A 72089-nucleotide genomic window follows, 5' to 3' on the forward strand; every position below is an offset into this window, starting at 1 on the left:
TTGGAAATCAAGGTATATGATGTCTATGGGGTCTCCTCTGTCCATCCGTTTGTTAATTCCTTCGAAGAAGTGCAATAAGCTCGTTAGGCACGATCTCCCCCTGCAGAAACCATGTTGGGTTGTTTTCAAAAGTTCGTTTCTTTCCAGATGTTCATCGATGTGTTCTTTAATCAGTGCTTCCGCCAGTTTCCCCGGAACCGAGGTCAAACTCACTGGTCTGTAGTTTCCCGGGTCACCTCTTGATCCCTTTTTAAAGATGGGCGTGACATTGGCTATCTTCCAATCCTCCGGGATCATGCCTGTTTTCAAGGATAGGTTGCAAATTTGCTGCAGTAGTTTCGCTATCTCCTCCTTTAATTCCTTCAGAACCCTGGGATGGATTTCGTCTGGACCCGGGGATTTGTCAGTTTTAAGTTTTTCTATCTGCCTGTGTACATCATCAAGGCTCACTTCCATGGATGTTAATTTTTCTGCTTGATTTCCATTGAAGATTTGTTCAGGTTCCGGTATGTTGGTTGTGTCTTCGTTTGTAAATACAGACGAGAAGAACATGTTGAGTCTTTCTGCGACTTCTTTCTCCTCCTTCACCGCTCCCTTCCTGTCTCCTTCGTCCAGCGGTCCCACCTCCTCCCTAGCTGGCTGTTTCCCTTTAACATATCTGAAGAACGGTTTGAAATTTCATGCCTCCCTGGCTAGCCTCTCTTCATACTCTCTTTTGGCTTTTCGAACCACACGGTGACATTCTTTTTGATACTTCCTGTGCTCCTTATGGTTCCCTTCAGTTTTGTCCTTTTTCCATTTCCTGAATGAATTTTTCTTATTGCCTATCGCTTCCTTCACTATTTTAGTCATCCATACTGGGTCTTTTGTTCGACCCTTTTTGCACCCCTTTCTGAATCTGGGGATGTGCAGATTTTGTGCCTCGCTCACCGTGTCTTTGAAAAAAGACCAGGCATGTTCTACTGTTTGCCATTTTTTGGAAGTGTTCCTAAGTTTCTTCCTTACCATTTCCCTCATTGCTTCATAGTTTCCTTTCCTGAAGTTGAAAGATGTCGCTATGGTTCTCTTTCCGTTTGGTATGCCTACTTCAACCTTGAACTTGATCATATTATGATCACTGTTTCCCAACGGTCCCACTATTTCCACTTCCTTTGCAGGTCCCCTTAGTCCATTTAGGATTAAATCCAGAGTGGCATTTCCTCTCGTCGGTTCTCTAACAAGCTGCTCCATGAAGCAATCTTGTATAGCCTCCAGGAATTCTGTCTCCCTAGCGCATCTTGAGCTTCCAAGACTCCAGTCTATCCCAGGATAGTTGAAGTCTCCCATAACAACTGTGTAACCGCTTTTGCATTCTCGCTTCATCTCGGCATCCATTTCTTTATCGCTATCTCCGGTTTGCCCGGGTGGACGATAGTATAGGCCCATCTTTATTTCATGCCCTTTCCTACCCGGTATTTTAACCCATAGCGATTCCAGTTTGTTGATCATCTCCGCTGTGTCCATTCTTGTCGATTGTATGCTTTCTTTTACGTATAGGGCTATTCCTCCTCCTTTCTGACCTGACCTATCCCGGCGATAGAGCTTGTACCCCGGCAGTGCTGTATCCCATTTGTTTTCCTCATTCCACCATGTTTCAGAGATTCCAATGATGTCTATGTCCTCTGCATTGGCCATGGCTTCTAGTTCCCCCATTTTGTTACTTAAACTCCTTGCATTAGTATATATGCAGTTTAGATCCTGGCATTTTGTCGTCTTCATTTCTTTTCCCTGTGCTTCGGTCTTTGGTGTCTTCTCTTTTGCTACAATCTTTCTAACCTCCTCTTCTGGGTTAGTTGACTCCTGTAATTTGTCTCTTGTTTCTTCCCTGCCTTTTTTCCCCTCAGTATCTTCACGGGATACCTTCTTCCGAATCATCGACGCTAGGTCGACTGTCGGCTTTCCCCTTTCTCTTAGTTTAAAGCCTGTTCTATTCCTCTCTTGACGTTGTTTGCTAGAAGTCTTGTTCCCGCCGTGCTCAGGTGTAGAGCTTGCTCTTGCCCCAGAACGTTGTCCAGTTTCTCACGAAAAGGAATCTTTCTTCCTCACACCATCTCCTCATCCACGCATTTATTGATTGTAGTTCTTCCTGCCTTTTCACATCTGCCCTCGGTACCGGTAGGATCTCTGAGAATACTATCTTCTGGGCCCTCATCTTCAGCTTCCTTCCCAGAATCTTGAACTGTTCTATCAGCGTGCCTCTTCTGTAGTCTCTCTTGCTGACATCATTCGTCCCAATGTGGATCATTACTGCGGTCTCTTCCGTCTCCGCTCCATCCAGGATCATCCCAATTTTGTCCACGATGTCCTTGGTTCTCGCTCCTGGGAGGCAGGTCACCAGTCGATCCTCTCTCCCTCCTGCTATGTGGCTGTCCACATGCCTCAGTATCAAGTCTCCCACCAGGATCGTTGACTTTCCCTTCTTCAATTTTCGTTTCGGTCTCAGGTCAATGTCCTCAGCGTGCTTCACTCTCTCTTCTTCTGGGCATCGACTAGCCAATTCTTCCCCCTCGTGCGGTATTCTTCTGTGGGTGTCTTCTATGTGGTCACCTGCTTCTTGCTCCCCCTTCCATGTTGGTGTCGGGGTGACTTCTTCTTTCATACGAAGTTCGTTCTCTTCCACCCTCTTCCTGTATGCTTCCTCAATGAATTTCTCGAGTTCCCTGACTTCCTCCTCAATGTGCCTCTCTCTCGTGAAGACTTCAGCTGTCTTGATTGGGTCCTCCATGGTGTAAAGTCCTTCTAGTTCCTGTATCTTGTCCTCCAGTCGCTTGACTTCCTTCTTCAAGCTTTTCAGCTCCTGACACCGACCGCATACATATGACTGTCTCCCCGAGGGGAGGTAGTCATACATATGACAGTCCGTGCAGAACACTGGAAAGCTCATCTTCTGGTTTCCCTCTGCTTCCATTGGTGTCCTCTCTCTCTCTCTACCTGTTGCTGGTGTCCTCTCTCTCTCTGCCTGCTGCTGGTGTCCTCTGTCTCTCTCTTTCTTTACTTGCTGCTGGTGTCTTCTCTTGCTCTCTCTGCCAACTGCTGGAGTCCCCTCTCTCTCTCTGCCTGCTTGATGCCTCCTCAGTAACCTTGTGTGAAAGACTTGGCCCTTCTTGAGGCCCTTCGCAAAGGCGCTCGCTAAGGCGAGCGCCTTTGCCGCTCGCCTTCGCCGCGCGCCGTTGGCTCGACTCCTGTTATGGAGGAGACCGGTCGATCTTCGATGACGCGGTGGGGGTGGGCGGAGCTACTCTTGCCGCTGCCCCGACAGTATTTTCACCTGCTCCTGCTTCCTTGTCTCTCCCTTGCCTCTCCTTCTCTCTTTCTCGCTTCTCCTTCGCTCCCCCTTGCTTCTCCTTCGCTCACACTGCTCTCTGCCATTGACTCAACTCCTGTTATGGAGGAGCCCGGTCGATATTCGATGACGCGGTGGGGGTGGGCGGAGCTACTCTCGCTGCTGCCCCGACAGTATTTTCACCTGCTCCTGCTTCCTTGTCTCTCCCTTGCCTCTCCTTCTCTCTTTCTCGCTTCTCCTTCGTCCCCCTTGCTTCTCCTTCGCTCACACTGCTCTCTGCCACTGACTCAACTCCTGTTATGGAGGAGCCCGGTCGATCTTCGATGACGCGGTGGGGGTGGGCGGAGCTACTCTCGCCGCTGCCCCGACAGTATTTTCACCTGCTCCTGCTTCCTTGTCTCTCCCTTGCCTCTCCTTCTCTCTTTCTCGCTTCTCCTTCGCTCACACTTGGTATCATCTGCAAAAAGGCACACTTTTCCTTCTAACCCTTCAGCAATGTCACTTACATACATATTGAACAGGATTGGCCCCAGCACCGAACCCTGAGGGACTCCACTAGTCACCTTTCCTTCCTTCGAGCGACTTCCATTAACCACCACCCTCTGGCGTCTGTCCGACAGCCAGTTTCTGACCCAGTTCACCACTTTGGGTCCTAACTTCAGCCCTTCAAGATTGTTCAACAGCCTCCTATGAGGAACTGTATCAAAGGCTTTGCTGAAATCCAAGTAAATTACATCTAGCATATGTCCTTGATCCAGCTCTCTGGTCACCCAATCAAAAAATTCAATCAGGTTCGTTTGGCACGATTTACCTTTTGTAAAGCCATGTTGCCTCGGATCCTGTAACCCATTAGATTCAAGGAAATACACTATCCTTTCTTTCAGCAACACTTTCATTATTTTTCCAACAACTGAAGTGAGGCTCACCGGCCTGTAGTTTCCTGCTTCATCCCTGTGACCACTTTTATGAATAGGGACCACATCCGCTCTCCTCCAATCCCCAGGAATCACTCCCATCTCCAGAGATTTGTTGAACAAGTCTTTAATAGGACTCGCCAGAACTCTCTGAGCTCCCTTAGTATCCTGGGATAGATCCCGTCTGGTCCCATCGCTTTGTCCACCTTCAGTTTTTCAAGTTGCTCATAAACACCCTCCTCTGTGAACGGCACAGAATCTACTCCATTTTCTCGTGTAACTTTGCCAGACAATCTCGGTCCTTCTCCAGGATTTTCTTCTGTGAACACAGAACAGAAGTATTTGTTTAGCACATTTGCTTTCTCCTCATCATTCTCCACATATTTGTTCCCAGCATCTTTTAGCCTAGCAATTCCATTTTTTATCTTCCTCCTTTCACTAATATATCTGAAAAAATTTTTATCTCCCTTTTTTACATTTTTAACCATTTGTTCTTCCGCCTGTGCCTTCGCCAAACGTATCTCTCTCTTGGCTTCTTTCAGTTTCACCCTGTAGTCCTTTCTGCTCTCCTCTTCTTGGGTTTTTTTATATTTCATGAACGCCAACTCTTTCGCCTTTATTTTCTCAGCCACTAGGTTGGAGAACCATATCGGCTTCCTTTTTCTCTTGTTTTTATTGATTTTCTTCACATAAAGGTCCGTAGCCATTTTTATCGCTCCTTTCAGCTTAGACCACTGTCTTTCCACTTCTCTTATGTCCTCCCATCCTAACAGCTCTTTCTTCAGGTACTTTCCTATTGCATTAAAGTCCGTACGTTTGAAATCTAGGACTTTAAGTATCGTGCGGCTGCTCTCAACTTTAGCCGTTATATCAAACCAAACCGTTTGATGATCGCTACTACCCAGGTGAGCACCCACTCGAACATTAGAGATACTCTCTCCATTTGTGAGGACCAGATCCAATATCGCTTTTTCCCTTGTGGATTCCGTCACCATTTGTCTGAGCAGAGCCTCTTGAAAGGCATCCACAATCTCCCTACTTCTTTCTGATTCCGCAGACGGAACATTCCAGTCCGCATCCGGCAGGTTGAAATCTCCCAACAGCAGAACCTCCTCTTTCCTTCCAAACTTTTGGATATCCACAATCAGATCCTTATCAATTTGCTGCGATTGAGTCGGAGGTCTATAGACTACACCCACTTAGATAGAAGTTCCATCTTCTCTTTTCAGAGCAATCCATAATCAAAAGTAATCTATTTTTACTTGCATTAATTAGACTCTTAGGTTTTAACAGAGTCCCGAATAATACTATGTCGTATGACAATGAAATTGAAGCTTCCAATATCATATTGATTTTACCCCATATAGACTTCCAAAAATTGAGAATCAAGGGATAATAGAACAACAGATGATCCAGTGTCCCTATTTCAAGATGACAGTGCCAGCATCTATTAGATTTTGAACTATCTAATCTTTGCAAACAAACAGGGGTCCAAAAAAATCCTATATAACAGAAAAAAACAAGTTTGTCTCATAGATGATGATGCTGTACATCTTATCCTCCAAGTCCAAATCCGTGGCCATTGAGTAGCAGAAATATGTTGCCTTCTCTCAGTGCTCCAAATGTCCCTTAGACTTGTTTTTGGTTTTTTATTCAAATATTCCGATATTAATTTATACCACTTGGTGGCCTGATGTCCTAGCAAATCTGTCTGGAAGCATAGGCCCGGCAAGCTATACTGATTATTTAAATTCCGCCAATCAGGGAACCCTTTTTGAATGGCCTGCTTCAACTGCAACCACTTATATGCTTGAGACTTTGCAATGCCGAATGATTTTTGCAGTTGTGAAAAATCAAGCATTTCCCCATTTAATAACACATCATCTAAAGTACGTATACCTGCCTGCAGCCAGTGCTTCCAGAGGATCTTAGACTCTCCTATTTGAATCTTGGAGTTCAACCATAAGGATTGACACGTGGATTGTTGTATTGGTATAGATGTTAAATTGTTAATGAATTTTAATGTTTTCCAGGTGGCACACAGAATACTATTATCCTTGTAGATTCAGGGCAACTTGATACTCAAAATATGGCTTAATCGTAATGGGCAACTTATCAAGAAACTTTAGTCACCACTCGAGAGTATCCTATATGGCAGCGATGGCGAACCTATGGCACGCGTGCCAGCTGTGGCACGCGAAGGCCTTGCAGCTGGCACGCGGGAAGGTCCCTTAACCGCGAATCTAAATTATCTTCTTACAGCAGCTGTAAGAAGGAAATTTAGATTCGCGGTTAAGGGCAGGGAGGTTTGTCAGACCGGGGCTGTTGTCGGTCTGTCGGTCGGGGAAGCGCCACAAAAGTAAGGGGACCTGGCCGGCTGTGCTGCACCCGGGTGGGAGAGAAGGAGGGGGGAAAAGGACGCTGAAAGCACTGGGGAAGACAAAGGGGTGAAGAAGGACGATGAAAGGCCATGGGGAAGATGGGGTGGGGGGGAAGGACACTGAAAGCATTTGTGGAAGACAGAAGGGGGAGAAGGACGCTGACAGGACATGGGGAAGACGGGGGATAAGGCCGCTGAAAGCACATGGGGAAGACAAAGGGTTAGAGAAGGATGCTGAAAGGACATGGGGAAGATGGGGGGTGGGGTGGAGAAGGACGCTGAAAGGCCATGGGGAAGACGGGGGGCTGGAGAAGGAAGCTGAAAGGCCATGGGGAAGACAGAGGGGGGAGAAGGACGCTGACAGGACATGGGGAAGATGGGGGGGGAGAAGGACGCTGAAAGGAAATGGGGAAGAGAGAGTGGGGAGAAGACGCTGGCAGGGAAGAAGACAGAGATGCCAGACTATGGGGGGAGCGGAGGGAAGAAGATGGGTGCCAGACCAATTTGGAAGGGGGAGAAAGGGAGAGGCACAGTAACAGAGCAAATGGAAGACGCAGAAGGAAGAGAGAGATGGAAGGAACTGAATGAGAACATGAGGAAAGCAGAAACCAGGCAACAAAGGTAGGAAAAGAATTCTATTTCTTTTTTTCTTTTTTTTTTTGCTTCAGGATAAAGTAGTATATTAGTTGTGTTGATAAAAATTTATGAACAAAAGAGGCTCTGGTAGAAACCCGTTTACAAAGTGTGTATTCTTCCCAATTAATATTTCCAAATTAATAAAGTCTTTTTGCTTATTTGTAAATGGGTTTCTACCAGAGCCTTTAATTCAGTAGCATAATTAAATGAAATAACTATTTCTGAAGTTTATAGGGACGGGCGGGGACGGAGGGGATTCCTCACGGGGACGGGCGGGGACGGAGGACATTCCTCGCGGGGACGGGTGGGGACGGAGGGATTCCTCACAGGGACGGGTGGGGACGGGTGAGACTTTGGCGGGGACGGGTGGGGACGGGTGGGATTTCTGTCCCCGCGCAACTCTCTAGTCCGCAATTAAGATATGCGGCGCGGCAGGAGGCGAGTGTGCCGGTGTCTGCTTTGCAGCTCACCTGGCAACAGGGCCGGACTGGCCATTGGGAGGACCGGGCATTGTCCCGGTGGGCCGCGGCCCATCCTCCTGTGCTGGCTGCAGTCCTGTGAGTGGATGTTTAGCCTGCCTGTCTTCCCCTTAGTATCCTATGAGCCAGGCAGTGTGTGAGGGGGAAGTGGGGGGAGGAAGAGAAGCTTCACACTGAGTCTGTCACAGGAACTCAGTGAGGCTGTAGTGTGACTCCACATGTGACATCTGTAATCAGGAACAGTTCCTAGTGCTCCCATGCTAGAGAGGTGAGGATATGGGGGGAAGTTAATGTGTCTAATAATGTGCTCCTCTGTAAAAACCTCTGTATCTTCCAGGGGGGACATGCTAAATTTGAGGAAATAAAAAAGCTGCTTATGATGATTGCATAGAGAAGTTCAGTAAGCTGAGAGGAGGGCTGGGCTCTCTGTGAACAACCAACACACTAATCCTCTGCGCTGTACCTTATGGAAAACTCAATATAGCAAAAAACAGTAAAGTGTATATGTGGCCCTTCACAGTGCTTTTGTAAACATCAAAATAAAATAACAAAGGCTCCAATAATGAAAAATAAAAGTCCTTTTCCCATACACTCAGGTTGCACAAGTCCGGTTTTCACCCGGACAGTATATTTTTTGACCAAAACGGATGTCTACAATTAGTAAAATTCCCCAATCACATATTTTTTTATGGGGATGCATTTGTATACAGCACTTCATTAGATTTTTTTTATTATACAAATTTTATCTTTTTGTAGACTTGAAGTCTTGAACAAAGAAAATGAGTACAGCAAAAAAAGCAAAAACAGATAGTGGAAGACCATTCCAAGAGGCCTGGACAGAGTACATATGGAGTGATTGAACGCAGTGGGAAAGCATTGTGTATTATGTGTAATGAAAGTGTTGTGTCTCGCACATCAAGTGTCAAACGTCACTTTGAGATCAACTATAACAGTGTTGCTGAACTTGGTTTAGCTCAAAGAAAAGAGTTCCTTGTAGGAAAATTAAAGAAATATCACTCCCAGTCTCTTAGTTTTAGCAACTATCTTTCAAAAACTAATCATCTTACAGTTGCCAGCTTTCAAATTTCACTGTGCATGGCAAAACATGGTAAGCCCCTCTCTGATGGAGATTTTATCAAAAAGGCAATTTTGGCTGGGAGTAATTCACTCTTCCATGATTTCCAAAACAAGGATAAAATTGTGCAGCGCATCTCTGAGATGCCGCTAAACAGAAATACTGCAAAAGATAGGGTTCTGCGAATGGCTGCTGGTGTTAGTCAACAGCTTACTTGCGACTTACAAAAAGCACCCTTCTACTCCATGTGCTTGGATGAAAGTACAGATATTACTAACCATGCAAGACTAGCGCTCATTTTGCGTTATGCTACTGGTGACATCATGAGAGAAGAGCTGGTAAAACTGCTGTCTTTGCCTGGAAGAACACAAGGGATAGATATCCACAATGCTGTGATGGAGGCTTTTTCATCACTAGACATAAGTCCAGAAAAAGTAGTTTCAGTTACTAGCGATGGAGCACCTAGCATGGTGGGGACAACATCAGGATTCATTCATTTATTTGCTAAGGAAGCAAAACATCCACTGATTCAATTTCACTGCATAATACATCAAGAGACTCTCTGCGCCAAAGAAAGCAGCAAAAAACTTGACGATGTCCTCAAAGATGTAACAAAAATGGTGAACTTCATCATGGCGCGTGCTCTTAATTTTCGACAATTTCAAGCCCTTCTTGATGAGGTTCAGGCACAATATAACACTTTACTGATGTACAATAATGTCCGGTGGCTGAACAGAGGACGAATGTTAGAGAGATTTGTGGCCTGCTTGGAAGAAGTTAGGCTATTTATGAACGAAAAGGGGGAAGACTATCCTCAACTCACCAACATGGCCTGGCTTACCAACCTCATGTTCTTTACAGATTTTACTAACCACTTTAATGTACTAAACAAAAAATTACAAGGCATGGGAAAAACAGCAGAAAGCATGTTTAGTTACATCAAAGCTTTTGAGAGAAAATTGCATGTTTTTGAAAAAGACCTTGAGAGTGGACAGCTAAAATATTTTCCCAACCTAAAAATACATTTGGATAATTCTACAACATTTGTGGACAGTCATAAAAAACACCAGGAAATCCACAAAGCATATTTCACCATTGTATCCGAAGCAAAAGAGAATTTTAGTAAAAGATTTTCTCAGTTCCGTAAGATGGAGACAACCCTTTCATTTATAACTTCCCCAGAAAAGTCCACATTTGAAGATCTTGATCTTTCCTGCTTACAGTGGTTGGATATTCAAAATTTGGAAATGGAGCTACTGGAATTTCAAGAAAGCTCTATCTGGAAAAGTAAATTCAATGACCTGCGTGCGGCTCTTGAACGTATTGAGTGTGAAAGGGTGACAAATGAAATCACTGCTAGCAGTTCTGAAAATGAAATCCTAAAAGCATGGAATTTTAAGTCCATGAATTTTAAGTCCATGAAAGCACTTGGGATTGCTCTTCTTACTTTGTTTGGGTCATCCTATGCTTGTGAGCAGCTGTTTTTGGCTTTGAATCATATAAAATCTGATGCTAGAAACAGATTAACGGATGACATGAGTGCTGCATGTGTTCTGAAATTAACGCACTATGAGCCAAGGATTGACAAGTTATCAGCATGCATGCAACAACAAAAATCACATTAATTTTTTTCAGAGCATGCCCAATGCATATGTTTACATGAAGCAGTGTTTTCAGTTTGCAGTTAAGACACCTTCTAAGTTATTTAAATATTATTTAAAGATGTTATTTAAAAAAGCCCTGTTGTATTCCAATCTGGAATTTCCAATAAAAACGGTTGGTTTAATTGAAAGCTCTTTTGTTTTCTTTACATCATATTATTAGAAATGTAATGATTTAACTATTTTCTAATTTTACAAAAAAACATGTATAGACTCTGGGAATGCACACCGAGTCTTGACACAGTTAACAGTTTTAAGAAGTTTATCTTTTTTTTTACTCAGGATACATTTGACATGTTATGTGAATAATACATTTAAAATATATTGTGTAACTGAATCAAATTCTTCCTAAATTCATTAAATTGAATGAAATCATTAAAACATTATAAATTGCCAATAAATTGAAATGAAAACCAAAGGATTGTGAATCAAATTGATTCTCTGACAATACAAAGATTCCAACCTTTAAAAATGATGTTACATAGTTCAGGCAACTTTATAAAGAGTTTTTAGATACTAAAATCTTGTTATTAAGGTTTAATTGACGTGCTGGCATTTTGAGGAAATTCTTTGGTTTTGTGCGGCAGTTTGGGCACTCGGGCTGAAAAAGGTTAGCCATCACTGCTATATGGGTTCTTAAGTCACCCTATCACCAAGTTCCTCAGTGTGCCACACTAAATCGATTGATATACATTTTTTTTTAAGTCAAGCATTTTTATTGAGCAAATAAAACTAAACAAATTATACATAATAGCAACAGAAAGACAACAAAAAGATAATCATCAGATCTAAGCATCCAGAGTACAAGATCAAGGAGCAGTAGCGATGCAATCATTGTCATAAGGTGCCAGGTCACAAAAATAAAACAAATTTAGCTGTGGGACCATATCCTTTTAGGAAATATTATCACAGTAATGTTGTAATGGGTCCCAGATACTATGGAAGGCCCTCATGGATCCCTTACATTCAGCTAATCTGAATTCATATTTATAACACATAAGCACCAAATTCCACCATTGAGATGTAGGTATGGTATCCTGCTTCTTCCAATGAAATAACACAGTTCTAAGAGCCAGGCCCATAAGTATGTCAAATAGAATAGATTGATGTTTAGAAAGTGGTGGGTCTAGGCTAGCGGATCGCAGAATAACCAGACAGTAAGTCAATTTTGATGAAAATGGTATGACTTGGCTAATTATGTCACTCACTTCAGTCCAAAAATTATAAACAGAGGTACAATCAAAAAGCATATGTTGGAAGGTACCCAACTCAGATTCACATCTCCAGCAGTTATTTGAAGAAGACTTGGAGACACGTTGTTGTTTAACTGGCGTCCAGATCGATTTGTGGAGTATAAACAGTAGTGATTGTCTGAGGGAAGCGGAGTGCAATGGTCTATTACTGCGGCACCAAAGCTGATACCATTGCTGTTCAGAGATCTCACAAGTAAGATCAAGAGCCCACGATCTTTGTTCAGGAAGCAGGGCATCTGACTCAGCATTCTGTAGAACACCATAAATCTTGGACATCACATGTGGTTTCGTGCTCCAGCTAATTAGCTTGTTGGTCAAAGATATAGGCGCTTTAGTCAAGTGTTCCAATGTGGGGCCAAAAGCCGCACGTAAGCTATGACATAATTGGAGGTAGTAGTAAATCTGGTTGGAAGGTAGGCTATATTTTTTACACAGCTGGTTAAATGTCAAGAAAGCATGAGCAGATAATATGTCTCTAATATACCATATACCATGTGCTATCCATACACCCCAATGTATCATGCGAGTTCCCACCGTAATACTGGGGTTACCCCAAATGGGAGAGTGGATGGAAGTAAACACGGGATGCTGCAAGGTACGACCTAGACGGAGTATCGCTCTTTGAGTGGTCTGCAACACCTCCCACTTACGAAAGCAAGGGATAGTGGTGGAGTAACAGGCTATGTCTAGATCATATGGCAGTGCCAACGCACGCTCTAATGTACACCAATAGGGCAAACATGTATTGGATAAAGGCATAAACCATTTACTCGCACCCCGTAAGGTGGCGGCATAGGAGTAGCATGAGTATTGCGGAAAGTTGACCCCTCCTAGATGCCACGGTCTTTTGAGGGTAGATAAGGCAATACGAGGGGGCTTCCCAGACCACAAAAATTTTGTTAATATCTTGTCAATTCGTTTAAATAATGTATGTGGAAGAGGTAAGGGCAACATCTGAAGTACATAGAGAATTTGGGGTGTAATCATCATACGAATGGTCTCCAATCTACCCCACCACGTCAGGTACATTGGAGACCATTGGTCACACAATGTTTGAAGCTTGGCTATGAGGAGCTTAACATTTATATCTACTGTATCCTGCCAAGTGCTACAGAAATGTATACCCAGGTACTTAAGAGACGTGGAGCACCAAGTAAGACCATATGGAGCAACCATTGCCTGCGTGCAGTGCACATTCAGGGGTAAAACTTCAGTCTTATCCCAGTTGATGGAATAGCCAGAAAGGCGACCAAACCTGGAGAGAAGATCAAGAATGTTCGGAAGGATATCCATGGGGTTGGAAACATACAGAAGCACGTCATCGGCAAAAGCCGAGAGCCGTACCTCTGTTGGTCCCACCCGTATACCAGCAATGTTGGGATCAGAGTCAAGTTTGCGCAGTAAAGGTTCAAGGGCCAGATTGAATAGGAGCGGCGACAGCGGGCATCCCTGCCTAGTGCCACGAGATAGGGAAAAGTAAGGGGACATATACCCCTCCACATTCAATCTGGCCCTGGGACTCACATATAGGAGGCGAACCATATCATGGAAAACATCACCCAGTTGGTACCACTTCAAAGTGTGGAAAAGATATCTCCACTCCACGTAATCAAAGGCTTTTTCTGCATCTAGAGACATTACGCACGCCGGAGTGGAATCGATTGATATACATGATTTCTTGGTGTGGTAGCAGTCCTCACAGGAACTTATAAACGGTGATATATTTTTTGATTGAATTTTTTATATATAAATTAACTATTTTTTGTCATTGAATATCAACTCAGTTCATAGTAAAGTGCCAGTGCTTATTTATAAATTAATTAAATCAATTCATGATAATATGGAGCTTGAATTCATTGATGGTATGTTAAATCACAAAAATAGTGTTACTTAGCTTAGAACGTATCTGCCTCAGTCCCCTCCGACGCGTTTCATTCTTCCTCAGGGTCGGGGATGAGAATTGCAGAAATGTTCAATTCATTAGCGTCTAACTAAATCCATGCTATGCACTCCAAATCTGCCAAAATCATGTATATCAATTGATTTAGTGTGGCACACTGAGGAACTTGGTGATAGGGTGACTTAAGAACCCATATAGGATACTCTCGAGTGGTGACTAAAGTTTCTTGATAAGTTGAACATTTATAGAACTGGTACATTTTTACAGTGTGGTTAATCATAATGGGGGCACGAGTTGCCATTCTAAAATAAGCCAGTCCGGAAGATGCTCCATGAGTTCAGGAAGGATCCAGTACATACCCTGACGCATAATGAAAGCCTGATGGTATCTATAGAAATTTGGAAAATTTACCTCCTCTTCCCCCCCTGCCGATTGTGGTTTTTGCAAAGATACTAAAGCTATTCTGGCAGTTTTACTTAGCCAAACAAATTTAGTAAGGATCCCATTCAATTTCTTATAAAAGGACCCTTGAAAATAAACCAGCAACATACTCATTTGGTAGCAAACTACTATCAAAATGATATATATATATATATTTTTTATTTTTTTTTAATTAGAGACTACAGTGCAGTAACATAGGAACATAAAAATAGCCTTACTGGGTCAAACCCAATGGACCCATCTGCTGATTTTTTTTCAAAGGACGGGGAATGGGGAAGAGCAGTGGAGGGGTTACTGGCGGGGGGTTGGTTAAGCTCAGGGTGGGGTGGGGTGTGGGTAGTAGTTGTGGCAGCAATAGAGAGTGGGCATCCCTCCTGCCTATCTTTAGTTTTCATCCAGGGGTCTTTGGAGGGAGGCCATCATGGGGGTGGGGATGGGCAGCTCAACTCACCTTTTATTTTATGGGGCTGATGTGCTCCAAACAGCTGGGTGGCAGGAGACTGTTTTGGAGCTTCCCCTGCCGTTCAGCTGTTTGGGCTTTCCCAAATCAGCTCTGTGTATATGTGAAAGCCGGTTTCTAAATGACAGATTTGATGGGATTATGGCAGACCTCCGCAAAACTCATTTGCATGGGAAGCCGTTTGAACATCAATCGCCGTTTAAAAATCAGCACAAACATTGGCCATATTTAGTGCATCAAGCGCTAAAGCAGGACATGTTTATCTACTTCTTTCCTAGCTAAGATAATATTCATCACCTTTATGACCTCATGTGCAACTTTCTTTAAATTGGTCCCCTTAATTTCTAACTCCTGTTACTCTATTTTATCTATTTCATCTTTGTTAACACCCTATGCTGTATATTACAATTTTATTGCATATTGTGTTGACATTGTAATGTAAGATTTACCAAATAGGCTTCAAAAAACCCCAAAATGACCACCAATATAATAGAGAACTAACATTTGGTAGGAGCTTTTGCCTTCCGATGAGAATAACACCAGCGTCTAAAATACTATTGAAAAATACTAATAATAATAATGATGGGATTTCAGTATGGGCTCAATCCACCCTTCGATTCACATTTAGCCCCAGGCAAATGTTTATTGATGTCTAGCATCAGACTGGTAAGGTCTAAATAAACACTGCCCTGTATATCATAACATCCCTAAATTTCAAGGAAATATGATACGAATAAATATATAACGCTGAGTGTAAATTCAAAGTGAGAGGAAAGAGCTGAAAAGGTGCTTTAAATCCCCAAAATGCAAGCATAAATATACCAAAAAATAATAATAATGAAAAGTACAAAAGTCATAGTTTGAAATAACTAAAGTGCAGTTAAGAACATAAGAACATAAGAAGTGCCTCCGCCGGGTCAGACCATAGGTCCATCACACCCAGCAGTCCGCTCCCGCGGTGGCCCAAACAGGTCCTGACCTGTCTAAATCACCAGAAGGGGCCCCCATGCCATCCTGGTTTCCTGATGAGTCCTATCTTCCCATCGAAGTCCTAGCCCTCCGGTCTTGCACATGCTCGACCTGGTTGGGTTTCTATACTTTCTCAGTATCCCAGTATCCCACTTTACTTTCTCAGTATCCCACGATCCCTTTATCCCCCAGGAATCTGTCCAGTCTCTGTTTGAATCCCTGTACCGTACTCTGCCCGATCACTTCCTCCGGTAGCGCATTCCAAGTGTCCACGACCCTTTGGGTGAAGAAAGACTTCCTTGCATTTGTTTTGAACCTATCTCCCTTCAGTTTCTCCGAATGCCCCCTCGTACCATTTATCCCCTTCAGCCTGAAGAATCTGTCCCTGTCCACCCTCTCCATGCCCCTCATGATCTTGAAGGTCTCTATCATATCACCCCTGAGCCTCCTTTTTTCCAGAGAGAAGAGCCCCAGCCTGTCCAACCTCTCGGCGTATGGGCAGTGTTCCAGCCCACTTACCAGTTTCGTTGCTCTCCTTTGGACTCTCTCAAGTACCGCCATGTCTTTCTTGAGGTACGGCGACCAATATTGAACGCAGTATTCCAGATGAGGACGCACAATCGATCGATACAATGGCATGATGACTTCCCGCGTCCTGGTTGTTATGCCCCTCTTTATGATGCCCAGCATCCTGTTGGCTTTTTTCGAGGCCGCTGCGCACTGTGCAGATGGCTTCAGTGATGCATCCACCAGCACACCCAAGTCTCTCTCAAGACTGCTTTCTCCTAACAATGCCCCCCCCATTTTGTAGTTGAACAACGGGTTCTTTTTCCCTATATGCATGACCTTGCATTTTTCCACATTAAAGTGCATTTGCCATTTGTTTGCCCAGTCTTCCAGCTTGTCTAGGTCCCTTTGCAGTTCCTCACACTCTTCCCTGGAGCTAACTCTGCCGCACAGTTTGGTGTCGTCTGCAAATTTTATAACCTCGCATTTTGCCTCCTTTTCCAGGTCATTGATAAATATGTTGAAGAGTAACGGCCCCAGCACCGATCCCTGTGGCACACCGCTCGTGACTCCCTGCCAGTCAGAAAATTGGCCCTTTACTCCGACCCTCTGCAGTCTACCCGACAACCAGTGCTCGATCCATCTGTGCACATCCCCTCCCACCCCGTGGCTCCATAGCTTCCTAAGCAGCCTTTCATGTGGCACCTTGTCGAAAGCCTTTTGAAAATCGAGGTAAATGATGTCTATGTGTTCCCCCTTGTCCACCCGACTGCTTATTCCCTCAAAGAAGTACAGAAGGTTCGTTAAGCACGACCTTCCCTTACAGAATCCGTGCTGGCTTTTTCTCAATAGGCCATTTCCCTCAATGTGCTCGCAAATGCTGTCCTTAATCATAGCTTCCACCATCTTCCCTATAATTGAGGTCAGGCTCACCGGCCTGTAGTTCCCGGGGTCACCCCTCGATCCCTTTTTGAAGATAGGTGTGACATTCGCCAGTCTCCAGTCCTCTGGTACCTCTCCAGTTCTTAAGGATAGGTTGCAAACATGCTGGATTGTGCCCGCTATTTCTTGTCTTAGTTCCTTCAGAACCCTTGTTCAACTTAGCTGGATACTCTCGAGTTCATGTCGCCACTCTATCTCCACTAGACAGACCTCTGTTACGAAATCTTCATCAGGAGTAGAAAATACTGGAGAGACAAAAAAGCAACCAGTCTGCTCAATCAAGACGGGAAGCAACAGCTTCATACAATCACAAGCGACAGCTTCATACAATCACGCTGGAACTGAAGGCCTTCTTATCGGGAGGCAAAAGTTCCTACCAATTGTTTTGGATTAGTTAGACATTGTAACTACTGTACCATATTTTGTATTGTTGTTCGGAACTATTTTCACTGCTGTAATTGTCTATTGTTTATGTTTGAGTTATTCTTGCTGTACACCATCTTGAGCTATTTTTTTCTCAAAAAGGCAGTTAATAAATCCTAATAAATAAATAATAATAACAACAAAAAAATCGGGTAGCTATGCCTGTAGTCAATATTCTATAAGTTGCACACTCAAATTCCAGAGTGTGCAGCTCCAAGGGGGCTGTTAACATGGAAGGGGCTTGGGTGGGTCAGGGCTGTGTCAGGCAGTTATTGATTACTACATTACATTACATATATAGACCGCAAAACCTTCCAGATCGATGCGGTTTATGTATTTATTTATAAATATATATATATAAGAACATAAGAAGCGCCTTCTTCGGATCAGACCTTCGGTCTATCAAGTCCGGCGATCCATATTTATTTATTTCTAAAATTTCAAAACTGCCTATACTTAAGCGGTTAACAGTTGAACATTTATAGACCGCAAAACCTTCCAGATCGATGCAGTTTATTTATTTATTTTTTAAAAAATTAATTATTTCTTTCTTTCTAAAATTTTGAAACCGTCTACCTAAGCGGTTAATGGTTGAACATTCACAATAGTTCAAGACAGCATACATGGATAATATTATAAATTTCAGTACAATCACATACTAATGTTACCCCCTTAAGGTAACCTCAAAAACCAGAAGAAATTATATATTGTCAATCTTCACTGAATTATATCGTGATGATCACAGTTCAAGATAACTTAACAAACTGTATAAATCAGCGAATTATAAAATTTGTGACCTAATCATTAATTTCCCCAAATTGTTACAAACAAATATGTTTTCAATAGTTTTTGGAAGTGCAGATAGGAGCCTGAGGTAGCAAACAAGATAGTAACTTGGAATCCTGACTGGCTGCCTGGAAAGCAATCGTTTGATGTAAAAATTTCTTGTTTAGGCAGCCACTCACTGAATGAAATACAAACATTGAATCCACAGCGGATGGTTTACTTTAAAGAGCACAAATTGATCCAGTAAATAACTGGGAGCTTGACCGTGTAAGGCTTTATAATAGAAAGCCCCAAATTTAAATAATACCCTGGCCTCATAATAGGGAGTAACGTGATCCGACTTTCTCAAAGAACAGATGTACAGCTATTTATGGGACAGATTCTATAAATTATGCCTACATTGTAGGCGCTGTTCTGTGCAGTTGTCAATCTACTCCTAGGTGCTACTTATAGAATCATGCCTAGTGGCAGATAAGCAGACTTGGACATTGGTAGGTGCTGGTACATTAGGCCAGGTTTTATCTGTTCTAACTTACTGACACCTATCTCACACATCTATCAATGCCTAAGTTACCATGCTTATTCTGTGCCCCTAACTGTGCTTACTTTTCAAGTAGGCATCGTTAGGCATCAATAGGCGCCTCGACTTAGGTGTCACTAGGCATCCTAAGACTTCAGCGCTGAACTCTTAAGAACATAAGACTAGCCTTACTGGGTCAGACCAATGGTCCATCTAGCCCAGTATCCCATCTTCACGAAGGCCATTCCAAGTCACAAGTACCTTGCAAAAACCCAAATAGTAGCAGGGCAAGCAGTGGCTTCTCTCATGTCTGTCTCAACAGCAGTCCTTGGACTTTTCCTCTAGGATCTTGTCCAAACACCTTTTATAACCAGCTATATTAACTGCTCTTACCACATCCTCTAGCAACACATTCCAGAGTTTAACTGTTCTCTGAATGAAAAAATATTTCCTCCTGTTGGTTTTAAAAGTATTACTCTGTAACTTTGAGTGTCCCCTAGTCTTTGTAAATTTTGATGCAGTAAAAAATCGATCCACTTGTACCCGTTCTACACCACTCAGGATTTTGTAGACTGATCATATCTCCCCTCAGCCATCTCTTTTCCAAGCTAAAGAGCACCAACCTTTTTAGTCTTTCCTCATATGAGAGACGTTCCATCCACTTTATCATCTTGGTCATTGTTCTTTGAATCTTTTCTAGTACCGCAATATCTTTTTTGAAATAAGGAGACCAGAATTGAACGCAATACTCAAGATGAGGTTGCACCATTGAGCGATACAGAAGCATCCAAACATTCTTAGGGCCTGTTTTAAAAAACGGCACTAGCGGCTGCTGTACGGTAATGGCCCCAAAGCCCACAGAGATTTAAAGGGCTTCGGGGCTGTTGCCACGCAGCTTTGTAAAACAGGCCCTTAGGCTTGTTTACCATCTTTTTTCTAATAATTCCTAGCATCTTGCTTGCTTTCTTGGCTGCCACTGCATGGATTCCAAAGTTAGGCATCGCTGGGCATCCTTGATTAGGGCATCTAGTGGCACCTATACAGAATCTGGTCCTATGTGCCTAACTGTGAGCATTTACACCATTCTTTGAACTAACATAAGTGCTCACATCTAAAGTTAAGCACGTAAATGCAGACTTAGGCCCAAATTCTGTAAACAGCACCTATTTCAGAGGCGCCCATCTAAATTGAATAACAAGCCCAATTAAGCTTTTTAATTATTATTATTATTCTTTATTCTTATATACCGCCATACCCAGTGAGTTCTAGGCGGTTTACATCAATTAGCAAATGATCTGCATTGAATAGCAGATTTACAACAAAATTAGAAGTAGGTTTACAAAATTAGAAGCAGATTTACAGCATAATTAGAAGTATTTTTAACAGCAAATTGCAGGCTGAATTACGATAAATTACAGTGATTTGCCGCAGTCAGCCGTGAAATCAGCACTGATTGAAACATAAGCGTCTATCAAGAAAAACACGATTCTGTAACAAGGCGCCTCTAAAAATTTAGGCAGCCTTTAAAAAAATAGGCGCTATGCATGTTAGGCGTGGGCGTGGCTATGTGTTAGGCGCCTTCTTACAGAATCACTGCTCTTGAGCGTGCTTAAGCGCTCAGCTAGGCGCCTAACTTTTAAGTGTGCCTAGAGCTGGCCTATTTAATGGGCGCCTCCAAAATAGGTGCCCAAATAGCTGCCGCTCAGCGTGATTCACTAAACAGCACCCAATTTTACTTGAATCACGTTGACCAGTGCCTATATAGGTGCCAAACTTTTGGGCGCTTCTTATAGAATTTGCCCTTTAATGCTAGTGTTCTATAATGGCAGTTGGGTGCAAACTGCTATTATTGTAGTCACATGTCGTATGCATCATCCCAGTGCCTAACTTTAGGCAATATATAGACAGTTATCCCCTATATGGCATCAAAAAGATCATCACTCTTTGAATTCTTGGCTTTTAGTTCTTATCATTGTAAAATTTGAATATGGATAAGATTTACGCAATTTCTTAAACATTTGCCTCTCTTTAGAAATTTAAATGAAGTATTTGATCAACTTTAAAACAAAATAGAATTACTTATTCTTGTGGTGAACTCTGTAGCCATCTTGACAGTAATTTTCAAAGAGCTTCTGCAAGTAACAGTGCTTTTATAGACTTGTCTACCTGATATGCATGTAAAGCTACTTGTGTGCAGTCTCTAGATGCATAACTTTCTATAGGCAGAGCAGGTATATTCCCGGGGGTCAGTGTGGGGAGGGGTTTGCATTTATGTACATATTTTTGAAAATGCATATTGTGGCCGGGCCAGGCCCCAAGTAGGTGGGAAACCCCGGCTCGGATCACAGGTAAGATTTTAGGAGCGCCTTTTATATGGTTGGTCAAAGGAAAAACCCGGAGACTGGACTTCTAGCAAAACTTCTTTGGGTTTATTAACCTGCAAGCCCAAAACATCACTGCATGCACATTTGTCACAGGGCACAGTCATTGAGTTCCCAGTATATTACATAAGTCCCGGGCACACCGGATGTGCCTCTGCATGTGACTGTCAATCTTCCTCAGTGCATTGAAATCATCATTAAAAAAAAAACAGAAAAATTTGCTTCTGCAGTTTCTTCACTGCTTCTGAGTTGTCCCCTCTTAGGGTTAAGGCTTCTCCTAGCCCGAGTTGGCTTGTTACTTTACAGCTGAGCACAACAGGTGTCAGCAAGCTTTCCACTATACTTTCAGAAAAAAAAAAACACGTTTTTGGCTTTTATTATTTTCCTCTTTCTCTCCTAGTCCCTCCCTTTGAAGGACGTTCACAACCTGAACCCAGGTTGTGCGGGCAAACCTCCCTTATGCTAAAGGTCTTAATCGCCCACCCGAGCATGCCTCTAACATCCAGAATTTTAATTCAAAGGGCCCTTAAGAGAACTGAGGTTCAAGGAATTATTTTGGCATCACTTAATTAGGCACTGCTGCCATGCCTTCTAGCTCAAGACTCCATGTCCATGTCTTCCTCCAACATATATTCTCCAGAGCCTTCCTCACTGAGCATTTCCCAGGCTGGCTCCAGGGGATTAGGGCTCTCTATGAAGTCCTGCCCTTCTGCTGGTTCTTCCCATCCCCCTCTCTGAATACCTGCCAGCCCTCTCAAATCATTTTCCCCTTCAGGAACACCCTCTAGCTCCTCACCCCAAAACGTGCTAGGAAAGTTATGGTACTTCCCTGGAGGTAATCTCTCTCCCCTGGTGGGCTGGTGTCCTGAAAGCTTTCTTGGCTGGCTGGTGGAAGAAGGGAGATAGCAGCTATCTTGGTTTGCTGCTGGGCTCCTACAATCAGGAACAGGTGAGCCTCCTCCTCCTCCCTGATTACTCTGCCTTCTGCCTATTTGAGGTTTGCTTGGTTGCAGGGCTCGGTGACCAGCTCCACCCCCTTCTACCTGGATTCCTCCAACCTGGGGAAAGGAGTAATAGGGACTGGCTTGTGGTTTCAGTGCCCTCCCTTCCAGAATCCTGGGCTGACTCCACCCCTGCTTTTCCACCATGTTATTTGGTTGTGCTACCCTGCTGCTTTTACCAGGGGAAATAGGCTTTATTTTAGAGCTTACAGCCTTAAGGGCAGTATTTCTGACTGGACCCACAGTCTTTTTACTTGTGACAGGGGCTTCCCTGTCACATACCCCCCTACTTAAAACACTATTAGTCCTTTCCAGGTCACCCTCCTCTGAGTGTCCTTCCCCTAGACGTAACAGGATCTTTTTGGGTATAGGTTCTTTCCCTGTCCCCACTTTCGAATCTGAGGAGCCCCATCCTTGCTCCCCTCGAGTTGTGTCCGTTCTTATTTCCTCTTCCTTCAGCTCAGGAATCACGGCACGCTCACATATAAGTTGGGCAATCCAATCTCCCTCTTTTATCTTGTATTCTTTTTCCCCTAGATTCATGACTAGAATCTTTAAGGGACCTCGGAAATCCGGGTCGATCACTCCAGCCCCAATGTGGATCCCATGCTGGAGCGCCAATCCCGACCTTGACGCAATGCGCCCATAACACCCCTCAGGTAATCCTACTACCAGGCCCGTGTTCACTAATCCTCTGCCCCCCTTGGGTACTTTAAGCTCCTGGATACTGCTTAAATCTATTCCCACTGAGCACGGAGTAGCCCGAGCTGGCATCCTGGCTTTAGAGGATAGCCTCATGAACTTTAACACTGGCTTCCTAGCGGCTTGCTGGGCTACCGCTATCTGGACTTCCTTGCAACTAGACCCTGGGGAAGCCTCTGCACCGCCTCCTGTAGGAAGCTCAATACCCTTATTACATTCAGAGCATTCCTTGCACCACTTTCTCACCTCTTGCTCTAGGCCCGGCCAATAAAATTGGGCCTGCAGCCATTTAACCGTAGGGTCTTGGGGTAGGTGAGCTTTCCCCAGGTCTCTATGAATGGCCCAAAATATCTGTCTCCTAAAGACAGCCGGCACTACTAAGCGCCTTTGTTTACGCCTAGCCCTGGGATTCCACCCCACCTGGTACAGCAGACCTCCCATCACCTGAAATTGGCGGGATCCTCTTCCTATTTCCTCCCACTGCTCTATAGCATAACTCAATGTGGAATCCCCCCTTTGCTCCCGGCCTAAGGTAGGGAACCGTTGCGCTACCTCATAGGGTACCCAGGGTTTCCAAGGCAGTTGACCTTCTCCCCCCTTGCTTTGGCAACAGGCCTTCTTATCAGCTCTCCTCTCGGACCTACTCTTGGGCCTCTTCTGGGAAGGCTTCTCCAGAATACTATCTTCCAGGGGAAAAATTTTGGCTAACTCCCCTTCGGACCCTACTGGAGCCCTACCTCCCTGAGCGTGAAAGCAGTCCCAGAAATAGGGCCACTCCCGCCCCAAGATCACTTCATATGGGGGCCTTGGCATAAGTGCCATATTCAAGTCATGCTTTCTCCCTTGATATTCCACCCAGACTTTCTTTATCTCATAAGGTAAGGAGGTTCCATGCATGCATTGTATGTGTGATTTCCCTTGAGGTCTATCTATCTCCTGCCCCTTGGCTTTGAGGATCCGTGCCCACACCCTCTGAGATAGGATAGATTGGTTGGCCCCGGAGTCTAACAGGGCCACTACTGGCACCCCCTCCACCTTTACCTGGATCATGCACCCCCCCTTAAGACCCAGTATTGGGAACCCAGCCCTGTTCGTCAGGTTCCTCTTGGCCGGACATTGCTGCCTCCAATGACCTGGCTTCCCGCAGGCAAAACATTTACCAGCACGCGGACCCCTGGCTGGACCCTGATACATGCCCCCGGCTCTCCAGAAGCATCTTTTTAGACCTTGTATCAAGGCTCTAGGACGCTCCTTCTGAGCCCTATATGCTGCTTGGAACTGTCTCTCATAATGGTCTGGGCCATAGCCCCGATAAATGTCATCATCTGCAGCTAATTTGTTCAGTCTAATCGGCTCCCCAAAAGGAGTTCCTACCGGACCGCCAACCGCTCCAGCGCTGTCGGCCACTGGCCCTGTAGGTCTCTGGGCCAGGTTAGTGATGGCCTGGATCTGTGCCCCCATCTGCTGCAACAGCTCTGTATGTTGGGTTTGCTGTGCTTGATGGTCTGTCTTCCACAGATCGGCCTGAGACTGTAGCATGTCCTGAAACCGTTGCTGGAGTCTGTTCATCTCCGCCTCTAATCCGGTCAGGAACTTGGACGCCTCCATCCTGAAAGTAAACCAAAAAGAAAAGGAAACCCAAGTGCGGCTCTTAGCTTCAGGGATTTCCCTCCGCCCTTTCCAGAGTTCTCTGGTCCCCTTACCCTGCAATCCACACCAGCCCTCCCTAAGTACTTTTACCTCGGGGACTGATGCGTCTCAGCATTTGGGATCTTAGGGCCTCCCCAGCCACTCCTCCGACCAGGATCTCTGGAACACAGCTCACACGTCTGGACTCCTCTCCGCTCCACCGCAGACTGCTCTCCTAGGCACCTTGCTGCTACTTCTTGGTCCTCGCCTAGAACCACGCCCTCCTGGCGTTGCACTTCCTTCTGGCTTAATATTTGTAATCCACAAAAGATTTAAGTCGAAAGAGCAAAATCATTAATGTCACTGTTTCCAGCACTCAGGTCTTTCAAAAAAAAAAAAAAAACCTCAAATTGTCCCACACTTTGGGATTCAAATCCAGGAGTATTGCCCAACTCTGTATACAGTATCTGGTGGCAATTCCTCCCTCCAAATTACAAATAGTTCTCTGGGTTTTTGTTGTTGTTTTTTTTTTCCAAGTCCAAAATCACAAAAAAAAATTCACCAGAATTTCCCTTTTTTTTTTTTTTCCACTGGTGCACTTCCTTCACCAACCTGTGGGCGGCGCTAGATCCCACCACTGCCACCAACTTCCTGTGGCCGGGCCAGGCCCCAAGTAGGTGGGAAACCCCGGCTCGGATCACAGGTAAGATTTTAGGAGCGCCTTTTATATGGTTGGTCAAAGGAAAAACCCGGAGACTGGACTTCTAGCAAAACTTCTTTGGGTTTATTAACCTGCAAGCCCAAAACATCACTGCATGCACATTTGTCACAGGGCACAGTCATTGAGTTCCCAGTATATTACATAAGTCCCGGGCACACCGGATGTGCCTCTGCATGTGACTGTCAATCTTCCTCAGTGCATTGAAATCATCATTAAAAAAAAAACAGAAAAATTTGCTTCTGCAGTTTCTTCACTGCTTCTGAGTTGTCCCCTCTTAGGGTTAAGGCTTCTCCTAGCCCGAGTTGGCTTGTTACTTTACAGCTGAGCACAACAGGTGTCAGCAAGCTTTCCACTATACTTTCAGAAAAAAAAAAAACGTTTTTGGCTTTTATTATTTTCCTCTTTCTCTCCTAGTCCCTCCCTTTGAAGGACGTTCACAACCTGAACCCAGGTTGTGCGGGCAAACCTCCCTTATGCTAAAGGTCTTAATCGCCCACCCGAGCATGCCTCTAACATCCAGAATTTTAATTCAAAGGGCCCTTAAGAGAACTGAGGTTCAAGGAATTATTTTGGCATCACTTAATTAGGCACTGCTGCCATGCCTTCTAGCTCAAGACTCCATGTCTATGTCTTCCTCCAACATATATTCTCCAGAGCCTTCCTCACTGAGCATTTCCCAGGCTGGCTCCAGGGGATTAGGGCTCTCTATGAAGTCCTGCCCTTCTGCTGGTTCTTCCCATCCCCCTCTCTGAATACCTGCCAGCCCTCTCAAATCATTTTCCCCTTCAGGAACACCCTCTAGCTCCTCACCCCAAAACGTGCTAGGAAAGTTATGGTACTTCCCTGGAGGTAATCTCTCTCCCCTGGTGGGCTGGTGTCCTGAAAGCTTTCTTGGCTGGCTGGTGGAAGAAGGGAGATAGCAGCTATCTTGGTTTGCTGCTGGGCTCCTACAATCAGGAACAGGTGAGCCTCCTCCTCCTCCCTGATTACTCTGCCTTCTGCCTATTTGAGGTTTGCTTGGTTGCAGGGCTCGGTGACCAGCTCCACCCCCTTCTACCTGGATTCCTCCAACCTGGGGAAAGGAGTAATAGGGACTGGCTTGTGGTTTCAGTGCCCTCCCTTCCAGAATCCTGGGCTGACTCCACCCCTGCTTTTCCACCATGTTATTTGGTTGTGCTACCCTGCTGCTTTTACCAGGGGAAATAGGCTTTATTTTAGAGCTTACAGCCTTAAGGGCAGTATTTCTGACTGGACCCACAGTCTTTTTACTTGTGACAGGGGCTTCCCTGTCACAATATGCTCATGATAAAGAAAAAAACAATTTATATGCAGGAGTAGAAATTTCCTGGAACAATTTAAACATAGGCATAGACACAGAACATTACAACTGAAAAAGACTATATGGCCAATGACCATCTAATCTGCCCATCTTCACTAACAACTACTACTACTACTACTACTACTATTTATCACTTATATAGTGCTGAAAGGCATACTTAGCACTGTACATTTTGACATTTAATAGAAGGTTCCTGCTCAGAAGAGCTTACAATCTAATTTGGACAGACAGACATGAAATATAGGGTTGGGGATGCAGAACACAAGGCGAGAAGAGTTAGGAGTTGAAAGCACTCTCGAAGAGGTAGGCTTTTAACTGGGCCTTGAACACTGTCAGAAATGGAGCCTGCCCTAGGGATCCAGGCAGCTTGTTCCAAGCATATGGTGCAGACAGAGTCTGGACTTGGCAGTTGAAGAGAAGGGCACAGTTAGGAGGGACTTACCGGCTGAGCGGAGCTCATGGGGGAAGAACATAGGGTGAGATAGTGAGAGGCAGCTGAGTGAGTGCATTTGTAGGTCAGTAAGAGGAGTTCGAATTGTATTCTGAAATGGATGGGAAGCCAATGAAGTGACAAGTCAATATTTAAAGTGATATAAATGGGCAAAAGAGCCTTTAAATTGCTTGTGCCCAGCCAACCTCCAATATTCGCCATATCTCAAGTGGGCAGATCAGGGGCATCACAGGGATGGAGCCAGTAGTTATATGGATGCTGGCAATAGTCAGAGCTGGCACCTACATCTAACTGGGAATATCGCATAGGAACCTCTACCAGAAGTCTTGGAGAACCACTGCTAGTTCTGCATGACTCTTGCTAGAGGTTAAGGCATGACAAAAAGATGACAAAGGCTTCATTGATCTACAGTGCCTATAGACTATACCACTAACCTGCTCCATAAATGTTCCTCTTCAAAAAAGATGGATGTTTTGAATGTGATGGTATGCTAACACTAGCTCGATTTCAAAGCAACAGGGAAGAAGGAAGAAGCTGGGAATGAAGGGGAACAGATGCAGCCCAGAGGCTAAATCTTAATCAAGCTGGGATGATTTCATTCTTTCCAGTGGCATGAGAAATAAATAGCACAGATATATTTCCTGCCAGTACCTTTGCCAGGTTTAGGTGGGGTGTGTGTCATGTATTATCTCAGCATTTCTTATTTACTTGTTGCCAGTGGGAGGTTGCCATTAATAGTAATATAAAATAGATTAGAGTAGAAAAGGTAAGTAATTCTGAATCATGAGAATGCCAAATTCTCACATAAGGTAGCATAAACAGACAAGTTAATTGAGACCTGAAGCCCAGTAGAAGGCAATTATACCAGTCAGCTAAGGAGGTGGAAAGGTTTTATTGTTTTTTTCCCTACTCAGATTAATGCTGACAGTGCTTGGTTCATTTGATGTCCTCTTTGGATTCTGTTCCCATCCCTAACTCATGCGCCACAAAGTTGCAGGAAGGGATAACCAAACCGTGTTCTTATTCCCATCTCATTCTTATTCCCATCTCATTTCTTTGCATATTTTCCACTCCCTCTTCGGTGTCTACTCTGTTACAAATCTTGGTATCATCTGCAAAAAGGCACACTTTTCCTTCTAACCCTTCAGCAATGTCACTTACATCCTGTTCAATATGTATGTAAGTGACATTGCTGAAGGGTTAGAAGGAAAAGTGTGCCTTTTTGCAGATGATACCAAGATTTGTAACAGAGTAGACACCGAAGAGGGAGTGGAAAATATGAAAAAGGATCTGCAAAAGTTAGAGGAATGGTCTAATGCCTGGCAACTAAAATTCAATGCAAAGAAATGCAGAGTAATGCATTTGGGGATTAATAATAGGAAGGAACCGTATATGCTGGGAGGAGAGAAGCTGATATGCACGGACGGGGAGAGGGACCTTGGGGTGATAGTGTCCGAAGATCTAAAGGCGAAAAAACAGTGTGATAAGGCAGTGGCTGCTGCCAGAAGGATTCTGGGCTGTATAAAGAGAGGCGTAGTCAGTAGAAGGAAGAAGGTGTTGATGCCCCTGTACAGGTCATTGGTGAGGCCCCACTTGGAGTATTGTGTTCAGTTTTGGAGACCGTATCTGGCGAAAGACGTAAGAAGATTTGAGGCGGTCCAGAGGAGGGCGACGAAAATGATAGGAGGCTTGCGCCAGAAGACGTATGAGGAGAGACTGGAAGCCCTGAATATGTATACCCTAGAGGAAAGGAGAGACAGGGGAGATATGATTCAGACGTTCAAATACTTAAAGGGTATTAACGTAGAACAAAATCTTTTCCAGAGAAAGGAAAATGGTAAAACCAGAGGACATAATTTGAGGTTGAGGGGTGGTAGATTCAGGGGCAATGTTAGGAAATTCTACTTTACGGAGAGGGTGGTGGATGCCTGGAATGCGCTCCCGAGAGAGGTGGTGGAGAGTAAAACTGTGACTGAGTTCAAAGAAGCGTGGGATGAACACAGAAGATTTAGAATCAGAAAATAATATTAAAGATTGAACTAGGCCAGTTACTGGGCAGACTTGTACGGTCTGCGTCTGTGTATGGCCGTTTGGAGGAGGATGGGCAGGGGAGGGTTTCAATGGCTGGGAGGGTGTAGATGGGCTGGAGTAAGTCTTAACAGAGATTTCGGCAGTTGGAACCCAAGCACAGTACCGGGTAAAGCTTTGGATTCTCGCCCAGAAATAGCTAAGAAGGAAAAAAAAAAAAAAATTTAAATTGAATCAGGTTGGGCAGACTGGATGGACCATTCGGGTCTTTATCTGCCGTCATCTACTATGTTACTATGTTCATTGTCTGTCAAATGTAGGGTGATTATATATTTCCATGTCCAGGAGAGTAAATCTGTAGTTATGGCAAAGAGTATGGAATTAAACATGTGATTGCCAGAAGTTCTGTATGCTAGTTTGATGATTAAAGAAAGGTATTTATTGGTGGAAAAATCACTACGGGCTAGATTTTAAAATAAAAATGCGCAAAATACTCATGGGCTGCTGTTGCAGCCGTTATAGTAGCGATTGTAAAGATTGTAAAAAAGCGAGTCATTCTTCAAAAAACGCTCATGTAAATGAAGTTGGCAGAGAGTAGCGAAGACTCACTAAATTTGCATGTGCCCATCGCTGGTTACAGTGATGGGCACATATGCAGAATAAATGACCCCCCAACACCCCCCACAATAACAGCGGGAGAGATGCCCAATGTCTCCTGCTGCCAACTAACATGCCCCAAACTCCCCTCGGCAGCAGGAGAGATGCACAATCTCTCCCACCCAACCGACCCCCCCCCCCCCCCGGCAGCCAGAGAGATAAGGTAAGGGGGAGGGAGGGAGATAGATGCAGCCGGTAGGTAGGAAGGAGGGACCTTGCATGTTCCCTCCCTTACCTGCGGCGACAAGGCCATTCATCGCTCCACGGGGCGGTGGATGGCCTTGTCCCCGTACCCGCAGTGAGCACTTTTTTCCCCCACCATTTTGGCGGATTACCCACGGCTAGCTGCGGGTAACAGCCACCGTGTAATTCTCTGAGATCATACTTCACATACCTTGGCTTAGGAGTGAGGCTCAATACTGTCATGGCATGTGCAAAACCAACCAATTTGGAATTGCCCCTCAAAGTACACATCTGAGCTGTTATACAATTGCACCCTACATGAGCAGTTTTCAAAGGAATTTAACTGGTTAAATAAGCTGGGGTAAAATTTTCCCAGCACAGAGCAGTGGAATCTAACCACATAGTTCACTAGGAAGCTAGACTTATCACCTCTAAATTTAGGATATCTCAGTGATATAGTTTGTTCAGGGAGAAGTCTGTCCAGGTCTACTGAATATTTCAGTTGGTGCTGTGTAGTAGATTATGACACAGGGACAAATTTGTCCCTGTCCCCACAGGAACTCAATTTCTCCATCCCATCCCCGTGAATTTTGTCACTGTCTCTGTCCCTGCCCCATTCCTGTAAGCTCTGCCTTAACCACACAAGCTTCGAACACCTGTGATTTTAAAGTGTTTGAGGCTTGTGCAGATGAGGATGGAGCTTCCAGGACTGGGGCAGAGACAGGAAAAGAACTCACAGGGACGGGATGGAAAAATGAGTTCCCACAGGGACGGGGAAAAATTTGTCTCCCATGTCTTTCTCTACTGTGTAGTTGCCTTGTGCAGCTCCATGTGCAGAAATAGCAGGGGCAAAGAATGCAAATTGTGGTAATGCAAGCTTTTCCCATATTGTAGGTCATTATTAGGATATGCTTTCATTTTGAAAATAAAACAATTATTTTCAAAGAAAAAAACAAGAAAACCAGATTAAATGGTCATTTGTCCATTCCAGTGTTCATTTATAAAGGATTTTTTTTTTCATGAGTAAAGGCATTTTTACATGCATAAAAGAGGCATTTCAAAAATTACCTCAGGGTTATGTTTGTAACACATAATCACAAGAAAGTGTATACAGTGGTGCCTCACACATCGAACTTAATCCGTTCCAGGAGCAAGTTTGTTATGTGAAACGTTCGTTGTGTGAAACGCGTTTTCCCATAAGAATACATGTAAAACAAAATAATTCGTTCTGCAGCCCTACATTTCCCTCCCTCCACCTTACCTTATATGCAGAGTTTGCCAGCTTTCTTTTTCACCCAGCCGCACGCTTTCAAAAAGCTGTGCACGCGCAGCTGCTGAAATTGATCAATGTTCTCCTCTCCTGCAACTTCCGGTTTCCGGTTGCGTCAGAGGAGAAGATTGAACAACAGAGCATGCGCGCATGTGCTGCTCTTTGAAAGTGTGTGGCTGGCCGAAAAAGAAAGCCGGAAAACTCGGCATCTAAGGTAAGGTGGAGGGAGATGATGGAACACTGCATTCAGACAGGAGGGTGCTGCTGTTCCCGGCTCACATTAGGAAGCGGCGAGAGTAGTTCCGCCCCCCCCCGGGCCCCTCGGGCGACTTCGTTGTGTGAAACGAAGTTCGTTATAGGGAGCAAGACAAAAAGTTCGTTATGCGCAGCGTTCGCTGTGCGAGGCGTCCGTTATGCGAGGCACCACTGTACTTTTATGTGACCTGCAGGTAAGCATGTTCATGGCTTCAATTAGACAGGATTATAAACAATCAAATTCATTTTTTGAATACCGTATTTTCGCGGATATAACGCGCGCGTTATACGCGTTTTTACGTACCGCGCATACCCCTCGCGCGTTATATGCGTGAGCGCGGTATACAAAAGTTTTTAAACACCCACCCCCGCCCGACGCCCGATTCACCCCCCCCAGCAGGACCGCTCGCACCCCCACCCCGAACGACCGCTCGCACGCGCTCCCACCCGCACCCGCATCCACGATCGGAGCAAGAGGGAGCCCAAGCCCTCTTGCCCGGCCGACTCCCCGACAATATCGGGCCAGGAGGGAGCCCAAACCCTCCTGGCCACGGGGACCCCCTACTCCCACCCCGCACTACATTACGGGCAGGAGGGATCCCAGGCCCTCCTGCCCTCGACGCAAACCCCCCTCCCCCCCAACGACCGCCCCCCCCAAGAACCTCCGACCGCCCCCCCCAGCCGACCCGCGACCCCCCTGGCCGACCCCCACGACACCCCCACCCCCCTTCCCCGTACCTTTGGTAGTTGGCCGGACAGACGGGAGCCAAACCCGCCTGTCCGGCAGGCAGCCAACGACGGAATGAGGCCGGATTGGCCCATCCGTCCCAAAGCTCCGCCTACTGGTGGGGCCTAAGGCGCCTGGGCCAATCAGAATAGGCCCGGGAGCCTTAGGTCCCTCCTGGGGGCGGGGCCTGAGGCACATGGGCCCAACCCGACCATGTGCCTCAGGCCCCGCCCCCAGGAGGGACCTAAGGCTCCCGGGCCTATTCTGATTGGCCCAGGCGCCTTAGGCCCCACCAGTAGGCGGAGCTTTGGGACGGATGGGCCAATCCGGCCTCATTCCGTCGTTGGCTGCCTGCCGGACAGGCGGGTTTGGCTCCCGTCTGTCCGGCCAACTACCAAAGGTACGGGGAAGGGGGTGGGGGTGTCGTGGGGGTCGGCCAGGGGGGTCGCGGGTCGGCTGGGGGGGCGGTCGGAGGGTCTTGGGGGGGGCGGTCGTTGGAGGGAGGGGGGGTTTGCGTCGAGGGCAGGAGGGCCTGGGATCCCTCCTGCCCGTAATGTAGTGCGGGGTGGGGGTAGGGGGTCGCCGTGGCCAGGAGGGTTTGGGCTCCCTCCTGGCCCGATATTGTCGGGGAGTCGGCGGTCCTTCGGGGTGGGGGTGCGAATGGTCCTGCCGGGGGGGGGGGATGAATCGGACGTCGGGGGGGGGCATCAGGCTTTCAGGATGGGGACAGGACTTCAAGGGGGGACAGGACTTCAAGGGGGGACAGGCAGACCTTCAAGGGGGGACAGGCAGACCTTCAAGGGGGGACAGGCAGACCTTCAAGGGGGGACAGGCAGACCTTCAAGGGGGGACAGGACTTCAAGGGGGGACAGGCAGACCTTCAAGGGGGGACAGGACTTCAAGGGGGGACAGGCCTTCAAGGGGGGACAGACAGACCTTCAAGGGGGGACAGGCAGACCTTCAAGGGGGGACAGGCAGTGCACGGAAGTCAGGGGGGGTGAACGGAGAGTCGGGACAGCGCACGGAAAGTCAGGGCAGTGCACGGAAGTCAGGGGGGGTGAACGGAGAGTCGGGCAGCATGCGCGGTATACCCATGAGCGCGGTATACCAAGGTTTTTGAACATATCATCGTGATTTCTGCGCGCTATACCCGTGTGCGCGTTTTACACGGGTGCGCGTTATATCCGCGAAAATACGGTACTGCTATCAATTCAAATATCTCATATCACTATGCAGTATGGGGCTAATAATCGAAAGAGAAAAACGTCCAAAAACCGGCCTAAGTCAGCACTTGGACGAACATTTCTCAAAAACGTCCAAGCGTCAAAAATAAAAACGGGTTTTGGATGTATTTCTAAATGACCTAGGCCTTCATAGTACCGCTCAACGTCCAAAGCTAAATGGGGCATTTCGGGAGGCTTTTCGAGGGTGGGAGTTCGGCGGGACGTGGGTTGGCTTAGACTTAGTCATAAAGCATGTATAACCGAAAGTTAAACAGCCCAGGATCAACGAAACTTGGACGTTGTGACTTAGACCATGTAAAACATGGTCTAAGTCACAAAAACCCACCTAAAGTCACCAGATAAGCACTGCAAACACATAACACAGACCCCCATACACTACCCCAGTGATCACCAACCCCCCACCCCCATAAAAATTTTATTCACAACTTTAAATTTCAGCCTCCAGACCATCATCACCTGGCCGCCTGGCATAGGAAAGCCTAGTCGTCCAGCCCAGAAGCAGCTTAAGTTGTCTTGGGGGTGGGTTAGGGACCCATAGAGAGGAGGACCCATACCCATAAACCCCTGTAATCACTGCATTGATACATAAACATGTGTACTGCCCTATACACCCCAAAACCCTTTTTTACTGGCATATAAGTGACTCCTGCAGCCATAAGGGCTATTGGGGTGGTAGATAAGTGGGTCTAGGGGATTCTGGAGATGGTTTGGGGGGCTTACCATGACCTATAAGGGAGCTGTAGGGAGGAGAAGACATGGCACCCTTTTTGTAAGGTACCCAACTATTTAGGTGGCATGTCTGGGTGTTCAATCCATCACTTTGCAGACCCCTCCTACGTCCAACAGGGCTTCTTCTAGGCGTTTTGGACTTGGACGGAAAGTTGGACGGAAATGTGGTATAAAGATGGACGATTTAGCGGCTTGGACGATCAGATCAGCAGGCGTATAGTTAGACGATTTTCGAAAGTAAAAAAAAGTTGGATGTCTCTTTTGAAAATGTGTCTTAGGTTCTTTTTAACTTTGGACGACTTACGAGATGAACGTAAACGGACTTAGACATTATGCCCCTCCACGTCATTAGTTCAACTTTTAGCCTTCTCAAGATCTTCAGAAATGCCCTTTTTGGATTTTGTTTATCTTTTCCACAAAATCTGTAGCACTAACCTCGTCCTGCGATCTCAGGCTTATATCCAATGTCTTCACGTTCATTCTACTAATACTTTCCAATAATTTTTTAAATCATATCAAAAAGACTTAGGGCTCCTAAGGTGTGCTAGTGGTTTTAGCACGCGCTATAATGCCGCGTGCAACACCTCCTTAGAGCTTGCATTAGTATTTTTCAATTAGCACGGAGTTTTGAGCACGCTAATCTTCAGCGCATGCTAAAAACACTAGCGTACCTTAGTAAAAGGAGCCCTTAGCTTATGTCAATGTTGGGTGGGAACTGGTGCTTCTGATATGTTTCACCTTGCAGCTTTTTAAAGAAAGTCCCCTATGGACAAAATCCACGGTCAGTTAATTTTGCATAAAGAAGATGAAACTAGGACACAGTACTACTCGAAAGGGTCCATAGAAGAGCGACTAAAATGGTTAAGGGGCTGGAGGAGTTGCCGTACAGTGAGAGATTAGAGAAACTGGGCCTCTTCTTCCTGTCATAGGGGAAAACACCCTCCAGGGATTCAAGACAAAGTTAGACAAGTTCCTGCTGAACCAGAACATACGCAGGTAAGGCTAGTCTCAGTTAGGGCACTGGTCTTTGACCTAAGGGCCGCCGCGTGAGTGGACTGCTTGGCACAATAGACCACTAATCTGACCCAGCAGTGGACATTTTTATGTTCTTATGTACACTTCTCCGTCCGTATTCACGGATTCTGCACTCGTGATTTCGCTTATTCGCGTTTTTTTGGCTTTCTGGCTACTACCCCCAAATTACATCATCCATGAGTGCAGAAAAAAATGTTGGTGCTCCCGAGCTCACGCAGTATTTACAAGAACTAAACTGAAAAACCAGGAAGCAAAGTCATGGAAGAGCGATTGGTGGTGAAAAAGGACAGCAGGTAATCAAAGCCCTCTCTAGCTTCATTCTTTCACTCTATTTTTCTCACCTTCCAAGGCTCATGTGCTTATTTATCTAAGAACATTTCTCCTACAATTGCAAGCCCCCTCCCACAACCAATGCATGACCGTCTCCCATTGTGGTGGTCTGAGGTGATGCCTATTTCCCCCCTCCCCTTTTCTGCATCAAATTACTATTTCATAATTGCCAGACGCATCCAAAAGTTTCAATAAGCCTAAACCACAGGAGAAAAAGTAAAGAGTCAATCGAACAGCTGGGGAAAGAAGGTGACTCTAAGTGCTATCATAAATCTGCAGAGCAGTGAAGCGAGAAAGGAGTTCAGCTTTCTGCAGCCCCATAGCGCAGCAAACCCAGCTTGGTCCTCTTCTGTGCACACATCTCCCTTATGGCATATGGTGATACGAGATTTGTGTTTGTTTTAGCAGTACAAAATCCACCCTCCCCTCTCTAGCTTGTACATATTATGAACGCATCACATCCAGCTCTCATGCAAATGGAAGTTTGGTTGCAAAAGTTATTCGCAGTTTTTCTGTATTCGCGGGTCTTTTCACCTCCAATCACCGCAAATACGGAGGGAGAAGTGTATAACACTTTATAGCATCAAAATACTTGCCCCATTTCACCATGTCTTGCCATCCTGATCTGATTCTTCTCTAAAGCTGGCCGCAACATTTTTTAACCCAATTTGATCCCTCTACGATTACACATCACCTGATCGGCGCCCAGCACACGCTGACCTGAACACCGGCTGAAAAGCAGGCAGAAGGCAGAGAGGAGGTAGGAAGACCTTAGGAGAGAGAAAGGAGGCAAAAGGCAGGGAATAAAGGCGATCCACAGCAGGGGCAGCGGCGAGAGTTAGCTCCGCCCACCCCCAAGCGTCAGCGAGGTCAGAGCCCGAACTCCCCCTTGCCTTCGCGAAGGGCCTTGCAAGGGACGAGTATCTACTATCAAGTATCTACTATCAAGAACACCGAGGAGAACTGAACGGTAAAGAAGCGACAAACACAGAAGGTAAGGAAGAGACAGACGCCAAGGGAACAAACCCACACATACAATCAAGGTGAGGTAGAGCGGAGACAGCACACACAAAAGACACAGCAAGGCAAGCAACATAAGGAAGCAGCAGGCAAGGAACACAAGCACACACGAGGGAAGCAAGAAATGGAAGCCCAAGGAAGTCAGAAGGTGAGCTTTCCGGTCTTCTGTATCGGCTGCAATATGTATGACTACCTCCCTTCGGGGATCCAGGCATACATTTGCAATCGATGCATGGAGATGGATAGCTTGAAATGTCAGGTAAGACTATTGGAAGGAACAGTGATGGAACTCGAAGACAGAATCCGAGCACAGGAGAAGATTCTAGTGGAGTACAGCCCAAACGACGAGGTCAAGGAACTAGAAATGTTCATAGAGGAAGCTCATCAGCACCACGTAGAGATCCCAGGGCTGGAAAACTGTACTCAAGAAACCCATGTGAGGAGAGAAGACACCCATGCAAACACAGAAGAAACCGAAGATGAGGTAGGAGACAACCGCACACCAGGAGGAATAGTGAGAGCACAGGAAGACATCCCCCCACCCAAAGAACAGGAAACAATTTCAAGAGTATCAGTGGAGGAAGAAGAATGGCCCTACTCCAAGGACGTGGACCTACGCCCCCCAAGGAACTCCCGAATAAAGAAGATGGGGATCATCGTAGGCGACTCCATTATACGACATGTGGACAGCCACACCGCAGGAGGAATAGAGGACAGAGTCGTCACCTGTCTGCCTGGAGCAAGAGTGAAGGATGTGACCAACAGGATCTCCAGGATCATAGATGGCGCAGGGGGAGAGGACACCGCTGTGCTTATCCACGTGGGAACAAATGATGTGAGTGGGCGGAAGTATGACAGGGAAGAGCTGAAGGGCCAGCTCCGCTCACTCGGAAGACAACTGAAGATCAGGGAGGTGAGGGTGGCCTTCTCTGAGATCCTCCCAGTACCAAGAGCGGATGGAAAGAGACAAGGGGAATTGCAAGTAATCAACGCCTGGATGAGACGATGGTGCGAAGAAGAAGGCTTCGACTTCGTGCGCAACTGGACGGCGTTCTGGGGAAAAAGCAAGTACTACAGAAGGGACGGACTACACCTCAACAAGGAAGGAGCACGAGTTTTGGCAGGCAACATGAAGAAGGCAATCGAGAAGGCTTTAAACTGAAAGATAGGGGAAAGCCGACAGTCGACTACCGGTCGATGGCACGGATAGCAGGATGCCCTGACGAAGAAGCCAAGGACTACTACTCCTACACAAGAGAAGACGACCCCACAGCCAATAAGGGAGAAAAAGCAGAAAGGGACAACTCAGACACAGGAGAGGACGACCACACAGCAAACAAGGGTGATAACACAGGAGCAGTAAAGGATACCGTATTTGAAACTATAGGGACGGCCAAGAGTAGAAGGTCCAAAAAGGTAACACGAAGGGAATTTAGATGTATGTATACGAATGCTAGAAGTCTAGGTAACAAAATGGGGGAACTAGAGACAATAGCGAGACATGACATATTGGATATCATTGGCATAACAGAAACATGGTGGAATGAAGAAAACAAATGGGACACAGTACTACAGGGATACAAACTGTATAGAAGAGATCGAGTAGGGCAGAAAGGTGGAGGTATTGCTCTATATGTTAAGGAGGGAATAGATTCTGTTGAAATGGTTACAACAGAAATGAAAGAGAAGCTTGAGTCACTCTGGATCAAAATTCCTGGTCAATATGGTGCAGATACGAAAATTGGCCTTTACTATCGTCCCCCAGGACAGGCGGAGGAAACTGACTCAGAAATGATGGAGGAAATCAAACAAGAATGCAAGACGGGCAATGTAATTATATTGGGAGACTTCAATTTCCCAGGGATAGACTGGAAACTAGCAACCTCCAACTGCGGCAAGGAGGCCAAGTTCCTGGAGGTGCTAGGGGATTGCTTCCTGGAACAAATGGTAAAAGAGCCGACAAGAGGCAACGCCACCTTGGACTTGGTCCTAAATGGCCTCACAGGACCGATAACAGAAGTGGAAGTCGTGGTTCCACTGGGAACAAGTGATCACAATGTAATCAACTTTAAACTTGACATCGGGAAAGGGAAACATGCCAAAACCTTAACCACCACCTTAAACTTTAAAAAGGGTAAATACGATCGCATGAGGGCCATGGTAGAAAAACGACTAGAGAAGATGGTGGACAAACTTGAAACGGTAGATCAGGCATGGTCCCTACTGAAAAATACTATCACAGAAGCACAAGATCTCTACATTCCGAGGATTTCCAAAGATCGGAGAACAAAGAGCAAAAGAGAACCGGCATGGCTTACCATACAGGTGAAGGAAGCCATAAAAGAAAAGAAGGACTCTTTCAAAAAATGGAAATGCATAAAGACAACCGAAGCCTGGAACAAACATAAAGATGATCAGAAGAAATGTCACAAGGCGGTGAGGGATGCCAAACAGGATTATGAGGAAAAAATAGTCCAGGAGGCCAAAAACTTCAAGCCCTTCTTTAGATACGTGAAAGGGAAAAAACCTGCAAAAGAGGCAGTGGGACCCCTGGACGACCAGGGAAGAAAAGGGTACATCAAGGAAGATAAACAAATCGCAGACAAACTAAATTCCTTCTTTGCATCTGTCTTTACGAAGGAAGACACCTCAACAATACCTGAAGCAGAGAAAGTGTTTCCAGGAGAAATAGAGAACAGCCTCACCACAGTTGAAGTGGACTTAGACCAGATATACTATCAGATCGACAAACTTAAAAGTGACAAATCCCCTGGACCGGATGGAATTCACCCGAGAGTCTTAAAGGAATTGAAGGTTGAAATCGGAGAGTTATTGCACAAACTTGCAAACCTGACAATCAGAACTGGACAGATACCGGACGACTGGAGGATAGCGAACGTCACGCCAATTTTCAAAAAAGGATCGAGAGGGGAACCGGGCAACTATAGGCCTGTGAGTCTTACGTCGGTCCCCGGCAAGATGGTTGAAGCACTGATCAAGGATAGCATAGTCCGGCACTTGGACGCACACGACTTGATGAAACCCAGTCAACATGGATTCAGGAAAGGGAAATCATGTTTGACGAATTTACTTCAATTTTTTGAGACCGTAAACGAGCAAATTGATAGTGGGAAGCCTGTGGACATAATATACTTGGACTTCCAGAAAGCGTTCGACAAAGTTCCACACGAAAGACTTCTCAGGAAACTACAAAGCCATGGCATAGAGGGAGATATACAAAGATGGATAGGCAAATGGCTGGAAAACCGAAAGCAGAGAGTGGGCATAAATGGGAAGTTCTCCGACTGGGAGAAAGTGACTAGTGGTGTACCCCAGGGCTCGGTACTTGGGCCGATCCTTTTTAATATTTATATCAATGACCTGGAGGAAGGAACATCCAGTGAGATCATCAAGTTTGCAGACGATACAAAACTATGCCGGGCAATCAGATCGCAGGAGGATAGAGAGAAACTCCAGAGCGACTTGTGTCGGTTAGAAACATGGGCGGAGAAATGGCAGATGAAGTTCAATGTGGAGAAATGCAAGGTAATGCATTTAGGCAATAAAAATAAGGAATACGAGTATACAATGTCAGGTGCAACTCTGGGGAAGAGTGAACAAGAAAGGGACCTGGGTGTACTGATAGATAGGACCCTGAAGCCGTCGGCACAATGTGCGGCAGCGGCAAAGAAGGCAAATAGAATGTTGGGCATGATAAAGAAAGGAATCTCGAGTAGATCGGAGAAAGTTATAATGCCGCTTTATAGGGCAATGGTCAGACCACACTTGGAATACTGCGTCCAACATTGGTCTCCCTACCTAAAGAAAGATATAAAACTGCTGGAGAGGGTGCAGAGACGAGCAACTAAACTAGTGAAGGGTATGGAGAGACTGGAATATGAGGATAGACTTATAACACTAGGATTGTTCTCCCTTGAGAAAAGGAGAATGCGTGGGGATATGATCGAGACCTTCAAAATACTGAAAGGAATCGACAAAATAGAGCAGAGAAGATTATTTACACTGTCCAATTTGACACGGACTAGAGGACATGAAATGAAGCTAAGGGGGGACAGGTTCAGGACTAATGTCAGGAAGTTCTGCTTCACTCAGAGAGTGGTTGACACCTGGAATGCCCTCCCAGAGGAGATTATTGCGGAATCGACCGTCCTAGGCTTCAAGAGCAAACTAGATGCATATCTCCTTAAGAGAGGCATATAAAGATATGGTGGACTATAAATTACGCCAGGTGTACACCTGGCGGGGCCTCCGCGTGTGCGGATCGCCGGACTTGATGGACCGAAGGTCTGATCCGGAGATGGCAGTTCTTATGTTCTTATGTTCTTATGTTCTTATGATCACATTCAACCAATCACACCCAAAATGCCTTATAGCAGTGTTATCCATTCTCTCTTGATTCAGTCCCAAAGGAGTGATAGTTTGTAGCATATAGATCCATTTTTGCTCCTTAAAATTTAATATCTTATCACAATGCCCTCCCTCTCACCCTTCTTTCACTTCATCAATGATCCTCCATCTGATGTCATCCACACTGTGCTTTAAAGTACTACAGATCATGTGGAAAAGTAAAACAAAATCCATAAGGGGAACTTCTGAAGATGTTGAGTATATTGCTTTGTATGTCTTCCTCATCATCCTGGGGGTCGCCAGAGTTGTCTGTTAGTCGGGTGGAGGTGTGTTTGTCTCCTGTGTCCCCTTCTGAAGAAGCCAACCGTGAAACCCGGGTTGGGAGGTCGGAAAGAGTATGACAGCAACAACTTACTAGTTTTTTTAAGCATGTACCCGGAGCAGTTACAGAGCAACAGCACCGCCACTCTGCATTCAGATAAGTAATTTATAATAGTTTGTACGCTAAGTTACAATTTGATGCAAACTGTTGTGTTTCATAGCAGGTGGCGGAGAGGGTGAATTAGCTGTGATGGTCTTGTAGGGTCATGAAATGGTTAACTGTTGTTTAAAATATTGCTCTGGCCTACATAGCTGAAAACAGTGTACAATCTACTGACCTCATCTGCCTAAAATGTATGTCCCTACCTTACCACATTGTAAGCTAAATAGATAAGAGTTTGAGCCATGATGTACCCTGCCCTTCTGTACATGTAACATTTAGAGCTGTAAGATTTAGATAAGCAGAGAAATGAGCTAGTTTCCCATAGGACTATAAGTTGTATCCCTGAACCTATCATAAGTGCTGGCTTAGGACCAATAATAATTGTAGAAAAGTTATAGAAGTAACAAATGAAAATTGTAGTTTTTGCATATATTAGTTTGCGAAAAGAGCATAAAAGTCCATGCATTTCCTGATTCTAACACTCTAGTAGGCAGACTGTTAACTGCACTAGAGTCCAGTATGCTGTAATAAACCTCTTGTACTTTCTTCACGCCTCTGATTTTGTGTGTCCAAGTGACCTTTCAGTCTGATATAACTGGCTCCGTGATTTTTCACTAGAGTTTCGGTTATGGGTCTGAGCGTTCACTTAGAAGCCTAGAGTCACTGTTGTGACCATGAGATGTATTTACTTATTAATACACTGAATATAGTGATTAGTATTTGGGAGTATATTATAAAAACACATACTGTAGGTGCCTGAGAGTTCTTATAAAGTTGGATAAAAATAGGTGCCAGGGTGTTTTTCACAGATAGTCAACCGGTCATAAAATTACCCTCTGTATTCTATTCTATTCATTGTACATAAGTGACACTTGTACTCTAATAGAAGGTCCCAAAGTAGTTTACAAAACTGTAACAATACAAACTTCCTTGATAGAACCTTATCATTCCAAGCAGGCAAATTGAATAAATGTTTAACCAACTTGATTTCAAACATACTTTCTTATCAAACTTTTAGGAAGTCAATGAAAACTTATCTCTTTGATAAATTTCTCTGACCCCACTTCTGCCTTGATGTATTTCTAAAACACTTCCAGACAAATTTGATTACTCTTAACATGCTAATGTAATTTCAAAAGTTTTCTGTAATATCACTGTCTGTATACAGTCTCTTCCTCTGTAAACCGCTCAGAACTGTTTATAGTATTGCGGTATATAAAAATAAAGTTGTTATTATTATTAAAACCAGCTATAAAAAATAATGTTCAATCAAGGATTTTCCAAAATAAAGTCTTTAAGATGTTGTCGGAACAAACTATAGCTTTAAATTCTTCTTTTCAGAAAGGTGCAGTACTCATAGTTAATTTCTTATGCTGTTTTGATCTGCACCTTCTCTGTGCTTGTTATGATGTAATATTTTTTTAAATAGGATTTACTGTTTTCATTCAGAGATTAAAATTTTTTCTAGCCTTTGAAATTCAGCCAAACAATTGGATCTTTAGAACATAACTGCAAACAAAACATGTTCAAAGAAAGTTCTATTTTAAATGCAGCTAATTCCATTGTAGAGTGGAATAAGCTGGGAGGGGAAAAGGGAAATAGAGAAAGGGAGAATAAGCATCTTATGGCAGTTTTTCCAAATTTTATAGATATCAGCTTTTATGATCTAGTTTCCCATCCAATCCAAATAATTTTGTCCCAAGTCTCCTGATAATTTCTTTGGAAACAGGACAGCCCTTGATTATTAGTGTTCTGTCCTTCCTATCCAAGAAGGCAAATGGAATAAGGAACTGTCTTATCTCAGACATGCCATAAAAAATGTTTCTTTTTCAACAGCAACTTGCAGGGCAAGTTTTATTTTTCTTTTAAGCATGCTCAGAAATAGATTATCCATTGGATTCTACATTTTTCACATGTGCTTTCCATTGCCTCCACTAGGATGCATAATGTGAGAGATTGAAGTCTTCCAGCTAGAGATATCCATTCAAAAGTACATAAACTGATTTGCGAAGGAAAAGGGATTTCACTTTTTTTATGCAGTTTTTGCCTCATTCTTAAAATTGGGAACATTTGCCAGGTATAACCAGGAAGGCCCAAGTTCATCAGAAAAAGACTAAGAAAAATCTACAAGCTGGTGACTAACACAAAGAGATAGGAGCTGTTCTACCAACCGGTCCTATATCCCAAAGAAAATGGCTGCCAAGGGAAGTACCATACACTGAAACTTGGCCAACTCTAGATCCTAGAAAGAAGAGGCAACCAGTAGAAAACAATGCCTGTCTGCATGTGTTAAGATCAGAGAGGCACTGTCTCCACACATTTTCAGTGTTACTGGAAATGTATTTCCATTTTGAGGGCTTTTGCCCTATGTGTGAGATATCCTAGTATATTCTTCATCTTGTAAATTAATAGGCAAATTAAAATAAGGATGCCCGAGTAGAAAAGAGAGTCAACAAAGAAAATGTAATAGAGAAATAAAAGGTAAGGAATTAGAAAAGGTATATCAATTATCCTTTTGTTTAGGTTCCAGAAATAGGCGGGAAACATAGAAACATAGAGTATGATGGCAGAAAAGGGCCGTCGGCCCAACAAGTCTGCCCACTCAAAGAACCCTCCCCCTAAGCATTTCCCCGGAGTGAACCCACATGTTTATCCCATCATCCCTTGAAGTTGAACACGTTACTGGCCTCAACTACCTGACGTAGAAGTTACTCCCTGTCCTCCCACCACCACAGAGACCTACAGCATCGGGGAAGCACCAGTCACAGAGTTAGTGGCATGCGCATACAGTTATTTGAGTCTAGGCTAGTGAACACTAAGCTAGGGAACACTAGCCTAAATGCATAAGATAGGGAGATATGGCTTTGCCTCTTTGATTTAGCGACAGAGTAATAGGAGGAAGAAATAAGAAAGAAAAGGAGAACACACCCTCCAGCATCCAAGATCTTGAATCCAGTCCTGCAAGCTGGCCAAACCAAGAAAATACCTAGGAAGATTAATGAAAGCTCAGGGATTGACTTACACTTAAAGACATATGCCCTGATTTAATTTAATTTAATTTTTTTTTAAATTTATATACCACTTGATCAGACCATCTATCTGGCGACTAATATTCAGTGTCTGGCTGACTAAGGGCTCCTTTTACTAAGCTGCGTTAGTGCATTAACGCGCGGAATAGCGCATTGAGCTGGCGTTAGTTCTAGCAGCGTAGCGCAGGTTTAGCTCGCTCTAAAATGCTGCGTGCGCTATAAACGCTAACGCAGCTTAGTAAAAGGAGCCCTAAGATAAGCCACCATTTTAGGCAAGCTGCTGAATGTTGACAGTGACCGGCCATGTCATGCGACATAGCCAGTCACCAGCTAATCCACAAAGTTGGATATTCTGCAGGAGATAGCCATCTATTTCCCGCTGAATAACACAGGATAGCCAACTATGTGCTATTTATCCTGCAGAGAGTAATTCCCGGCATCTAAATAGCACTGAATATCAGCCCTATAGGGGGCAATTCCATAAATTATTGCCTAAGTTTAGATGCCCCAATGCCACGCGCATAGTGCCAATTCTATAACAGCATCTTAGCACTAAGATACCATTATAGAATACTAGCATATTTTGGCATTGGTGTACCCATGTTTAGGCTCCCCCATACATCATGTGAATGGCAGGCATAAGCTGGCTCTTACGAATGCCAAGTAATGCATGTAACATAGTATTCTATAAAATATGGTCCTGATTCTATAAGAGGCACCTAAAAATTAGGCACCAGAGGAACACGATGCATAGCATCTGTCAGTTTTCAGTTAGGCGCCATTTATAGAATCATGCCTAGTATCTCCTAAATTGGACATAGGCACCGGTAGGTATCAAGACCTTAGGCGCCCCCTATTTGTGCTAGGGTTTTCTTGGCCTAAATATACGTGCCCAAGTGCATACCTCTATGTGCCAGCTTATAGAAGTGCCCCAATAACCTCAGTGTGCACTCTTAATAAAAAGTAAATAATCTTATTTGAGTACGCAAATGTAAGAAGCAAATTCTGTTGCTTACCTTACCCCTCCCCTCTTTTATAAAGTCATGGGAGTGGCTTCCATGTGGCAGACTGATGCCCATTAAAACCCTAAGGGTGTCGGAGTGATTACCACAGCAGCAGCTGCTACCACGGCTTTGTAAAAGGAGCCCTTAATTAGTTAAATCCAGAAAAGGAAACCCCTAAAAGATTTTTTAAAAATTAAAGAGATGTTTCAGTAACAGGAAAGGAAACTAAAGTGGTTAACACATAATACAAGAGTTTTTGTTACCGGAAAGTTAATCAACTTTCCGATGTATGGGGGAGCCTAAACATGGGTACACCATAAGCTGGCACATAGAGGTATGCACTTGGGCACGTATATTTAGGCCAAGAAAACCCTAGCACAAATAGGGGGCGCCTAAGGTCTTGATACCTACCGGTGCCTATGTCCAATTTAGGAGATACTAGGCATGATTCTATAAATGGCGCCTAACTGAAAACTGACAGATGCTATGCATCGTGTTCCTCTGGTGCCTAATTTTTAGGTGCCTCTTATAGAATCAGGACCATATTTTATAGAATACTATGTTACATGCATTACTTGGCATTCGTAAGAGCCAGCTTATGCCTGCCATTCACATGATGTATGGGGGAGCCTAAACATGGGTACACCAATGCCAAAATATGCTAGTATTCTATAATGGTATCTTAGTGCTAAGATGCTGTTATAGAATTGGCACTATGCGCGTGGCATTGGGGGGGGGGGTTGTTTTTTTATTTAACTAAAGCCTTTGGTTAATGTGATTTTTCTGTATCTTGACCATTAATGCTCCAAGTATTATTGCAAACATTTGCTATATTATTGCCTATATTCTATCTTCGTACAAGTTTATTAATAGCGATACTAAAATGAAATTATAAATATCTTCACAAACTTACCCCCTCTTCTATTAAACTGCGCTAGCAGTTTTTAGCGCAGAGAGCCGCGCTGAATGGCCTGCTGTATGGGCCATTCAGCGCAGCTTTCCGCGCTAGAAACTGCTAGCGCAGTTTAATAGAAGAGGACCTTAGTATCTCAAGTGTTTGTTTTTACATATTTCAGTTGTTTCACTTTAAATAAATGACTTGTATCCATCAGTTGGCTGTGCCGTCTCCAGTGCCTCTTCTTGTTTTTTGCACAGCAGTCCGTGCCTTCGTCTCTTCTTTCTTTTTCTCCTTTATATATCCAGTAACATTTGCTATAATATAAACAAAAGCAAAAATTGTATTTGTCCTTTATATGCCCCAGAATTTGGTTAATATGACATATTTAATATCATTTGCACTAAAGAGATATGATACCATTAGTGGACTCTAGGGGGCACTACATTAACACCCACTTTTATTAAAGATCAGAAGTAACTCCTTATGTTGGCAGCTGTTAAACAGTGAGGTGTTAGTGCATGATTAGAAAAATAACAAGGGCAGTGACTATCTATAAAAGCCTGCTTTTCAAAATGAGTTAAGGTGCTAAATTCAACACAAATGAACCTACCCTTTCCCTATTTCATATACCTTCTTTGACTGAACCTCTCTCTCACATCAACAGACACAGACTTAGCTACTTGTATTCAGGTTTCTGCTCTGTCATCCTTTCTAGCCATTCTCTCTCTCTCTCTGATCTCCAGTTCCTCCCCCCACTTCTTTTCCCTTGTCTTATTTCTGCCTAACACAAAACCAATTCCTCCATCGCCTACGCTTCTCAGAGTTGACAAAGAGGAGGCCAGTGACAATGCCTCAGGTCACATCGCCTTTTCTGCTGACCAGACAGTGTTGCACTTTGAATTGTTTGGCCTCACACTGATGGTGAAAAGCATATATTCTTTCTCTGCAGACTGGCTCTGATGGCATATGAGATAGGAGACTGGGAAAGAGGTTTGAGGGAAAAGAGGCTTATTCCTCTCAATATTATGGTGCTAAAGAAATCATAAAAATAGTGTCTATGTAGGTTCACCTGTCTAAGAGGATTGTAGGGGATTTCCTAATTTGTGATTATTTTTTTCCAAAAGCTGGAAACACAATTATCCAATACTGGGGTACAAAATCTTCATACCTTTCAACCTGAGGCAAATTTCCATGTTTGCACAATAACATCAGCTTTTCAAATGTTAGTGTTATTTACAGAGTTTCAGCAGTAACCCTAATAACACATTTGTGGTCTTTACTTATACATATGAACTGAACATTTGGGGTGGATAGGCTGAAAAATGAGATAACATATCACTCATTGCTTTCACCCAACCATGTAATATCTAGAACAGAGGATAATGTTCCAAAAATACCGCATTTGAGTCTCAGAACTGGCTTGATGATTCTGTGAGTGTCAAAGAACAGAGGCTTCAATAACTTTAGGGGCAGCAGCTGCACTGAAAAGTACTTAAAGGGATTCTTCATTTACAGATGGCCTTTCATCTCAGCTGTGGCCACTTTTTCCATGCTTTGGATATCTTCTGGCCCAGCTTATGGAGCATTAGTGGGTTCACTTTCTTTGGGTTCAAGTACAGAAGAATTGTCAATTTGAATTTTGACACGAGCAGTCCTAAAGGTTCATCTTTGGGAGAGGAAGTGGCTTAGTGATTATGGAACTAAGGAAGCCATGGTTCACATCCTGTTTCTGCCACTAATACTCCTTAGGCAAGGCATTTTAACTCCCATTGCTTCAACTATTCACTTACATTGTAAGTGTGGTAGGCAGTCACGTAGCAAGGGTGAGAGGCACCTGGGGCGGTGGCACCCCTCCCTGCCCTCTCCTCTTTACCTACGCTCCTTACCCTCCCTCCGTTGTGTGCACCCCTTCCCTCATACTTCTTTAACTTTTCCGACATGAGCAGCATCAACAACTTGTTGCATGCATCGGCTCTACCTCTGGCTCACTTCCTAGGCACGGAACCCGGAAGTGATGTCAGAAGGAGAGCCAACGCTGATGCGAGCAGTAGGTTGGAGTTGCAGCTCGTGTTGGCAAAGAGCTAGAGATATAGTGTGGGGGGAAGGAGTGGGGGGCAGAGAGGAGTACGGGTGCTAGTGCCCCCACCAAGATGGCGCCCGGGGTGGACTGTCCCCCCCATCCCTTACTATGCCAATGGGGATAGGGACATATCTGTACCTGAATATTTATCACCACTGTAGAGCACTGTATGCATTCAGTAGTGCTATAATAACTGTAGATATTTATTTTATTTATTTAAACCATCTATAGACCGCTTAATATCTAAGTGGTTTCCAAAAGCAAACACACATAAAATTTGCCATAAAACATTTTAACATAAAAGACCAACATTCTCAAAATCTGATCTTCTATGGTGACAACATATCAAGGTAGTTAGAATGAAATTAGCCTCATTACAAATAGGCCTCAACAAAAAAGTTGTCTTTAAGAGCTTCTTAAAGTTACTACAATTTGTACATAATCTTCGATTTCCAGGTAAATTATTCCATAGATGCACCCCAGCAATATCAAACATTTTTGATTTTGAAGCAACGTACCGTACACTTTTTTCCTTAATCACAATTAATCTCATCGCTCCCTTTGATCTCAGCATTCTACTAGGTCTATAGATCTCCCACAGGGCATCAAACCACGCAGTTGCCGATCTGTATAAAACCTGGTGGATCAGGGTCATAACTTTGTACTGTACTCTTTGTTTGGTAATTGGTAACCAGTAGAGCTGTTTCAGGACTGACGAAATGTGAGCCATTCTAGGTGGATCAGTAATTAATTGTGTCACCGAGTTCATTAACAACTTATTATTACTATTAACTTTAGGAATCAAGATTGAGGCTGCTAAAACAAAAATAATGTTGATCCCTTGGAAAGAAGGATTGAATTTAGGCAGCCCAATCTGCATTAAAAACAACCCTTTTCAACATGTAACATCTATAAAAATTCTAGGAGTCTTCTTCGATATGAAACTTTCATTCCACGAGCACATTAGTAATGTAGTGAAATCCTGCTTTTATAAACTTAGAATGACTTGGTCAATATCATAATTCCTGGACCAAAATCATGTGTTAGTAATCTCAAAATTAGATTATTGCAATTCGCTGCGTAATTAGATTATTGCAATCTAATCTAATTATTGCGTAATTAGATTATTGTAATTCGCTGCATAAAGGGATAACTCAAAAAGAAATAAAGCATCTTCAAATAATCCAAAACTCGGCAATAAAACTCATCTCAAATGCGAAGAAATTTGATCATGTATCACTGCTCCTGAAGAAAGCTCACCGGCTCCCAGTTATACATAAGATTGCTTATAAGATAATATTATAATATTCAAAACTTGCTTAGAAGTCAGATAAGCGATTGGATCAAATTTTAATAAAAACTTGAAACTTGAAAATGATAAATTCAAAAACACCGGAATTTATACATAGCATATGCACCATTGCGTGCACTTAGATCCATCGATCAACAATTATTAAGTGTTCCCTCTTTAAAAATAATCAGGACAAGACACTTGGAAATTTTCTCTTTCAACCCTCCTCAATTGTGGAATGTCCTGCACATTAAAGATTTAAAAATGCTCCTCATCATAGCTTTAAAGATGCCTTCTTATTATAGTTTGATTTTTTTTTTTTTAAATACCTGTTTCTAATTAAAATTCTCCTTAATTTATCCCTTACAATATGTTCGTACCTTAATTGTTCAACTATCCTATAACAAATGTAGTTCCTCCCCTTCTTCCCTCCACGTTCCAGTATATCTAGTTGGCTAGGCATTATGTCTTTTAACACTGTAAAACTTTTATTTTTGTATTTCACCTACAAATAATTTTAATAGGCAACTATATCAAATTTTAATAAAACTTGAAACTTGCTAAATTGTTTTCCTTTTCTTTACCAACAAACTTGATCATTCCTCCTGTAAATACAGAGGAACAACACTGGAAACAGGTCAAGAAACAGAATCTTCTCCGTGACTGTTTTCATGGGGTTATCATTCACGGTTGATGGGTGAGTATCATTTTCAGCATCATTAACAGGATTTTCTGAGCAGCTGGCAGATTCTTCTCTGGTTAATGAATTGTTGCCAGTAAGTGGCATACTAATTTTTTTTTTTTACAAAATTGAAAACCTTACATTCTCCAGACCGTGCTTGTCTAATGGACTGCTGAGTTTCACTGATTATCTCTCTGGGCCTTATGTGAATTGCACATACCGGTATGTATGTATGTACTCCTTTATACAAGGATACAGACGATGCTGAATTATAATAGCTTGATTGTAAGGGGGAAAACTCTGGACTGTAAAGTCAGTAGCTAAGTTGGATGCTGACTGTTCACCACCAGCTAATGCCAACTAAACACAGCAGCAACATACCTTTAATAAAATGGAACGAGGCTAGGATTTTACTACGCATAACACTGACCATCTTGAATTTAGGGTTACCATATAGCTCCAGAAAAAAAGAGGACAGATTGAGAAATTAGGGTTTTACTTCCACTGCTTTCAATGGCATTTTAACTGCCATTGCTTCAAATATCCACTTACATTGTAAATAGGGTAGATGTAGCAAGGTTGAGAGGCACTTAGGGCAATGGCACTCCTTCCCCACCCTCTTCTCTGCCCCCCCCCCCCATGCCTTGCCCCCTCCTTCTGTGTACCTTATAAATTTTCCTGGCGTGAGAAGCATCACCAATTTGTTGCATGCATTGGCTCTCCCTCTGACATCACTTCCTAGGTGCTGAACCCGGAAGTGACATTAGAGATGTCTTAGTCGATGGAAGTAAAACCTGAATGTCTTAATCCGTCTTCCTTTATCTAGAGCCATATGGTAACCCTACTCAAATGGCTACTATTTCTCAGCAGACAATGCAGCAGAGGTCAGGCTGTGCAGCTATAAATACAGGGTTAAATCTATAGAACTGAAAAGGCATTGAATACACTCTGAAGCACTTATACTCTCAGAGACAGCACCAGTGTTGTGATTTTTTTTATCAAATGAATGGCAGTTCTACATATAATTTCGGCTGTTACAGTTGTGCTCATTTTGTACACTTGTATGTCTAGAAAAGTGGAGCAGTTTTGGCAGAGAGAGATCAAGAAAAAACTTATATGCTCAGTCAATGGCGTAGTAAGAGTGAGTGGCGCCCCTCCCCCGCACCCTCTTCCCTTTCCCTGTACCTTTTCAACTTCTCCAGGTGAGCAGCAAGCCCACGTCAATATCAGCTCATTTTTTGACATAGCTTCCTAGGCACTGGTCCTGGAAGTGACATCAAAGAGCGCGCCAATGCCGACCTGGGCAGCAGCCTCATGCCGGAGAACTCAAAAAAGGTACCAGGGAAGGCAAGGGGCATGTGCATGTGGCAAGGAGAGGAGTGGGGGTGGAGAGGAGGAGGGGTGCCGCGCCCAGGACGGACCGCACCTCCCCTTTACTATGTCACTGTGTTCTTTGGTAAAATTCATCCCATCAAAATTGTGCTTTCATTAAAATTGCTTGGAGTCACCTTGGACAGCAAATTCACATCAGCACTGTGGTCAAACGCTGTTTCTATCATCTAAGAATGATCTGATCTCTCTCTCTACATTACTTTGATCAGATCTCTCTAAATATTACTTTGAACATCCTGATTCACTCATTAGTGATCTCCTGCGTTGGCTATTGCAATGCCCTTTACAAGGGCATAACAAAAAAAGAAATAAGACGCCTTCAGATTGTTCAAAATACTGCTCTAATTAATCCAGCTATCTCTCCTCCCTTGAAACCAAAAAAACCCAAAACCGTTGTAACTTCACTGGAAATGTCCAGTTAGCTCTTTTGTAATCCGCCTTGAACTGCAAGGTATAGGCGGAATAGAAGTCCCTAATGTAATGTAATGTAATATTTAATGCAAGAAAATTTGACCATGTTTCTCCCATATTGTACAAAGCACCTTGGCTTCCAGTAGAACACAGAATTAGCTACAAAATCTTGCTACTAACATTTAAAACTCGTCAAAATGATCAACCCGAATTTATAGACAGACTCCTTATTCCTCATAATTCCTCTGAGTCACTCCATGACTCAGAATCTGCTCTCGTTTCCATTCTTCAAGCTTATTAATACAGTGAGATCGAGTATTTTTACAGTAACTGCTCCCTTCCTTTGGAATTCTATTCCTAACTATTTACATGTAGAATCTTCTTTAAATCAATTTAAAACAAAGTTTAAAACATTTTTATTTGTCGATGCCTTTGAGACCTAAGGGCTCCTTTTACGAAGGTGCACCAGTGTTTTTAGCGCACGTATCAGATTAGCACACGCTATAGCCAAAAAACTACCGCCTGCTCAGGATGAGGCGGTAGCGGCATTTTAGCGCACGCTATTCTGCGCATTAAGGCGTCTTCGTAAAAGGAACCCTAAGTGTCCTTGTAAGGGCAAAACATGATGTTTTCCACCGCAGCTACCGTTCCCAGTGTACTTTCCTTGTTCTCTCTTTCTCTATAATATTGTAGTTCCAACCTTTTTTCCTTGTGTTCCTGTTTGTCCTTGGTTAAAGCGTCCTTGGACGTATTAACTACCCCTAAAGATGTCTATTAATTTTAAATTTGTATTATAGTCAATATATGTTTTTACTAAAATTCTACACCGCCTAGAAGTCTGATTAGGCCAGTGGTCTCAAACATGCGGCCCGGGGGCCACAAGCGGCCCGCCAGGTACTATTTTGAAGCCCTCGGTATGTTTATCATAATCACAAAAGTAAAATAAAACAGTATCTTCATCAAATGTCTCTTTAGCTATAAATTACAATATTATTATTAAGACTTAGCCAAAAGGAAAGATTTATGAACTATAAAGAGTTTTACCTCATACAAAATTGTCATTTCTTTAATAAGACATTAACTATTTTTTCTGCGGCTCTCCAAGTACCTACAAATCCAAAATGTGGCCCTGCAAAGGGTTTGAGTTTGAGACCACTGGATTAGGCAGTATAAGAAATTTTAAATAAACTTGAAACTTGATAAGAAGATCCAAATGGTAACAAAGTCTTGATTGCTTTGTGCTCAAGTTAGGATAAAAAAATAAAACTAAAATGACTTGCAGTTAGTTTTCAAGGACCAGTCATGACAAAGAATGATACTTGTCTGCACGATTGTATCCTTGTGCACACAGACGCTTACAACATTGATAGACTCTTGTGTACATGTCATCTATTCTAGTGCATACTTATGAATTTTTAAAAATAAAATAAAATTATGGAATCACTTATGGCACACCCGGAATCTCTTCAGAGCACATCACTATATTGTGGCCCACAGTTTGAGAGACACTGCTGTAGCAGATGCATAGCCAAAGCACAAAAACATTTCTTTTTTGCCCTACCGCACTGGAGCTCCTGCAAGGATTCCTGCTATACACAGAGCATGACTAACATAAGCAAAACAGCTGTACTAAAGTGCAGCCTCACAGCTGCAATCGGGGTGGTCCAAAAGAGCCTAGCAGGAGTCAAGCAATTAGGATCACAATTTGTTAAAACAGCCAGAAGGTATATAAGAATAGCCAAAAGCAGTTGCTCATAGGTGGCATGCACAAAAATGACACTAATTTTATAAATGACTGTTCTTAAAAATCCCTGCACCTAATAATTACCTAAATATGTGTATAATGAGCAGCTGATTACATGCCCACCTGGTTATTTTATAACCGTGCATGTACTCACTGATTAGTATGTGTATAATAGCTGCAAATAAGGGAGCACAAACTTGCATTTCTTTTAGAACTGGTTTGTTCACGTTACCCTTCGTGTATGTTACCTCCCATTTTTACTTGCCTTTACCATATTCACTGTTCCCTCTAAGTTGAACAGAAGTCCTCCAGCTACTTTGCTGCAAGTGGGGGGGAGGGGGGCGGGGTAGTCCTTCAATATTGGGTTTTCAATCTTTAGAGATGGGCAGGTTGCCTGGAGTCCTGCAGAGCTTGCCTGTCTCTCACTATTGAAAAGGTGATAGTGAAACAGAAGCAATCCCAACTCCTGCTCAGCTTAGAGGGAACGTAAGTCTTAAAATTATTCCCAAAAGCAGGGACAGTGCAAGAGTACTGAGCACCCTAAATGAATCTTCAGCTCCATAGCCCCCCTCATATAATGTTTCGGTCTCTAGCCTGTCAGTGCCCCCTCCAAGAGTTTGATAATTAAAGTCTAGAATCATTGAACATCACATGTTTAAATACTGAACTTTGTTTAGCAGCTAAAAGTAGGTATGGCTCTTTGACTTCATGTGGCTGTCATAAGAATATAAGAATAGCCTCATTGGGTCAGATCAATGATCCATGTAGCCCAGTAGCCCATTCTCATGGTGGCCAGTCCAGGTCACTAATGCCTGGCAAAAACCCAAATAGTAGCAACATCTCATGCTACTGATCCAGGGCAAGAAGAACTTAATATCTTGTTGATAGCAGCTCCTTTTTGTTGTCCCTAGAAGCTGTTGCCCTAGACAAATGCCTAGTTTTGCCTAAAGGTTAGTTCTTGATTTTTTTACTCCCTGTCCTCAAGGGTCTACTTTAATGAATAGGCATCACATAAATTTGCATACAATGAAGATAGCAGGCATGCAAATCTCTCTCATGCCTAAAAGTATAATATTTAAGTCATTTTTTCTGTGACTAAAGCAGTGCTTTAACCACATAGCAGAGGCATAGCTATGATTGGTTGAACAGTTTGATGGCAGGGCCTGCCTCCTTCACCAGGACTAGAAGACAGAAGAACTCACATAGCATTCCTCCAAATAGGACAGAGAGCTGGCAGATCAAAAATATTAATATGGACCTTAGAGCCCAAGTGCATGCTTGGCATCTGCCTTTCTCACCCCTTCCAGCATTTGACATTACATTGGAGGGGAAGGGGCCATCCCTCTGCTGCAATTTTCTGTTTAAGCCTTGGACCTGAAGATTGATGTGATGGCATGCATACAGATGTAAGGAGAGAATCTGGACTTGGGGAAGGTGAAAGGGGAGTTCAAGGGAGATGCTGGAAATGTGGAATGGGAAACTTGGAGAGATGTTGGACATAGGAAGGTAGAAGGGGAGATGCTGGACATGAGGATGGTAAAAGGGAAGATAGGAGGAGATGCTAGACATGGGGAAGGGAAGTTTGAGGGAAATGCTGGAAATGTATAAGAAGAGATCAGGGGAGTTGCTGGACATGGAAAAGTGGAAGAGCAGATGCCAGACATGGGAAGTAGACATGTAAATACTGGATCTGGAGAAGGTAGAAGGGGAAATGCTGGATATAGGAAAGATGGAAGGAGAGTTGCAGGACATAGAATGAGAGTAGAAGGGGAGATGTTTGGCATGGCAAAGTTTTTAGGGGAAATTGGTGAGATTCAGGATGGATATGTGGAAGGGAAGATGAGAAGAGGTTCTAGACATGGGAGGAAGAGCAGATGTTGGACATAGGGGATATAAGGAGAGATTGGAAAAAATGATAGTTGGGGAAGGTAGAAGGGGAGATGCTGCACATGGGATAGAAGAGGACATGCTAGGCAAAGGGGGAGGGGAGCTCAAGAGATAGGCTGGATGGGGACGGGGAAGGAGAGATACTGGATATAGAGGGAGGTGACATAGGAGATCAGGGAAAATCATGGGAGATGATGGATATGAAAGGTAGAAGGAAAGATGTTGAATATGGAGGAGGTGGTAGAGAAGATTGGGGAGATATTGAACATAGGGGAGGTGGAAGAGCAGATTGGATGAGGTGGAAGGGATTAGGGGAGATACTGGGACATGGGAGTGGTGGAAGGGAAAATCTGGGGAGATATTAGGAAGGGTGCAAGAAGGGACAAGAGGAGAATTGCTAGACACAGAAAGAGGAGAAGAGAAGAGAGATGCAAGACATAGATGGAGTGGAATAGAAAAGAAATGTATTTATAATGCATTTATGTGGTTTACAAAAAATATTAAAATATAACAATAGCGAAGTATTTCAACTGCAAAAATCTAAAAACAGAAAAACTACTCCAAAATTCATATATCTTCAAAACAATAATAAAAAAAAATCAACTCACCTACCTAACACAATTGGCCACCTTACTCCAGGGTATCTCCAACAGATATTCTACCAGAAATCATATCAAACTGTTCATTGTAACTTCCTGGGTAGCTGTTTCCAACCTTTTGAAATGTAATCCGACCTTGAACTGGATAGGTAAAGGCAGAATAGAGAACCTGATTAATATAACATAATATGAATGTCAAAATCAAGAAAAGTAAATACTAAACAACTTTGTCTTTAATGCTTTGTGAAAACCCAAATAGCTTGATATACTACTAATAGCAGCTGGTAGCATGTTCCACAGCGAGGAACTCAAATACCAAAAGACTTGCCATCTAGTTGAAAGTCAGTCTAACCATTTGAAGTACAGGAAGCTCTAGTAAACACTGTTGAGAAGAATGCAAAAAGAAGGGTTGTTGACCTGGCCTAGCAAGTATACTTGAAAGATATATTGATGCATTTGAGTGAAACCCTTGAAGACCAGACACAAAATACTGAAAGTACTATGAACAGAAACAGGTAACCAATGTAGCTCTTTCAATATAGGAATAATAAGATTTGATTTTCTTCCAGTGACAATAAGGCATGCTGCTTATTTCTGAGCTAGCTGAAGTCTCTTTTGACTTTGATTGTAAGACCAGATCAAGATGACTGGTTACCAAAGCATGTACCAACTTGATTACATTTTCACGAGTCGAGGCCTTAGCTGTCATATTAGATGCAATTGAAAATAACAAGTTTTGACAATATGGTTTAACTGATGATCAAACTTCAAGGCATTATCACAGCGAAAACCTAAAGTTAAGATCTTCTCACCTAGAGGAATCTGAAGGTTTCCCACAGATGGAACAATTAATAAAGGCCAACATTTGCGCACTATCCAAAGTGCAGTGAATTTGTCATCATTCAAAATCAGATCATGATTAGACAGCCGTTTAGCTAAAGACTCAAGTTTGCAATTCAGATTCGATAAGACCTCATTTTGATCTTCCTTGACAAACACAAGTACCGGTACTTGGATATTATCAGCAAAAAAATGGAGCCAAAAACAAATTAAATAACAATGGCGAGAGTAGTGAACCTCATGGAACTTCACGGTCCAAATATTTACTGGAGGATAGTTCTGAATGCCAATAAGCCAACCGAGAACAGTTGGTAAAATAAGATTTGAACTACTGAAGAACAGTAAACGGAATTCTAGCTTTTTGTAACAAAGAGAATAATTTAGGGTGTGAAACAGTATAAAAAATAGTGCTAAGATCTAATTGAATCCATAATGCATTATAACCTTGTTTGCCCCTCACCAGAATTTCATTATGATGGGTAGGGGAAAGATGGAAAGCTATAAACTGAAGCAAAAAAAGAGAGGAAGAGGGAGCTGGCTCAAAGATAATGCCGCATCGATCGCACCGTGGACTGGCGGTTGAAGAACACTGTTTTGGGCCTGATGCACGTGCTGGCCCTGTGGACCGGCAGGAAATTTCTGTGGATCGGCACTGGTCCATGGACCGGTGGTTGAAGAACACTGTTCTAATCCATTGTTCTTCAACCGGTCTGCGCAGGGCCGGCAAGATTGATTAACTTCAATTTCTTGCCAGTCCGTGCAGGGCCGGCATGATCGACGAGATATTTTCAGTTGGTCCGCGCTGGGCCAGAGAGATCATGGGGAGCCTCCGACAGTGGTTTTCTCCCCTCTCTGCAGCTTTCCTTACTTACCAGCGCAGCGATTCACGAAGGCAGCCTTGGGGCTTTTGCTGAGTCGCGGCCGTCTCTGATGATGCAACTTCCTCTTTCCTCAGAGGCGGCACGACCAACAAAGGACCCGAGGCTGCCTTCCTGAATCGCTGTGCTGGCAAGTAAGGAGAGCTGCTGGAAGGGGATAAAGCCACTGTTGGAGGCTGGGAAGCTGCTGGGCAAGGGAAAATAAAGGGACAGCTGCTACTGGACCCGGAGAGGGAGAAGGAGAGAAGCTGCTGGGCGGGGAGGAGGGAAAGGAGTCTGGGAAGCTTCTGGACAAGGGAAAAAAAGGGACAGCTGCTACTGGACCTGGAGGGAAGGTAAAGGAGAGATGCTGCTGGGAGGACAGGAAGGGAAGAGAGTTACTGCTGGACAGGAGGAGAAGGGAAGGGAGAAGGAAAAAAGGAAGGAAACAGCTGGCAGGGAGATTAGAGGAGGGGAAGGGGAGAGACAGGCATGAGAAAGTAGAGAGATTGATGATAGGAATGGGTCAGCAGAGAAATAAGCAGAGAGGGACAATGATGTGGTGTAGGAGAGATAAAAAGAAGAGAGCAGTGAATCAAGTAAAAAGGAGAGAGGGGGCACAGACTGAATGGAAAGGAGAGAGATGCATAGAAAGAATTCAGATACCATATGGAAGGGGGAGAGGGCAGACAGTGTATGGAAGGGGCAGATGCTGAATTGAAGATACAGAGAGGGCAGATGCTGGAAGGAAGAGAGTAAAAAGAAGATGAAAGCAAAATCCAGAGACGACAAAAAGTAGAAAAAAATAATTTTATTTCTATTTTGTGATTAGAATATATCAGATTTGAAATATATATCCTGCTAGAGCTGGTGTTAGACATAACTGGGGACTGCAAAGCCTAGGCAGTGCTTCTTAGCTTCCAGCTGGCTTAGGGCGCTCTCTGACCAGGGGGCAGTTGCCCTAGTTGCACTCCCCTAACACTATTCCTGTCATGTGTGACTGCAGTATTCTGTTAGCATGATATTTCTGTGTAGCATGGCTTATTCAGTTTTCATGATAGTAGATATGTGAAGGGGAGGGGAGACAAGGGTTTTGTTGATCCTTGCTCTGTATTATTTGTATTTATAAAATGACAATTGTACAGAATATTGTTTCTTTTTATACTTTAATAAAATACATTCAATATAAAATCATAACTGAGCCTTGTGCAGATGGGATCAGATGATTTGTGGGGACCGAGCTCGCGGAGATGGGGCAGAAACGGGGTTTTTAAATTTTAGTCCTAGAAGTTTGCCGGTCCACAAAATAATTCTTTTATTTCTGCCAGTCCACGGGTGTAAAAAGGTTGAAAAACACTGTTCTAATCCATTGCCTTTGAAAGTGTTTCATTTTTATTTTGCTGACATTATTTATATTATTCCTATGTTCTTCCATGTTGCTTATTATGATTATCATTTGTATTTTGGTGGTATTTTTCTTATATGAATGTTTTGCTGTGCAGTTTAAAATGGATGTATAATTCTGATACTGTAATATGTCATTGCTAATTTCTAGGAACGAAGATGCCTATTCCCAGGTTTACCTCATTGATTGTATTTTACATCTGGTCATTTTATTATTGTTGCACTGTTAAAACAATAATAAATTGCTTATATTAAGCTATGGGGGAAATTCTATAAGTAGGCACTTTTAAAAAAAGTAGCCACATAGTAGGAGCTTATTCTATAACAGAACCAAGGTGCCTAGGTTCCAGTTTAGAATACTAGCATAACCCAAAATTGGTGCAGCTAAAATTTAGGCACTCACACACCAGCTATAGACCAGGTGTAAGTGTGGGCACTTAAATGTGGCAAGGACTCATGTACTATTGTATGTTATTTGCAGAAATGGGAGCCCTACCTATGTCTCATCCGTGCTCCACCCACCTACATGCCCTACTTACAAATACGTGCTATAGATTAAGCGTATATTTGCAGAACAGCGCTTAGGTGCACTGCTAGCACTTTCGTGGGTATGTACACACATATGCCAGTAAGTGCTAGCAATATAGATTGATGTTTGAAATGCACATACCATAGTCTCACTAATATGAGTTTCATCTATGCTATTATTAGAAACCCTGGGTTTTCTGAAGTCTAGGGTGGGCTATTAATGGAGTCATCATTTCTCTCTTCCACTCTGTCCCCTGTGATAACCACCATTTCTGTCCTCTAATCCCACCCTACCCCCACCACGATGACCGTATCTCTCTTCTTAACTTTATCTTCAGGTTATGGTGCTGGGCCAGAGCAGGGCCTTGAGCATCTGCACATGCTCAAAGTCTTGAGTATCTGAGCATGCTCAAGGCCCCGTATTGGCCCAGCAAAAGAACCATGAGAAAATGTAAGAAGAGAGATCTAGTTGTCATGGGGGGAATGGAGAGTGAAGGACAGCAGTGCCAATTACAGCTATTAATGGAGGAATCTAAATTTAGATTAAGACAAAATTTACAAGGTTTTTCAATGCTGAAACAAGGGGGTGGGCTAGTACTAGAGGTGGGTTACTATTAGAAACAATACAGTATAAATGTGGGTACCTAGTTTATAGAATTGCCCTTGGGTGATTCTTCATAAAGGTGGTTAATAAATCCCAATAAATAAATAAATTACTTTGTAAAACTGCTAACATCAGACATATCAGTAAAGAAATCAATCTTGCCCTTTGAAGTACCCAAGAAATTGTTCTTGGTTTGTTCTCAGTCCAATGAGTTATGGTGTAAAAGCCTTCTAAACCTTGTAATACAAGATGAATATCTCTTAGCTGCTTTCCACAATTTAGATCTATCAACACTGGCATGAGTTTTTCTCTAGCATCATTCCAGTACCTAATTAATGGTTTAGGATGCCATAGATCTGGGAACAGTCAGCCAGTTAGTCAAGATGAAACACAGTAAGAGCTAAGAAGTGCAACCTAGTCTAATATATCTGGAAAATACCCATATCAGGTGTCCACTAATTCCCCAATATTCCCTACAAAGGTTGCATCTTCTTCCAAAATGCCGATTCATAGAAGTAAGTCGATGTGCATGTACATTTATCAACTGACTCGCTCGTTGAGATCAGCTACACATCTGGTTAGATTGGAAGAATACGGAAAATCGATTGTTTACATTGCAGTACCAAAACTATGGAACGCGTTGTCGGAACATCTGAAAGCAGTTTAAAAAAACTTGCTAGCTTTCATGAAATCATTAAAAACATTTTCTTTTCCAGCAGGCTTTTGAAAGACACACAGACCAATTAGCGAGTTGCAGATTGAATTTAGTTATATTTTATGTCAATTTTCTTATATCTGCTGTTAGTTTGTTTGATTTTATTATGCTTATTTCTCTGTACCCCACTTAGAATTTTAGATAGCACTGGTTTTAAATAGTGTTATTTTTTATTTTTTTATTAAATCAAAACAAATGTATGAATAAAAAGAAAAACTCTGAAGATTGAGAAAAAGCCCAAATGAACAGGTAATTATTTTTTTAAATAAAATAATGCAAATTCAACTTTTATTAGGTATGTCAGTATCATTATAGTGAGAGAGTGCAACCTGATTCTTGCATTCTATCTGCAAGTAATCCCCTCCCTTCTTTTTCCCCTTCACTACTGTCAAGATGGATGTCTGAAACCAATTTGTTGTCGAGAACAATCAAGTTTAATAAAATTAATCACCAGACTGTGGAAAGCTGAAACCCCACCCAGACATGTGAATTGGTTGTAGGAGCTAGAAGTTTGCATAAACATAAGGTCTGTACAGTAGTTTTTGAAAGTTTGTTTAGGGAAATTTAGTCCTGCATGCTCATTTTCAGAGGTGTAGGGGTTATTAGTTTTGTTCCAGATTTATTTATTTAGTTAGTTTATCATTTATATCCTGCTTATTGAGTGCCTAAAAAAATCAGCACCAAAAAGAATGATACTTAGTGCAATTCTATAAAACACTTCTGACGTTAATCACAATTTATAGAATCACATTTAGCACTAATATTTAGTTGAAACAATTTGTGACAATGAAAACCAGACCTAAATACCTAAGCCTAAGTTGTGTGCTGATCGGGCATATTCTATAACAGTGTACCTAATTTTTTAGGAATGGCCATGGCCTGGTCATGTTCCTCCACTGGCCATGTCCCCTTTTGAGATGTGCACACTAGATTTTATGTGCACCACTTTAAAACAAGCTCCTATCTGGTTTAGGGAGGAGTGCGGCCAAATCGGCCGAAGCTGTTGCGGGAAGGAGGGTAAGAAGAAGGATTAGGGAGAGGCAGAGAAGGGCCAGCCAGGATAGGGGAGGGGAGGGGCAGAGAAGAGGGCCAATCAGGGAAGAGCGGGCTAGGAAGGGGAGAGAGGATAGCGGAGGGCGGAAGAAAAGTCGCCCCTTTTGAATCCGGCGCTCGCAGGAGGCAGATGAGGCGCGACTTACTTGCAGCGACCAGCATTACTCTCCCCATCGGTGAGCACTCCCTGCGGGCAGAAGCGGTTACTTTGGCAGCAACAGCGGCAGTCACCCGACCAGCATGCACTCTCTTAAGAAGGCCTGCACAGCGTTTGGTGAGATACGCCGCGTCCGAGACACGCCGGAGCAGCACGTGGCCAGGGCCAGCATAACCAGCGGGCAGAGCAGCATATTTCTGCATCTCAATGGCCATGTATTTGGACTTGGAGGATGAGATGTACAGCATCAGCATCTATGAGACAAACATGGTTTTTTTTTTTGTTACATAGAAGTTTCTGGACTCCTGTTCGTGTACAAAAATTAGACAGTTCTAAATCTAATAGCTGCTATTCTATTGTCCTTTGATACTCAACTTTTGGAAGTCAATATGGGGACAGATTAATATCATTCTGGAATCATCAATTCCATTGACATGTGAGGTAGTCATATGTGGAACATTATTACATATTAAGCCCCCCCCCCATGGACCGTTATAAATGCTGGCTTTTCCTAATTATGACCGGGATAGCCATGCAAAAGGTAACTCATAATTGGAAATATTATGATCGACTTAATTTTCCTTTTTTGGTGGGCAAATTTATGCTTAAGCTATAGGTATGAGAAAATGAATGCTGACATGTTGGGGCATAGCAATTTATTTAAACTGGTTTGGGGCCCGTTGACATCTTTTATTACTTCATTATTGTTGTCTTTAATTTTTGTTTATTTCCATACACATCCATGGAAGGGTGAAGGGGGAGGGGGCTACTTCTATCTTAATTTTAACCCTTTGAGTATATACATCCAGGGTGGGTGAGAGGAGGGTGGGATTACATTACTATTTTAAATAGGGAAAGGTTATTGAAAGAATCTATTTATTTGTGTTTTTATTAACTAGTCATGGGGGATAAAATGGTTGCTCATGTATGTCTGTAAGATGAATGTGCTGTTCTTGATTTATAATATGTTTATATAATTGTATATTGCACTCTTGATATTTGGAAAATCAATAAAGAATTAAAAAAAGAAAGAAATATGCTTAGAGAGTTGTGCAAGTAAATTCTAATTAGTACAAATAACTGTTTGTTAATTAGCAATTATCAGCACTAATTGATTTGTTAAACAATTAAGCTACATGTGCAGATCGGCAATGTGCACAGATTTACACATATAACTTTAGTCGCACTGCCCAGAATCTGGCCCTAAAATGAGTAGCACGAAAACTTTGCACAATAAAATTAATATCAAACTCATACATCATAGGAAACTCTCCACCCCATTTTTCTCATCAAGTGTATACTTGTATTTTTAACTTTCTTTTAAGTTCATTCATTGATGTCAGAAGATATACGTAGTATGGTCCATAACAAAGGGTCAGATATAGACATCTACTATCACAAGTTGCTGAACCTTTCTGATCCTGAACATTCACTTTCTGCACTAACACGCTTAATCTCATCATACTCCTTATTTTCAGGATATAAAATTAATTGGGACAAATCTGAGATCATGGCCCTTCATGATTGTAGTCCTTCCCTTATTCAAGTGACCCAACCCTTTTCATGGGTCACCACAGGTATTAAATACTTAGGGTTACTATTTGATAAAGATATTAGGTCGTCCCAACAACTGATTTCTTCTAAAATTCTCACACAAGTTCAACACTCTCTATCCTCCTGGTCCCCCTTACATCTTTCTTGGTGGGGTCGTTTAGACACCATAAAAATGATGGTGGTTCCCAGAATTACGTACATCTTCAATATGTTTCCTGTGTTATTTTCATCTTCCCTATATAAACAAATTGAGAACCTCTTATTGCGTTTCTTATGGAACGAAAAGCCTCATAGAATCTCTCTCCAGAAGCTAAAAGCTCCACGTATCTCAGGTGGGGTCAATTTTCCAGATCTCCTTCTCTATCACAAAGCATTTATATTGAGACAAGGTGCAGAATGGCTTTCTAATCCCGTATCTACTGATATCCCCAATTGGCTACGCTTAGAACTTTCCCTTATGTATCCTTTCCCATTACTCCGCCTCATGGGAACATACAATTTTCCACGTATTAAACAAAATCTCGTTCTGCACACCACCTACAAGGTCTTAACAGCTCTTGATTCTCTATTGGAGATACCATGGAATAAATCAGCATTTTGTCCTCTATGGTTTAACAAATCTTTATTGATAGATAAGAAAACCTTCTCTTGGCCCTCCTGGTCCCAGCATCATCACATATGGGATGTAGGTTCTGTGTGTCATTCAGATAGATCACTATTCACTTTTCAGGAAATGATGACCTCCTTCTCCCTCACTGAATCTAACTTTCTCCGTTGGTTACAGCTCCGATCAGCTATCAAAAAATCAGGTCTTCTTTCATCACTCTCCCTTTCTTCCCCTACTTTGTACACACATTCTCAGAAATTTCTAGCTCAGGGCCATACAGCATCGCACTTTTATAAATTGCTTAAATCCTTCTCACCCAATCACTTGGCAACTTTACAATCAGCATGGGAACACGACATTGGGATGTCTATACCCGATGTTGCTTGGTCCTCCATCTTCACTTCCACATTCAAAACATCTAGATCAGCCTCAATCCTGCAGAATATGTTCTTCTTTCTTCACAGAGCACAATGGACTCCTATCAAATCTAACAAGATAGATGCTTCATATTCTAAAAATTGCTGGTCTTGTAAGTTGGAGGAAGGGTCTCTGCAACATTTATTATATTCCTGCCCACTGATTCAGACATTTTGGCATTCTGTTTGGAACACAATTTGCTCAATTTTCAGCATAAATATTGCACTTTCATATCAAATGCTCCTTCTTAAGTCATTCGTACTTAACCACTTAATCCCCGAAAAAGATCTTTATCTACTACATATACTCATCACCTTAGCCCTAAAAATTCTTCTATCAACTTGGAAAGATTTATCTAAAATTTATCTAAATTTGGTATGTTCAACATATAGAATGGAGGCTTATCTTGCCAAATCATATAATAGAATTCCTCGCTTTCAATCCAGATGGACTCTACTAAAAGATTATCTTTCTTCTGATAATAAATGATTACCATGCTCACGGTACCCCTCATTTTCTTTTATTTTTCGTATTATTAATCTCATTTATTTATTCCTAGGATGATTCACTCTACCCATTTGTGGTTGGATGTTATTGTTTTTTGAGATGTTTTATTATGATGTTACTATCTTTATTGATGTTATTTCAATGTAACTTTTATGATTGTTAATTTATGCATCATGCTGTTGTTATATTCATCTCATACACACTGGCTACTGTGCTAGTATTTTCCACTGGATTGTATTTTTTTTTTCTTTTGTAAAAACTTTCAATAAAAATACCTTGACAAAAAAAAAAAAAGTTGCTGAACAAAGATAAACACACTTCTTTCTCTATCATTGAAAATGATAGCATTTTGAATGCAAAAAGGACAAAGTGGAAGTGATCTTTACACTGGATGAAAAATTTGAAACATCCACTAGAAGCCAACTGTTTGTGGCATACTGTTTTTATTGTGGTAGACATTCAGTGGGAATGTGATTTGACAAGGCTGCCACTTAGCTAAAAAGGGAAACTATCAATGTCAGCCACTGTTAAGGCAGGTTATTTTACTGTTGGTCCAGGTGATTAGTAACTAGGGGTTTGAAATCCCTCCCATTGTCCCAGTAGGGGAGAGAATTACAAGAGGAGCAGTGCTGACGGTGCTCGGCACCAACTGCCAGTTTCACTTGTGGTCAGCTCGGGAGCCCTTTCCAGCAGGGCACCTAGCATCATCTACTCCCCTCCCCCGTTCCAGCAGGGGAGAGAACTACAAGAGGAGCAGCGCTGCTGGTGCTCGGCACCAACTGCCAGTTTCACTAGTGGCCAGATCGGGAGCTTGTTCCAGCAGGGCACCTAGCATCATCTACACCCCTCCCCCATTCCAGCAGGGGAAAGCTGACAGTTGAGAGCTGCAGTCTGACGCTCAAACCAACGGGGCTCCTTTCTGACTAACTCACCACCCTCCCCCTCCTTGGCTTATCGAGATCCACTGGGGGCCAAATTTTATTACTGTCTATACTCTTGTTTTAGCTCCATATTTTTTATTATTGTCCATGCTCTTGTTTTAGTTGCCTAAGTTTATTACTGTCTGTGCTTTTGTTCAGTGCCAAATTGTATTACTGCCAAAGGTTTCGCCTTTCTTCCCTACTCTTGATTATGCACTCAGCCAGCCTAATTAAGTCCCCTGCCCCTTCCTTAGCTAACACTAATCCCCCCCTGCTGCAGACTTTCACACACCAATCATCCGGCCCTAACCCCGCCATGAATCCTTTCTTCTGGTTCCTTCTCCTCCTATTCTGCTCACCTCTCTACTCTTCCCTCTGTCTGATACCCCCCTCCCCCAACCTACTCGACCCACCAAACACAATAATATTTGCCCTGGCCTCAGAATCCCCACACTGATACGCACCAGAATTCCCCCTTTCAAGAAAAATCTCCAAAAAGTCAACCTAAACTCACTAAAGCCCCTGCCCCCAGCCAATCTTCCCAATGCTGTCTCTGACTCTCTCACCCCAGTCCCGACTCTTTATTGCAATGCCAGATCAGCATGCAATAAGACCCAAATCTTGAAGGACCTTCTAGATGAGTTCGACCCTGGATTCCTGTGCATCACAGAATCATGGATCGCCAAAGATTATCTTTTTATACAAAACAAACTCCTCCCCCATGGTTATCAAGGCCTCTTCTCCCCCAGATCCAACTGAAAAGGAGGCGGACTGGCACTGCTCTACAAATCTTTCTTTGACGTCCAGCTCCTCGAGAAGGGCACTCACGCCTCTCTAGAATATATGCTTGTCTCTGTCAATGATGAACTCCACACTCACCCATTGGGCATCTTAGTACTATACCGCCCACCCACCCCTTGGAACAACTCCTCCAATCTTGTCTTTGAGGCTATAACAAACGCCTTTCTTAAATTTCAAAGACTACTGATTGTTGGTGATATTAATCTCCATCTTGATGACACCAACAGCAAGGACACGATCGAATTTAACAACTTCCTTACCTCTCTAGGTTTTCCCTCACCTACCTCTTCTCCAACCCACAAAAAAGGACATACACTAGACTTCACCACTTTCCTCGACCTTACTGCCTTCAAAACTTCAACCGATGACACCCGTTGGGAACAAGTCCCTTGGTCTGACCACTTCTTAGGGGCTACTTGCCTCACCATTTTCATCCCCATCCCATTCCTCCCATTCAATAACCTTCCGCAAGAAAATTTTGAGTAATCTTTTCTGGTCCAAATTTCTCAACCAATTCTCCTTCAATCCTAAGCCTACAGACTCTGAATCCTGCTGGTGCAATTGGATCTCCCTCTCCAAATCCATCTATCACTCCCTCGCTCCAATATCCAAAAAAACCATCTCCTACCCCCGAAAGGCCCCTTGGCTCCATAGAGAGCTGAAACAGAAATGTCGCACTTTAGAGCGCAAATGGAAAAAATCTAAATCCCCCTCAGATAGACAGACCTGGAGGGTCAATATTAAACTTTACAATTCATTACTAAAAAAAGCCAGGAAGAATTTCTTCGGAAATAAAATCTCCAGATCCAACAACCAGATCAGTGCGTTGTTTAACATTTGGCGCTCCTTAACTACAAAAAAGAACCCATCCTTGCTCCCCTTGTCTCTATCAGCAGATGCTCTTGCAAAATTCTTCAATTACCACCCTAAGATGCTCCTTCCCGCCTACAGTCTCCTACAACTCCCTATTCTCTACTGACCTCAACCCTTCCCTACCTGTCTCCAATCCCATTCCAGCCGACAGATCCTGGACCATTTTTGAGCTTGTTTCCGAATTGCAAGTCTCCAAACTCTGCCTCAAACTAAAAACTTGCAAATGGGGGGGGGGGGGCTCTAGCGAGCCGGCTGAGAGATGGCAGCATAGTTTTGGAGCTCCTGCTGCTTCTATTAAGAATCGATATTTGACTGGATTAATAGTGAAAGAAATTAGGAGTACTGATTGCAGAAATATACCTTAATATAATGGCGACTTCTAAGGTTGGAAAAAGGCACAAGCCTGACCCGCCGTCTCCCAAAAAAGCGGCTGACGATCCCAAGGACGAGGACGGCTCCCAAACCATCATGGCGGAGTTAAAAGCGCTAAGATCCATGCTTGCCGATGTGGGGACCGATGTCACTGAAATCAAATCTGAATTAGCGGATATGCGGATATCACACAATTTCAGCAGCGCTTACAATCAATCGAAGATAAACAATCTGAGCAACAAACCACCATTAAAGAATTACAACTACAAGTAAAAAAAATCACCAATTTGGAACAAGAGCTAGAAGATGTGAACCTTCGTTCCCGACGGAACAACCTTAGAATTTTAGGGGTGCCTGAAGGATCGGAATCGACAGATATGGTCAAATATCTGGAAGTCTTTATTCCTAAAATTCTGGAGCACAAGTTCGAGAAGCCTCTGGAAATAGACAGAGCGCACAGGGTTCCCTCACACAAAATACCTAATGCACGATACCCACGACCGATTGTATTTCGCCTTCTTCGATTCAGCCAAATTCCTGAAATCATGACAAAGGCGAAAGCGAAAGCACCTTTAAAATCGGATGGTGCCTCTATATTATTCGTGCCAGATCTGAGTAAGAAGACAGCACAGCTGCGTAAACAACTACTCGCCTATCGGCCTAAATTGAAAGATCTTAACGCCAAGTACGGGATGATGTATCCGGCACGCATGAGGGTAACCTTAAATAACAACACTAAGGACTTCATTGAACCGTCTGCACTAGCGGATTTCATAGAAGAAATGAGCCCAACTACCATCGATGCGGTCTGACTATTCACTTAGATGATCTACTATTACTGCTTTTTCAAGGAGCTACTTGCTACGAGTTCGTGTTTTCTGGTTATGGTGCGATTAGAAATCACACTGCTAATATCACAAGCTTTTGGTCTCACTCGATATAAGTCATTAACGCAACCGTTTTCCAAATATGAGGCACAGTATTTCATATTGTTTTGACACTATTTTACCTCATATCATAATTTTCAACAAACATGGCGAAGCCGTTGTTACCCAAAAGAAGAACCACGTGTTGCCTGGCGCGAAATTTTCACGCCACAATCAGAACTGTGTCGCCAGCACTAACATGCATGGATCCTGTTCAACGAATTTATTCCATGAGTTAACTGTGAAGATGAAACAATACAATGCAAATTTCTCTAAATATCTGCTTTTCTGAAAAGCGTTATACATTCCTCCTATGTGACATTAGAGTTATTTGCTCAAACATCCTCCTGCATATCAATGCCCACAAAGCCGAAGATCTGGTGTTCTTTATTTACTTTATTCGACACGATATATTTGTTTAATAGTGGGTGAATTACGCTTGATTGCTGGCATTCAGCAGATATCTTAAGGGTATTTTATATAAGTACTACACTTGATGACAGATATTTTATTTATATGTAATTTTGGCCTGTTGTATAGCACTGCGGTCTCTAGTAATATACAGATGTCTTTAGTTTATTCTGTGTATTATTGGTCATACAGATCCTTAGGGCTCCATGCTATACTGAGCGACGAGTGCTATTATGCTAACAAATGAATAATTCTGTTAATCTTTTTAATGCAAATCTGGTCTTTTTTATTTATGTCAATACCTCTTCTTTTAACATATCTTTTTCTTCCTGTTTCATTAGCATTTATGTCGTTACTCTGCTCTAATATAGCTACAGATACAAATTAGGGTCAGAGAGTATTGATTTCTTGTAATACAGTTCTACCATACAATATATTATGCCATTGTACTTGTCTTGTCTTTTCTCTGCGTCTTCTTACTTTATTGCATAACTACTTTGGGCTATTTTATGTCTCATATGGAGCGCATTACTGAATGAGTGTTATCTTTAAGAGTACGGCAGTTCTTTTCCTCTAATTTATTTGTTGGTTTAATATCCTTTTGCACTCTCATATATCTTTCTTTCTTTATCTGACTTTCTATATTTTAACAAATAATGTTAAGGATCACTTCAGAACAATATATAGATATTTACCGATAGTCCCGTTTGTACTATCCAATCAATATGGCTTTACTTCGTATCATCACTCGTAACTATATGTTTAATTTTTATTTATACATCTTTAATTTGTCTGCGACACTTGGTAGCTGAACTTGACGCATAGCGTTAGAAATCTGTTAGCAAGCGGATGTCTTTAGTTTATTCCGCTTGTTAATTAGATATACAGCTACTCAGGCTTGATTCACATTAATGTGCACAGACTACTGTTATGATAACAAAGGCATAGCTCACTTATTAAACTTAGAATAGAACTTTGATATCATCTATATGTCAGTTTATTTTTCTTCAATGTTTCTTTGTATATGTGTTTCATTATCATATACTTCATTGCGCTGGTATGGCTTGGCTGAAGACACAGATTCTGAGCAGATGTTATTAGTTTCTTCTGGCTCTGTAATACTGTACTGACATGCTCTGTTTTCTTCCACTGTTTTAGTCACGTATTTTATTACTTTAATGGTACGATGAGACTTAAGAGATGGTGATACTAAGTGGATGTCTTGAGTTTATTCCACTTAGGTTATACTATCAGAGCAGACTGATGTCCCATAAGATACTATACACATTATGGGAAGGAGCTATAATAATGTCTATCATAAGTTAATTTATTCATCTAATATTTTCCAATTACATTTCATTACACTTCAAGATGTGTTTTCCATTTTCTGCTTTGGGTTGGTTATTTCCTCAGTACGCATGGGACAATAGTTTCATGAAAGGGTAGATGTCTTAAGTTTATTCCACCTTTTCAGATATCGCAACGAAACTAAGATATTTTACAACATAAATTAAGGAACATAGCTGTCCTAAATATATAAACAATTCTCTATGATCACACCAATTTACTGATGGTATCTATAATTTTCTACCTTTATAACCACCACCATATAGGTACCATTTCTTGTTTATTAAGAGTCTGCATACTAATACATGTTTACGGATATGTACAAATGGACTAGATGGTTCTACTGATCTTAGTATATTTATTCTGTACTTTCTTGATATACCACTTATTATAACAGCACATAATTGAATCTGACATTTATTTAACTCTGTTCACGGTATACCACTATGTCTGTTCTCTGGCGTACCATCGAATCTTTCCATCACTGTTATCTATAGACTTATTTCTTTTCTTCATAACATGATTTAGATTGAATATCATTAATAATAACCGTTTATTGTAACCTGTTGTTATTTATTTGGCTGAGATTTTCCAGATATCTGCTGTAATTCTATATAAACGTTAGTAGAGCATAAAAGATACAGATACAAGATAATTCACTTGCTCTCTAGAGTAGAGTCTGTTACTCTTATTTAATTTGTTTTATATGATAATTCACAATAGGTCTCTATTCTTATATCTATTTTCTTATATCTCTACCATTATAATGGTTTGTTTATCTGGAGATATGACATTGGGCTGTTACTATGTATGTGAGGAATACGTGTCACAGTGGCTCTTGGATTATTAATTAATAAGGTTGATGTGAATGTGGTAGAACTCTATCCCTCATTATATGTGTCATATATTTATAGTAATAACATCTACTGTGAATACTGTGATGGATGGTATTATGTT

Source organism: Geotrypetes seraphini, chromosome 13 (genome assembly GCF_902459505.1).
Source record: "Geotrypetes seraphini chromosome 13, aGeoSer1.1, whole genome shotgun sequence".
Lineage (NCBI taxonomy): Eukaryota > Metazoa > Chordata > Amphibia > Gymnophiona > Dermophiidae > Geotrypetes > Geotrypetes seraphini.